Genomic DNA, 69,038 nt, shown 5'->3' with positions numbered 1-69,038 from the left:
AGAATGAAAAGTTTTCTATTAAGGCATTCGACTTTTTCCTAACTCCAAGGGGTGGAGAGGCTTTTCAAGTTATAGAGGTTTGGAACTCGTGGGCATCGACGAGATTTGGCTTTTTCACATGGGAAGGATCACGAGGAAGAGTCCTAACTTTAGACTAATTGAAAAGAAGGGGGGTTTCTCTAGTAAATAGGTTGTTTTTTATGTAAAAGGGAGGAAGAGTCCATCAACTATTTGCTTCTTCATTGTGTCATAACTAATTATCTATGGCAACTAACTTTCTCATTATTTGGCTTGCAATGGGTGATACATTCAGATTGACATTGCTAAGTTGGAGTGGAGCACAAGTAGGAAAAAACAGAAGAAAGCTTGGTTAATTGCCCCTTTGTGCCTTCTTTGAGTCATTTAGCGTGAAAGAGATAGGAGGGCTTTTGAAAAGATATAAACTTCATATCAAAAGCTTAAGTCTACTTTTTTGTTTTCCTTATTGGACCTTGTTAGGACTCTTGTAGAAGTTTTTGATCGATTTTGTAGATTGGTTAGGAGCCAAGTAGTGGTAGGCAAGTGGTTTTGTTCTTTCCCTTTTTTTTTTTTTTCCTTTCTTTTTATGCTTGGCTCCCTTTGTATACTCCTAGTGTACTTTGGCGTGTTTCAACCTTTCTTCTATCTATAATTTTATCTGCATACTTTTCAAAGAAAAAAAAGATATGCAAAAAATGAAGATTGTAACTTAGAATTGATATCCTCATAGGAAATGTTAGTCACATTTCATAATCCCAAAGGAAACCAAGTGGCATTCTACAAAATCTTATATGAGGCTTTCGATATTGTTAAAAAGTGTCTCAAATTCCTATATTGTATTTAGTTAAAGAATATTGTATAAAATATTTCCTTATAAAAATAAGCATCCTTTATAGGTATATCTTTATAAATATTCTAAATTATGAGGAAAAAAAATCATAAAATTGTGATAGATATAGAAGGCCCATATGAGGTAGATGGAGATGTGAGAAAAATGAGGAGAAATTGGATGAAACAAATCTCACATTTAGGGTGTAGATACTACTTGCAAGAAAACTTTGGATTGTTTCGAAGGGGATAGTGAAATAATTTTCTCTTATCTGCAAATGTAAGCATGATTAGTTGAAGTGAACAAATTTCTTTTCTTTTAACACTCATAACACAACCCATGGTATCAAAGTCTACTGTTTTTTTTTTTTTTTTTGATAGGTATCAAAGTCTCTATTGTTACAAGAAATTGATATTAGAGCCTATGTTAAGATTTCCATAAAAGCTAAAGGGAATATCTAAGGTTCAAGATTCCAAAACTGCAACATGAATATAAAAATGGTACAAAAGATTTTTTTTAATAACCGGAAAACCATGGCACAGCCCCTCTAACCCACCCATGGCTTTAAAACCCTGAGGACCCTAACCGCACCCACCACAACTAGCTCTAGGTAATCCAAGAATTGCTAATGGTAGGAATCAAGACCATGCACCTCTACCACACATCCTAAGACTCACCCTTACCATTGGGTCACACCCTAATGGACAAAAATGGTAAATCAAAATTCCTTTGTAGTTTTCTTGTGTGATCCAAAAATGATACAATCATATGTTGGATCACACAAGAAAACTACAAAAGGATTTCTGATTGAAGATAAAGTTAGTTGCTCTTTCTTCATAATGGCATACATGTAGAATGCAATTTCTTATTTGGAATAAGTGTAATCACTCCATACACTAATCGGATCTTGAAAGATGGAGAAGGAATTGCCTGAATGATTTCAATTCATAGAGATATATATTAATAGGCAAACAGTGAGTTTTCATGAAACATGAGGAAGGCATAGGGCAGAGTAATGATTCAGAAAATCAAGTACTGTGAACCTAGGGATGGAAGTAGTGCATACTAATTTGATATTCTTTCATTCAAAACTTAAATTTCTTGTAGATGTGGTTCAAATAAGTTTCTAAGTACACATAAGCGATTGCCTCGATAATAACTTATTGTAAGAGTTGAGTTCACCAGTGACATGTGTAAAAAGAGATGTGCATGGTGGAGGCCTGTATCATAGAGATGAAGGCTTAACTTGATGAAATTTAAGTTAAAGTGAAGATTGTTGGAAAGTGCCTTAATTTCTCTAATTGATACATATCCCATCCAGTAAAGAATATTTTATATTTGACATTTTATAATAGAAATATGTTTCCTTCCAGAACAAGTCAAATATTTTAAATTTATAAGAGGAAAGAGTTATGAGACTGAGATGAGCTTGTAAATATCATGGGAGATAGGTAAACATGTGGAGAAGATTAGGAAACACCTAGTGAAGCGAGCTCCCCTTCAAAGTGAAGTGCTAGGAAAAAAGAAAATATAGATTGTTCAAAGCTTGACATAGATTGTTTTGAAACTTGGGAGTTGTATTTGTTTTTTCTTTCCTATGTGAGTCTTCTACAATGTAGTGAATTGGTTTTTTCTCATCCATGGGCGTAAGCATGGTTGACTAAACCACATAAAACCTCATGCAACTTTATGTGCGTGATTTGCTTTATCTTTACTCTTATTGCACAACACGTGGCATTAAAAATTCCACAACTACAACAAATATTTGAGTCAATAAATAATTTAGACCATATATCCTTAAACTCAATCAATCATTCATGGCTCATGCAAACAGCTAGATTTATTGGACAAGTTCCCTTTAGCATTTGACGATAGTGTTCATCAACAAATCTTTTCTAACAGGAATACAAACACTCTGTATTTTAACTGGCCAAGATTCTTTATGTTTTAAAGGCAAAGGGCATATTGGACTAGGAGGTTGGCAATAATTCTAGGAAATGTTTTTTAGGGGCTAATGTGGGAGACCTACAAGGCTTTAGGAATATAGAGTCCCTGATTAGATTTCATCCACATAGAATAACTACAAAATGAAGAAAGCTAAAAAAGGAGAGTGAGGGAAAATAAAATTATCATTTTCTCTTCATGAACACATCACATGAAAAAGCTAGAGAATCTAATTTCATTATTCCCACTTCCCAATTTAAATAAAAAAAAAAATTCCCTTCTCATTTTCCCAAATAATCTCTCCAATTTAATTATAACAAAGGAACTCAAGACTTCACAATTCACAAAGCAAAAAAAGCGACGCTCTTTATTTTTAAGTACATTTATATTAGGTATAATATCAACCCCTGGAGTAATAAAACAGACAATCACCTTACAATTATACCAAGTCAACAACATCCTCAAGCCTTTGAAACAAACACGGGTATGAAATAATAGCCAGGAAAAGAGAGAGAACTCACTGCCCAGTTTGGAAGCAATGCTAGGACTGTGGGAGAAAGCCCACGATACATGCCTCGCAATCCCTCCTTCTGAAATATTTGTTCCAAACTCCCAACAATGAGACTACCTAGCGACATGGAGAAACTACCACTATTAAGGTCTTGTAAATGCCTGATCACATTCATTACAAATAACATGTACTTGCACTCGTTAAATCACTATATCCTTAACCTATTGAATAAACTATAAAACCATATATCCTCATGATTCCAAGTGTGTTAGGGTTTTTCATCCTTATAAACTAGAAACTAGTATATCCTTGTGCATGTATCCAAAGGTTTTCCCCCTTAACCATGAGCATATTTGAACGCATATAAAATACTCCTGCCTTCAATGAAGTTGGAAATATACCTGAATTTTGTTATGACTTGAGGTAATCCACACAGATTAAGTACATAAACTGCCATCAAATGATTCCTTTCAAGTCAAAAGACTTACCTTTAATGTTTCCATTACCCAGCTGAGGCAGCCCATGAACCTGAAACCTCGTCTTAATAACATCTAAAGGGCACACAAACGTAGCCGCAATGACTCCTGTATAAGAATTCCCAAATTCAAAGCGTCAAACCGACTATATCGAAGCTTCACTCACAAAATTGAAAAAGATATTCCAAGAAAATGGATATTTAAAAGAAAATTCCAGGATGAATGTTCAAATCGGCTGTTTGGCAACCATCTAAAAGTTTAACACAATGAACCGATTGATTAAAAGTACTCCCATAAGAACCAAACAAACATCCATGTTCTGTTTGATTGTAAAGAAAAGCAGAAAAAAATAAAATAAATAAATAAATAAAGCCTTCTATTTCTCTCTTTCCCTCCCTTTTTCTCTCAACCAAACAGATAGAATTCAACACGTACCGGCCGCAGCGCCTGCGCCAGCATTACAGAGGAGGCCCCTGGGGCTAGGAGCATGAGATTCTGCAGGCATAGCTGAAATTCTCGCGAGAAAAGAGAGAAACCTGAGCGATATTCAAAGATTCCTCTCTCGAGAGGGAGATCGCAGAGAACCAAAGTCGCATGGCCAGAGCCGAAGCTTCTGAGTCGAATCGGACGAGTTAGGGCTTGTAGGGAAAGATTCAGCAGCTAGACAGTCTCTCGATAAGACCGAGAGCCATATAACTGGAATCGCGTGGGATATTCATTAGAGGGGAAAGCAAAAATGAGAATTGTGCGTGGGATTCTCCATCCCGGATTCGTGGCGCTTTCATCTGCACCGCACGATTCGCCACGTATGGGTCCCACTGAGTTTTAAATTATTGCTTAATCGCGAACCAGATGCGGGTTTTTGCGGAGAACCGTTCTTGGCAATTCGAAGTGGCGTGCCTTGACCGTGCGGATGCGGTCCCTTTCTGGCTAGCGGTGAGTCAAAGCGGCTGAGCCAGCACCACGATGGGTTCAATTAGGTCGAGCCGCGGCTTACGGTTTAGGGGGTGTAGGTACAATTTTAACTTTGCCTTGATGACAGATAAAAAAAACGCAATATAAAATCTATTATTTCATTAATAGGATTTTTCAATCATTTAATCTTAATAAGAGACAACAATACGTTTTCAAATCAACTTAAGGATATTTTCTTAAAACTTAATGAGTATTTAATAAATCAATTTAATAACTTAAAATAATTTAATAATTTAATTTAAATCATTAAATATGTTTAATAGAATAATTTAATGATATAATTTAAAGTAAAAATCAATTTTAATAATTTATTTTACCCTTTTATTTTTATTTGTCCTAATCAATTATTCTACTATTTTCATTATCACTCAATTTAATTTATCCTAATTATAATTTATGAATAAATTTTAAATTAATTTTATTAAATAATCTTAATACTTAAAATCAAATTTAAAGTAATAAATTTTGTTTCAATAATTTAATTTTAAATCAATTTAAATTATTAAGTTTTATTAAATATTTCAAATTTAAATTTTTTGTTGTTTAAATTTTTATTTTTATTTTTAACTTAACCCTTTCACCTTTTAAATTCAAATTAAAGTTGAAAATTTTTAAATTTAGGGGGAAAAAAAGGAAGTATATCATTATTATTTAAACATATGCTCCACCAAAAAAAAAAAAAAAAAAAAATTATGGTGGAAAGTTATTTGATTGCGATAAAAAAAATGAAAATTGTGATTTTTATATATCACATTAAAAATGGAGTTTCGTAAAAGATGGAACGCACGTGACAGCTGATAGGAAGGTTGTCAATAAACAAAGTAAAAAATGCGTACATAATGATTTTGTCTCTATAGCCCACATATTGCCAATTTTTCAAACACATGACGTGTCTGCTTACGACCTCATTACAAAATAATAATTGAACATAATGTCAATTTTAGCATATTTCGTATGCATTTCAACCTAAAAAGTATTATAAAAATGAAAATAAATAAATATTTGACAAATTATTGAGAAATTTGTTTGATTAGCCAATTTTCTATTTATTTAGTGCATGTTTGATAAATTAAATTAATAATTTAAAGTGTTTTAATAACTTAATTTAAGTCATTAAGTGAATTAAGTTTATTGATAAAATAATTTAATAATATGACTTAAAATAAAATCAACTATAAGTAATAAGTAAAAATAATCAACTTATTTTTAATTTCATATCTTTAATTTATTTGTACAATCTCTTTTACAACTCCATAATTTTTATTGTTACCCGATCTTTTTTACCTTAATTATAATTTATGAAAACGAATATATCAAATTAATTATTTAAAATAAATTTTAAGCTAATTTTATCAAATAACCTTAATATTTAAAGCAAAAATTAAGAAATAAGTTTTAAGTCAACAACTTAAATATAATTTAAATCTCAAATGAATCACATTCAAAATGGAATTTGAAACTTTTTCATATTATAAAGAAAATGGAATCCGCGTTAATCTTCTCTTAGAAAATTCAAAATTAAGAAGAAATGATTTTAGAGTATAGTTCCTTTACTCATTTGTAAAGTATTTTCCCTCATATAACTCGTAGGGGGTGAGAAGGGTCCTTACTCTGTCTTGCACAATGTACTACCATGAATCCTACCAAACAACGTCAACCCACACAAACTCAATTAAAAGATAAGAAGGATTCGATAAAAATGTGAAAGTCCAATTATTTAGATAATCAAATTAGTTCTATTAAGGGTGGTAGTGTTTTTTAAAAAACATTTTTAATGTTAAAAGAAAATAAAAAATAAATTTAAAAAACACTTTTAAAATTTTTAAAAATATTTATAAAAATTATTTATAGTGTTTTTAAAGTAATATTTGATAGATAATTCTCTTAAAAATAATTATAAAAAAAATAATGTACACTAAAAACTCCTGTAGTAAAAAATATTTATAGTGAAAACACTTTGAAATCGACTTTCATTGAATATTGGTACTAGACTTTTAAGAAATATTTTAAAATAAAAAATAATTAATATAAAATTTTAAAAGATAGGATTGTGTCGGCTTGGAATACCAGATCCGTCGACACACTTCTGTAGTCCGATTGAGACCATCAACCTCTGTATTGATTTGAGATGGACCCGGCTCAAAGATATGTGCTAGGGTTCCCATGTATGGTGGGACCATTGGACCAACACTTCTATTTTGTAATGAATTGATTCTTGTATTTATTTATTTATTTTATTATATTTGCTTTAAATAATATGTTGGCTGACTAAGCTCCAACACTCGAGGCTGAAAGTAGGCTCGAGGACGAGGCCTTGACACTCGCTTTGGTTGTTGGAAGGTGTGGACGAAAAGCTGGGGAAAAGGATAAAAGAAAAATAAAATATTGGTTCAAAATTAATGCATTTTTCCACGTGATTCTTTAAATTTATTATTCATATTTAAGTTTGTCAATCATTTTAATTATATTTAATTCTTCTCTTATCTTGAGAGAGAGAGAGAGAGAATTTTTTAATCTGAGGGTGGCGGCTGGGGAGCGGGTCTTGGGCTTGCATTAAGGAAAATGAAAAGTTGGACTATTTTGACTTGAATTTCTGGCATGATGTATGTATTTTTGACAAAGATAGTTGAGAACTAGTTATGTCCTAATAAATGTAAAGAAGACTAGTGAAGTACAAGCATTGTATTCTAAATATCTTAAGACCAAAGCAACTCTTAATTGGGATTGGAGTAGCTAAAATGGCTTTTTGGACTTTATACTAAAATCATATTATTGTTTTCAACAATCATCTTAATTCATCAAATTATTGAATGTTGACAAAAACAACTTAGAGATAATTATGTCATTAAAGGTAAATTAGACTATGGAAGTACAAGCATTGTATTCAAAATATGTTAGGTAACATGACTCTTAATTGGGATTGAAGGTGATGTTTTCTATGATGATGTTTTATGAATTGTCATTTTAATCTTTCCATTTGGAGGAGAAAAGTTGATTATAGAAAAACAGTGGAAATTGCTTAGTGCATAAACTTTTTCTTATTTTGATAATTATACAGATTAATGTGAACTAAAAGTTTAAAACATCATTTACTTGCAAAGTATTGCAAATCAATTAATAGATGCAGTAGTTGATACAAATAAAATGATAAAATCATATATTTCGATTACAATTATTCCAACACGAATTAATGTTTCTATAGGACAGTTAATAAATAAATCTAAGACACTTCTAAATGACTAATTAGTCTTAATTTGAGATGATTGCTCTTAAAAAGGCGAGAATAGAGAGATTTATCCTTAAATAGATATTGATATATGAAAATAAAAAGATTTCAATAAACTATGTATATATAAAGAAAAATGAGATCATAATAATAATAGTATTAATAATGTTTTCTTTTTCAAAGTGACCTTTGACATTATTAGTAATGATGAAAATTCAAAACCAATAAATATGAAAGAATGCAGACATAAAAATGACTAGCTAGCTGAAATAGAAAGGTGTTATCTAGACATATATAAGCTTATAGCATAATAAAAAGTATTTGGATATGTAATTTAAATGCCTATAAACATAAATCATATTTAATATAAATGGATTATGCGAGAGTGAAATAAGATGTAAAACATGACTTTTCATATAAGGTTTTTCATAGAGATCTAATATTGATGCAACATAGTCTCCCATAATGGATACAATAATATTTTAGTATATAACAAGTTTAATAGTCTTAGAAGGACCAATGCTTCATGAATATAGTCACAATTTTTCTATATGGATCCATAAATAGTGCCATGTATATAAAAATTCTTAAAGGATTTTAAAAACCTAAAACATTTATCTCAGAACCTCATAGCTTGTACTCGATTAAAGTGCAATAATCTTTATATGAATTGAAACACTCCAAATGAGTATAGTATAATCACCTTAACGGCTACCTAATAAAAGAAAGATTTGCAAATTGTTTGATTGGTCCATGCATATTCATTAAGAAGTCAAAAGTCGAATCAACAATTATTACAATAATATTGATAACTTAAGTCTTGATTTACAATAGCTTATTTTAAAAAAATGAATTTGAAATATCTTAAAAGGATAAAATTTTGTCTTAGACCGCAGTCTATGTTTTTTTAAAGTTGAATATTTGTTCATCAATGAACATATACAAATAAAGTTTTACAACACTTTCACATAGACAAAGCATATCCACGAAACTCATCAATTGGTTGCCTATTTACTTAAGGTGAATGAAGATTCATTTTGTGTTAATGAAAATGATGAAGATTTACTTGGTTCTGAAATGTCACATGTTAGTGCAATTGATATATTTACATATCTTGTAAATTATACGTGACCATATATTGCATTTCATGTCACTTTACTAGCAAAGTATACTTCCACTTTAATTATAAGAAATTATAATACTATTAAGCATGTATTGCATTTTCTTAGTGGAACAATTAAATTAAGGATGATAATAAGATGAGTTTTTCTATAAATTTATTTCGCCAGAAATGTGATAAGTTTGAAATTATGATAAATGGGCTTGGGTAGGTTTGAGAATTTTTGTTTTTTAAATCTACGATGGCTTTAATGTGGGTTTGAGTATGACTTTGTCTCACCTAGCCATGCTCCCGATTGTATATAATGTTAAATAAAATATTTTAGTTGATTTTTTTTTTTCATTTTCAACTTTTTTTAACTTGTATAAAATATTAATTTTCATAAATATAAGTTATAAATATTTATAATATTTATTTATAATAAAATTTTATATTTTAAAAAATTATAAAAATTGAAAAAAAAAATTAAAATTTAAACGAGATGAGGTGAGGCAACTATAAGAATTTTCTATACCTGCCTTACCCCATTTAGTTTTTCTTTTTGGGTAGGGATGAGAATAGACATAAATAAATGAGACGAGGGTGATCGGTCCCAAACTGCTTCATTGTCATTCCTAATTGATATGAGTCTATTTTATTCAAAAATTTCGAAATCATAATTAATTTGATATGCACGTGTAAGTCATCTTTTGAACTATCATAAAAATTTGATGTCAAACAAGATATGCATTTACTTGTAACAATACTATCATATCACAGATATTTGTAAAACAAATAGTGATTACTACTTCTTTAAATCACTTAAAAGTACTTACAATGCACAAAGTAAGCTGTGAAAGCATATGACTAAGATGTATGATCCAACACAATTGAGAGTCATGTAGATTATCCTTGATTGAGAATAATATAATAATATTATATGAAGATAATGTTATATTATATTGCATAGATTAAAAGACGTTACATTAAAGTTGGTGGAATTAAACACATCTTGTCTTAGTTATTTAATACACAAGAACTACAAATGAGTAATGAAATCGATATTTAATAAGTATGGTCGAGTAATAATCTAAATCTATTTAGAAAAACTTTGCTAACTACAACATTTTTAAAATTAGTACATAAGTTTTGAATGTGCTAACTCAAAGATCTTTCATGATAAATTAGTAGAAAAAATTATACTTATATCAACCGAGGAAAAACATATTTATAAGAGGATGTTAATGTAATGTTTCGTTTTGTATTTTTTTTTTCTGTGTACAGGTTTTATGCCATTGTGTTTTATTAGTAAATATTTAAATGAGATGATCTTAAAAGATCAAAGTATGGTGGACATGCGAAAGGAAGTACTGCAAATACTATGTTAACGGTAAATGGCCATCATGTGTTATTTGACTCCTTTTACATTTACTATGCAATTGGTTAATTTAATTTTGTTAATTTCATCATAAATTATAGTATAAATTATCATTTTTTAAGCATATAAAAGGCATTGTCCACATAGAACATCTTCGAGAATACCCTCTCTACTTCTCTCCAATTATTTTTCCTCTTTCCTCTTAATTCCATCTCCTTCATTGCATCTAATCTTAATAGGCTTTCAAAAATTAATATTGGATGAATATGATAATATACATGTTAAGTGACTTATGTAAATATAAGTTACATATAATTAAGAAAAAAAATATTTTATCTTAATAGACCCTTTCAAAATTATTTAGGAATTCCTTTTTCGTTGTAATGATATACACCTAGAAAGATTAATCAGATATTCGAATAGATGGTCGTGGATTTATTTGCAAATAATTACAATTTATTTTTCAATTTATACTTATTTTGATATATGACTATTTAACCAATATGATGTAAGCCAAAATCATATGAAATCACGAGCAATAATAGGTCTACATGGAAAATCTTTATAATGTAATAAATTGTGAGTTTTGATAACTGCTCGACAATCTAATAGGTAAGATTTAATACCCACTTATGAATGTACATATTATGTGTTATCCAATCTTGAACTTTCTGACCAATTAATGATTGTCTAAGAGATCTTATTTGAAAGCATCTTAAAATCTTAAATTCACTTAAATATGTTGAATAAACATTGATTTAATTTGATTAAGAGATTATGGGTGTAAAGTTGGAAAAACCCTATATATATATATATGATCTTCTAAAAAACTCTATTGATTCTCATCTTCTTCAACATGTTAATTACAAATATATATCAGTGAATCTTTTTCCTACAATTATAACTAATTGAGATTAGAATGACATCATATACAAACTATAATTAAAAATATCACAAATTCTAACTTTGCCTGAATGATCAATTGATTTGGACATTTTTACGATGTGTAGACTCTACATTGCATTACAAATAATTCATTCACAAGTTGAATTGATCGAGCCATTCAAGCAAAGTTGATTGATTATTTGATATAATAATTGCTCTTACTTTTCTTTCATGGTCGATATGATATAAGGTTGATTAGTCCATTAATCTTCTCAAAAAACCTAAAAGCAATTCTATAATTATATTTAGTGCACATCCAACGCATAATGTGAAACTGTATCTGAATGACATAATTTTTCTCAACTAACACCTTTCAAGATGTTGCAATGGGGCAACGTGAATTTTGATACTTGGTCATAGAGTAGGTCAAATGACAAGATTATGGTTATACATTAAACCAATTTATTACAAATGACATGGAATCTACTAACAAAACGTAAATTACAAAATTAACCCAAATTTAATAACTTTCAAAAATAGTTTATTATTATTATTATCGTATGAAATTAATTACATTTTTCAGTCTAGAGGCTTAAAACATTGCAAAAATCTACCATTACTTACAAATACGAAATTAGAGAATTCATGGGACGATGGTATTTAAAAGAAAAAAAAATCTACTCCACAAACTTTAGAAGAGAAAGCAACACAAGCACCTTTTGGCATATTCGATGGGATCAAAGCTAGACACCCACCCCCACCCCCACCACGCGTGGCGTGCATGCACTCTTATAGCACAACAAAATCTCAATATTATCAAGAGATGTTTTGATAGAATTCAGAAATAAAAGAGGAGAAAATGTTGAATAGAAACAAATAGGGGCACATGCGTCAATTCAAGTCACAAGGGGCCGGGGGCCGTGGCGTCATGATCACACACCTCCAATTGGTCGAAGCCTCAGCAAAATTGTGCGAAATATAAAACATCTTCTCTGTGTCTGCAGTCGAGTCTTTGCTTTCTCTCTTCGCAATCCAATCCAAATGGACAAACTCACACTTGGCTGCCCTAACTCTCTACTCTCGTAACCCTAATTTTCGAAGATTTTGACATTAATTGAAGTTTTTGCGTGATCTGTAGTGGTTAAGTGTAGTTTGGATTGGTGAATTGGGAGTAATGTCAGGCTCGGGAGGCTTCGCGGTGTCGCGGACGCCCAGTGGCGACAGGTTATACAACTCGCCGGCGATGAGGCGGCATCAGCAGCTGTTATTGCAGCAGCAGCAGGAGGTGGAGCAGAGGCGGCACCAGCAGCAGAAGCAGTTGAGGTCGGAGCCGGCGGCGGAGGCCGAGGCGCGGACGGACTCGGACGATTCGACATTGTCGAAACCCTCAGTGTGTTCGGCATCGCCGCCGAGGCCGGTGGCGAATATGACAAACATTGATCGGCTTGTGGAATCGGTGACGCCCGTCGTTCCGGCTCAGTACACATCGGAGGTAGAAAATTGGGGGTTTTGATTTTGGAATTTGTTTGCTTGCTTGCCTCTTATTCGTATTAGTATCTGTTTGGTTGCTAGCTGAGAAAATTGCGAGAAAGAAAAGGAAGAAAATTTTTTTATGTTACGTTTTGTGCTGCTTGTGTTGCTTGTAAAAGAGAGGAATTTTCGGCGAAAGTAAGCTAATTGATCGTGTTAGGCCAGTTGAGTGGTAATTCTTAATTTTCTTAGGTTTCGACTAGAGAAAAGTCTTAACTTTTTCTCCGCAACCAAATGGAGCATTAGGATCATGTTTTCTGCGTTTCCAAAAAGCTAAAATTTCAACTCCTAATTGTAGTTGGCTCGGTTAAATTGATTTTGTTTTCGTTTTGTTCCTTTAAGGTTCAATATCATGATTCCTTTTATTTTCTTAGGATTTCTCAGCAACTAGAAGAAGCATTGGGGATTATGGTTTCTGTTGTCTGTGTTTTTTAAAGAATATGCATTTAAACTCGACAAAGTAAAATGCTTGTGTTAGGCTTACTCAGTGGAGGTTCTAGTTTTCTCAGACTTGAATGATGAGAAATTTAGGATTCCAAATTTTATTCTCTTGTCCCTTTTCCTACATTTCTGTTCAATGGCCAAATGTTGATAGGTTATTGTTTGTTTTGTTAATTGGTAGTATTTTGATTTTGTAGGCAAGCATAAGGGGATGGAGAACTCGAGAAATCGATCACAATCCATTCTTCTTCCTTGGGGATTTGTGGGAATCTTTCAAAGAGTGGAGTGTATATGGGGTGGGAGTGCCTCTATTGTTGAATGGAAGTGATTCTGTTAAACAGTATTATGTTCCGTTCTTGTCAGGCATACAATTGTACATAGACCCACGGAAGCCCTTGTCATGGCTGAGGTGAGATTATTACATTCACTTTTTGTATGTTCATTGACATCTGGTTGGAGTTTTATGCATTTAAGGCTTGCTAATTTTCCGTTATCTTTACATGCCCCTTGCTAATAACTGTAAGCAATGATTAATTTGAATTGGTGTTAAATTACGAGGCAGCATGTCAGCTGATCAGTGTTAATTGTTCTCTCTCTCTCTTCTTTACTCATTGTATTTTAGCTACGGAAAAAGAAAGTCTGTCATTGTTAGCTGTAGTTTTATGTCTTCTCAATTTGAAGGGCAGGAATCTATCTCAAAATGATACAAGTTTACTTAATTCTATGGCCAAAGTGAAATTTATACTGAACTATCCTTAAAATAACCATCTTGTAGTTTTTATTGACACCTAATTCTATCACAAAAGTGAAACTTAAACAGTCGGTGATTGTGCTATCGTTGTAGTTTCGGTTGACATGTGTAACTACCTGTCCTTAGTGGCAATATTTGTCACAACTGCATCCCCCTGCTCTCTTGTTTTCTAATTTATTTATTATTGGATTTTTGCATACAAGCTTTTGATGTCCTCCAATTTCCAACAGTCATAGTTTAATCCTTCCTTCCTTGGGCAGTTGGACATGACTGGAAATATTCCTATACACTTGGTGTATGATAAGTATCCAAATTCTTAACATTTGTGTTTCAGTCATGGAAATTGGTGGAGGAAACCATTTTCATCAGTCAATCATTTTCCTCGGCCTGTAATGACTGTTACAATTTCTTAGACCCTATCAAAATTTGAGGGACAGTTACTTTTGTTTCAAGCATTGAATATTTTGCAATCCCTGACTAAACTATAATTCTGTTTGGCCAATATAGCAAGGAACTTAATTGGTTTGTTGATCAGATGGTTGAATTCTAAAATTATAAAGTAAAATAGATGTGGCTTGCTTTTTGTATTTTGTTCCCCCACACCCCCCACCCCCCTGTTTTCCCCCCTATTGTTAATCTCTTTTTGGAATAGTGGGAAGATATCTATGTGCATGCGGTCCCTCACAATCATGTGAAGCAAATGTTGTTGAAATATTTCTTTTCTATTTTGTTTGTCTCAGTCTATTTTTAATATTAGATATTTCATTTGTATATCTATATCTATATACATATGTATGTATGTATGTATGTTTATGTTACCTCTTTAAATGATGGTGATGTATTTTTATTAAAATAATTTTTTTTTATAAAAAAAATAGTATAATCTTTTCCCACTGGCACCCTATGCTTTTCTTCTACCTGGCTGTGTTGTTCACTGGATAGATTTAGGTCCTTGTTTGGGAGATTGTTATGGTTTACCACATTTGTCATAGTGGTTTCAAGTTGTTACCTCCATTTTTTATTACCTTTTTGTGACATCTTTTCTTTTTTCTGGTTTATACCATTTCATGTGATTTAACCCTATTGTTGTTTTTATTTCTTTTCCTTTTTCTTTTGTTTTTTGTAGATGGTTAATTAAATTAAAAATTGCAGGCCCTTATGTACCCAATAATGTCTCACTAATATCTGCATTGTCTCAGGCCATGGCAATAAGTTTGTCTGAAAAGACCAATTTGGTAGATAGAATGCTTTTACATTTGAAATTGGCTGCAAGCATTTTTAGAACTCCTCAATCTAAATGATGTTGCATTCTTATAGTTACTTTGAATCGATATTTTATCTAAAATTTTCTCAATTCCGTATCCAAATCTTTCAGTTGCCTTTTTTCTGTGGCATCTTTCAGTCTAGTAATGTTTTTCCTTATGTTGTCCATATGAGGAATATGTTTGGGTGGAGGCACATTGTCATGCTTTTAAGTTTGACTCCCACAGTCCCATTATTTATTTTTAATTATGCTCATATATTATGAATGTTTGGGACATTTTGTGAATGACTATCAAAATTTAAACAGGGTTTCTTAATTATACATGGCTAAGTGAGTTATATAAAGTTTGGTGTTAAGAAAGCGTATAGCTTGCTGATCAGCCTAGTGTCTCCATGTTTCCTAAAAATGGCATTTGGGTGGAGAATGTTCCAACTAAATTAGCGTTTTTTGCGTGGAAGCTGCTTGGGGGAATGATGTAGGACAACCCTAGGATGGTTGCCTACACTCAAGGGTAGGTGGGATAGGGTTTTATTTTTAGGGTGTAAGGAGAGGAACAAGGAATAAACTTTATGGTAGAGAAAATTATAAGATAAGAAATAGAGAGAAAGAAGAAACAATGAAGAAAAGATGGAAAACCTTAGAGTCTCACTAAGGCCTTCTAGGAGTCTCACTAAGGCCTTCTAGGAGTCTCACCTAGAAGAAAATCAATGGAGTCTCACCATTGAGGGTTGCAACCTTACAATGAAAGAAAGTATAATATTATTCATCAAAATTCATTCTTTTGATTTACATTGATTAGTCTATTTATAGGCTTCTCTAAGAAATTCAAAGTCTACTAGGACTCTAATAACCTATTCTACTAGGACTCTAATAACCTATCATGACTCAAATTCTAATTATATTATAACTCAACTAGCTAATCATAATTAGACTCCAACAAATACCAATCCTAATTTAATTCCAAGTAATAATAATCCTACTTTAATTACAATTAATACTAATTCCCTTTCTTGATATATATCTTGAATATTCATCCTCATCAATTCCCCCTGACTAGAAAAAAACTCGACCTCGAGTTTTAGTGATTTTCCACGATCAATTGAAATTCCGAGCAATGCCTTCCACCCTTTCTTTCCTCGTCGTCTCTTTCCCATGGTAAGACAAGATCTCAAGATCTCTTGAACTTTTTCAATTTCATGCAAGACAAATACTGGACTTCGAAAAACTTTTTGATGTTGTGCAACAAGTTGATAATTCTTGAAATAATTATGTGTCTTCAACAAACTTGTGGGAAGTTGTTTCCCACACTCTTCTTATAAATTGTTTTGTGGAAGAATAAGATTCTTGAATTCCCTATATTCAAAAGAAATTTCAGCAGATTCTTCATGTTTGCCACCACTCACGATAATGTTTGGCCTTGGGAAGTCAAACATCGATTCTTCTAAAACTTCTTCAACTTCTTTGAGCTCTTCTATTGGTTGATCTAAGATTAGTTTCATCACCTCTTGCTTTCTAGATTCATCATTGATGATTTCTTCGTCCTTTCTAGTAACTTCGACTTGCTTTTTAATAAGAATATTTGATGGCTCTTCTAGTTTCAAGGGTGCTACTTTTTCCTCTGGTTGCTTAGGTGGTGGAATTTCCTTCATTGGACGAAGGATCTTCTTTCGCCCATTGCGTACAAGTGTGTAAGTGTTCTCATAGCCATCATGTTGGACCCTTTCATCAAAAAGCCATGGTCTTCCAAGCATAATATGGGCAACTTTCATCGGCAAAACATCACACCATGCTGATAACTCAAAATTATTACTGAAATTAAACGTCACTAGACAACGAGAACTCACCAAAATAGATGCGTCATTTACCCATGCTATTTGATAGGGATTTGGATGATCTTCTGTCTTTAGATTAAGCTTCTCAACAAGCTCCTCTGAAGCTAGATTGGAACAACTACCTCCATCAATAATCAAAGTACATAGTCTCCCTTGACAAGCAACACGAGTTTGGAAGATGCTAGTACGTCGCCAATCCTCCTCTTCATTTAGCCTTGGTGTGTTCACCAATGGCTGCATAAAAAAGTTGTAGCCTTCAACCATGTTTGCATACGTTGCTCCACTCCTCAATTACATATGCCTTCATGCCAAGAATTTTCGCTCTGATACCAAAATTGATGTAGGACAACCCTAGGATGGTTGCCTACACTCAAGGGTAGGTGGGATAGGGTTTTATTTTTAGGGTGTAAGGAGAGGAACAAGGAATAAACTTTATGGTAGAGAAAATTATAAGATAAGAAATAGAGAGAAAGAAGAAACAATGAAGAAAAGATGGAAAACCTTAGAGTCTCACTAAGGCCTTTTAGGAGTCTCACCTAGAAGAAAATCAATGGAGTCTCACCATTGAGGGTTGCAACCTTGCAATGAAAGAAAGTATAATATTATTCATCAAAATTCATTCTTTTGATTTACATTGATTAGCCTATTTATAGGCTTCTCTAAGAAATTCAAAGTCTACTAGGACTCTAATAACCTATTCTACTAGGACTCTAATAACCTATCATGACTCAAATTCTAATTATATTATAACTCAACTAGCTAATCATAATTAGACTCCAACAAATACCAATCCTAATTTAATTCCAAGTAATAATAATCCTACTTTAATTACAATTAATACTAATTCCCTTTCTTGATATATATCTTGAATATTCATCCTCATCAGGGAAGGTTCTTACCCTTGATAGGCTTCAAAAGAGAGGGTGACAGTTTCCTAATTGTTGTTATTTATGTGGTTGCGAAGAGGAAAATGTAAATCATTTGCTCATTCATTGTACAGTAGCCAGAGTGCTGTGGGAGATTGTCCTTGGTTTGTTTGGTGCCCAGTAGGTCTTTCCAGAAACTGTAAAGGAGGTGGTTCTTAGCTGGAAGGGCTCTTTTGTGGGTAAAAAGAGGAAAAAAAATTTGGAGATCCATTCTGTTATTTATTTTTTGGATGGTTTGAAAGGAGAGGAATAGATTAGCATTTAAAGGGGGGGGGAGTTAGCTATTTAGAAAATTAAGAATTCTTTTGTTTGTAATGTGTGGGGTTGGACAAAATTGTATAGTGGAGCGGAGCCACGTTCCCTTATAGGATTCTTGGAGTGGTTAGCCTCCATTTAAGGGCTGGTGTGTTTACTTATAAAAAAAAAAAAAAAAAAAGTGAGTTATATAATCCTTTACTGTCATGTAAATATGGGGTGCTTGTAGAGGCTTTTTCCCTTTGATATGAAGATGATATTTGACATCACTTTTGTTAGTAAAATCAAATGTCTAAACCACCTATATATATATATATATATATCAACATATGCCCCTTAGATGTGCAATTTTGGGTCACAAGGATTCACATGCTAGTTGTTCTTACCTAATATCCGGTGCTTGTGGAGGTTTTATGTTCTGAAACTTGTGATTTTTTCTATTTCTAATAATGATCATACTATCATAGGTGATTGAAAAAGTTCTGATCTTTTCCTTTGCTCTTTCTCTCTCTCTCTCTCTTTTTTTTTTTTCCAAAACAGTTAGGAGAATTGTTTGGATGGGATGCTTCTTTTGTCTTCTTTCTTTAGCAGTATTTCTAAGACTAGTAGAGTGCATATATGTGTAGTGAACAGGATTAGATTATTTGATAGTTCTTGATGTGATCTTTCCAACATCTACTGCGATACTTGCTTAGGGGAACATTCAGTCTCTACTAGGGCTGGCAACAGGTTGAATTCCATGAAGATCTTATGGAGATTTGGGTTCCAATCTAAATCTGATATCTGAAATTAAAAAATGAGAAAAAAAAAAGTTGAAAAATGAATCTGAACTGAAGCTGTTTATGAATTTAGATTTTTTTTTTTTTTGCTATTTTTCATTTTAGGTTATTTATTAGTTAATGATATACTTTATTAAAATTACTAAGTTATTCTGATAAAAATATTTTTGAATGCATGGACCTCTATGTATTATTCTAATATGATGGGATCAGCCTGGATGTAAGGTAGATCAAATCATTATAAATCTCTTCAATCGGATTTCAATTCTGAGCAAGGATCTAAACTGGCCTATAAAGCTTAAAGGCTTTGTTGAAATCAATGGGGACGCCAATTATTTAAGGTTTCAATGGAACTTTACCCAATTAAAAGGTGCAGTTTTGTTCTAGAACACTTGTAAAGCACTCAAAGCCTATTTGTGTGTCCACACTTCCATCAAGCAATGTAGAGAAGATAGGTGATAGTTTTTGTGCTGTTTTGTTTAATAACTTGATCTATTTAGGTTTTCAGATTACTATGATGTTGTTAATTTGTCCTTGAGAAAAAAGCTAGCTTTCTGTTGAAGCTACTGTGTTTGTGGTTTGAATGGTTGGAAGTAACTAGGCATTCAGAAACATGCTTGAATACTAATTAAAACACTTCTTAATAGTCTCCTATCATTGTACTGAAATTGTCTTCCATTACAGATATAATATCAGCCTATCTTTGATGTTGTTGGTGGAAAAACTTGCTTTGCACAGACTGATGTGGATGGAAGTAAACTGTTGAAGAGCTTGCTGCAAATTGTTTTCTTTGTTGACCCGTTTAAGGCATTCTGACTATAGCATATAAGTCAGATGAGTCCTGTGTCGTAAGTGAACACAGACTAAATCCTGATTATACTCTCTTTTTCCCTCCATTTGGAGTTACTTAAGCATAATGTTTATTTGAGCACTGTTAGTTAAGCATATTCATTCAGTAATTAGAGAATTATTCCTAGTGGCTCAGCTCAAATTGCTATTTGTTTTTGTTCCTTGTTCTTGGGTGATATATTAAATGTTAGTCTGCTAGGTTTACAACTACTGATCAAATTAATGTTTTCAATCTGATGCACTGTTTCTAGTACTATTCTCTGAATGCAGCTTTAGATTTATGCATGATTAGACTAAAGCAGAGAAATGCTGAAGTATATCATTGCTTCTTGTGAACATTTGCTTCTATATGCTATCAGGAGGCCTGGTGAGGAGAGTGATGCTGAATCTTCAAGAGAGACAAGTAGTGCTGGAAGCAGTGACTGTGAAGCAGAAAGGCGAGCCAAAGGTGTTGCAGATGGTGCATGGAGTCAGCACAATCCTATGAATTTAAACTCACAAAGAATGAGCAGACTCTCTTTGAGAGAGAAGTCTCATATGAGTTCATCCAGTGAAGAAGCTGAGGTTTGCAACTCACCAGGTCTACTTGTATTTGAGTATTTGGAACAGGAACAACCACATATTCGCAAACCTTTGGCTGATAAGGCAAGTCCAATTTCTTGGAGATTATTCTATTTAACTTGAGCATCATTCATTTCTTTGTCCTAACATGTGGCCATCCCCACAGATTTCAGTTCTTGCAGCTCAATTTCCAGAGATTGGGATGTACAGAAGCTGTGATCTATTGCCTGCAAGTTGGATGTCTGTAGCTTGGTATGTCTTTGTCATTTGCACTGATTAGATGTTAGAATGTTAGTTGCCTTCATTGTCATTCTTATTTCTTGCTTTGATTTTCAATTTTTATGACTTGGAGTTTGGGTGTAGGTATCCAATATATAGAATACCTATGGGCCAAACGCTACGAGATCTGGATGCATCTTTTTTGACCTTCCATTCATTATCAACGCATTCTAGAAGTATCTCTCTCTCTCTCTCTCTCTGTTGCTCTCCCTTTCTTTCTCTGAGGCACAAACACATAATCCACTCAACACTGTGTGCTGCCTTTGTGGTTCATAATTTTGTTGTAATTTCTTCTGCCATTGGTGCAGGCAAAGGTCAGACACAGCTTCATGGTTCGAGTGGTAGGAAGGTTTATGGTGTTGACTCATTGCCAAAGATTTCATTACCTGTCTTTGGCCTTGCCTCCTATAAGTTGAAAGGTTCTATTCTGACTCCTAGTGGAAACGATGAATTCCTGCAAGCAAGCTCTCTATTACAAGATGCTGGCAATTGGCTCAAGCGCTTGCAGGTTGATCTTCCTGACTATCAGTTCTTTCTTTCCCATAACTCACAATGGAGGTGATGATGGGGCAGGAATATCCTTACAGTGCCTAATTCTCTTCCAAGTAGGCAGAAAAGCTCTAGGTGTCAGTTTTGGAATGAAAGTGTCGATAAACCCAAAGTGCCTCTGGTTACAAACCATCCTCTCCTCTCCTACCAAACAGCGTGGTTTGATCTTGTGCGTCGTTGTTCAGCCTTCTGATCTGTCTATTTTTGTAAGTTCCTCTGTAAAAACAGTGCCCACAAAGGGAAGGAAGAAAAATGCCTGTGGATTTAGTCTGGCTCAGTAAGCAAAAAGGATGCTGGCGGGTGCCCCAGTTGGACTCATCACTGCCATGCAGTAGTTCTCTTGTTGTCAGGCAGGCCCCCCCAGCAGCCATTATCAACAGACTAGAGTCTCTACATGGCCTTGCTTGTTTTGTTGTGTGTAGGGTGGATGAAGCTGTTTTTTATCTGGGTGGTAAACCACTGCCTTGTAACCAGTGTTCAGTGATTTTTGATGCGATGCTCGTGAAAATTTGGAAAAAGGAAATCCTGTACCCTTATCTGCACATATACACCCATACCAATAGTTTTCAGATCAAGTTCTTTTACCTTTTAAAGGTTAATACTTATTATTTATTAATTTATCATGGTTATCTTTTTGTTTCATTGATGGGTAGCTTCCAAATCCACTTCTCTAATGGCTATTGACATTGTATTAGTTGTGTAGATCTGTATTCAGGTTTTGTTACGCCAGAGGACGCTACCAACTGGTAACCTCAATTCTCGTTTTAAAGGCATTTGGGGCTTGACAGTATTGATTAGGCTGCTGGTAATCCCTTATTTAATTCATAAACATGCTTTAAATTTCTTTGCCTCGATCCAATAATCTACAGCTGTGCCGCTTCAAATTGATTTAACTGAAACTCAGCTGAGCTTTGATGTCCTATGTCTCAGGTCTAGCCTCTGTTTGGTTGCCTGGACATTCAAGCCCCACCTATGGGCTACGATTTCCCTGCACTAAAAGAGGATACCAGTACCTCTTCGAGGTTTATTTTTAAAATACATATGATTTTGGTTTACAGGTGTCTGTCTGGTTATACATAGAAGGTAATAATAACTTTTATATAAGGTATAAGAATTTTTAGAATTTTACTAGGAAAAATTAATGGTTTAAAATTTTGTTTAAAAAAATTTAGGGCAAGTCGTGCTTTTTGAAATTTGTTTTTAAAAACTGTTTTTTATTCTTTTAGCTTAAAAATAATTTTTAAAAACAAATTTAAAAATAATGGTTAACCGGTTTCATGTTTTTAAGAACTAAGGAAATAATTTCTAATGTGTTTTTAAAAAATTGCTTTCTATTTTGTTTTATTTTTAAAAATTATTTGCAAAGAATGATGGTCAAGCAGTGTTAAAAAATTTTAAAAATAATTTTTTATTTTTAAAAATAAAAAGTTAAATCATAGGGCGAAACAGGTTCTTTAAGTATCAAATGTTTTGATTTTATTACATATCTGATTCATTGTCCTAAATGAGAATGGTGATATGGTGAAATAAGGAGAGAAATCCATTCATCTATATGCGAAAATTGTTGCAGATTTTAAAAAATCATTAAATTATTTTTATTTTTTATTTTTTAATTTTTTTTACTAATTTATCATTTTCTAGAATCCAGAGAAATTCGTAGAATCATGTACTGTATCTTCATCAGACTCTCCAAATACTTTGTTTTCCATCTATTTACATATATATTCCATTCGTGTTGCCCTACCATTTTAAGAGATTGTGGTTGAGCACTGACGTGAGAGATAAGACCCAATCGATGGTGGCGGCTCAACCAACTTGGAAACTTTGAAGCTTGATGTATTATGCGAAAAATAATAATATCAATCACAGGAAGGAAATAGGGTCTAAAATAATCCTTCGAATTTTGGAATTATTTTTGTTTTCTAGAACTAGATAATTGTTTATAAAATAATATAAATTATGCCATAATTTGATATTTACTCGGCATCTAAATAATTTTTATATAGACTCAGGGCAGAGATTTAATTGGCCGTGTTATTGTTTTACGAATAACAGGACAACTTCATTCCTATTAATCCCCTAACCCTTATACGGTTAGCTTCTTGTTACGGTCAGGGTTAGCGTTGTATTCCAGCAGCGGGCCTGTTTCAACCTTATCCTGGAAAACCTTATCCTCCAAATTGCAGAAACCGCTATTCCGCCTTTTCCAGGATCCACAACAGGTTCGTTTCCATTCACCCTCAATTCTTTTTCTGCTTATTTTCTTTCTCTGTGATGCCTCTTTAATTTTTTATCTGTTTCTCTCTAGTCTCTTGTTTTTGGGTTTGAATAATTCTTGTATTTGAATTTTCTTTTATTTATTCATAGCGTAGAAGATGGTAATGCGAAACCCCCTTGAATTTTAAACTCAGTTTGATCTTTCTTTTAATTTTGGGGATGAAAGATTAAGGGTTGGGTTTTGTAGGAGTGAAATCACTCTGAGCAAGCTTATACGGGTAAGAATTTGGAATTTGATAAAAACTGATTGAATTGTGCGTTGTCGAATGAATTCCTTTTTGTTTTCTCTTGGGTTGTTTTTGAAATTTAGTGAAGCCGAGTGGGAGGCCCGTTTGGGTTCAATACTGAGGCGTTATAAATCTTTGTGGGTGTTTGGGACATGGGTTTTCTTCTTTTTCTGTTTGGATTGAGGGCCGCCTATTAGTTTCTCTTTGTTTTGTTCTAAGTGGATTTGGAATCGTAGGCTTGGTTGTCGTCCTTTGGAAAAAGGTGGGCTTGCGGTGCAAGTACTACTAACGCCTGTGTTTGGCATAAGTTTGTGCTGCAAATTAGCCTTTGTCTTGGATAAAGATATTCCTATTACAACTTGTTCTGAAGTTTTCTGTTGGAAACCTCATACTTTGAAGTCCACCTCTTTGTTTGGGGATCAATTGAACTTTAAATTCGGAACCCATTCTATGGTGTGAGCTTTGTTGATGAGGAAACCATTTTCAGAAATGCGAAAAAGAAAAAAATTTGGTGAAATTAAGCTGCTACTCTACTGAACTTGAATTAGGATGTGCTGAACTTTGTGTGATGTTGTCTTAGTCATTGAACTTTATGCCATTCCAGTGTTGTTCAAATCCCGAAAAAGATAAAAGAAAAGAAAACATGTTGTGAGGAGACACATCCAGTCTTCTTGAAGCCTGACAAAGAGATTAAACTTTGGAGTCATAATCCAAAAGAAAAGGGAAACAAATTTGGAATTTGGAAGCTGAGGGAGAAACTAAGATGAAGAGTTGCAGGAAATATGAATTAGTATGTTGACCGAAAGGATGTGAACTTCTGATAGAATAGGTCTTAATATGAATGTAGATGCAAAGACATTGATAAAAACATGGCAAATTATAACTTGGAGTCTCTTTTATTCTAGTAAAGGTTTAGTGACACTATAATATGAAGACCATTTTTTAGCAGGTGTGTGGAATTTCAGGGTCTTACTCCTTGTCATTCTTTCAATCAACAAAACTGAAAACACGTTCAGAAGTGATTTCTTTTGCTTTTGATGCTAGATTGAAACAATTATGCCTGTTTTCATACCAAAAATTTTTGGTAACTCCATACATCTTCTATAGAGTTCCATGGCTAAGTGGATTCTTTATTAGAGATGGTTTAGAGCCTCATACTTCTAAAAGGAAGTGCAACAAAGTGATGGAATAACTCAATAAAACCTCTTGTACTTTAAATAGGACAAATCTGGATTACAATTTTGTTGTGCAGTTTGCTGTTGTCTTACAGCCAGAAGAGTAGTGGACTGTAATAGGTAATAGAGAAATTTGATTAATGCATGTCTTTTAATCCATGATTCTTTTTTGGAAGTTTACCTCTTCTACTTATACCTTTCCTCAAATTGTAGACAGATGGGTGTCCGAGCCCGAAACGGTAATGATCGCTTCAGGACAATTTGGACACCAGAAATGGATCGGTATTTTATTGACCTCATGTTAGAGCAAGTCAACAAGGGGAATAGGATAGATGATCATTTATTCAGCAAACGAGCATGGAAGCAAATGACAGCATTGTTCAATGCAAAATTCAATTTTCAATATGAGAAAGATGTCCTGAAAAATCGTCACAAAACACTGAGGAACCTTTACAAGGCTATAAAGAATCTCCTTTGTCAGAGGGGGTTTAGCTGGGATGAACAGCGACAAATGGTGACTGCTGATAATAATGTCTGGGATGAATATATCAAGGTACAATGCTTGCTTTATTATTCAAAATTATTTCATGTTTGTTCCTGGAGTCTTACAGATTGTACTTGCAGGGACACCCAGATGCAAGGTCATATAGAATAAAAACTATCCCATATTACAATGACTTGTGTTTTATATATAGAAATGCAACCCCTGAGCAAAAGGGTAATCATTTTGGCCATGATGGCAACCTTGACAATAGCATATCAGGATCAAAGACGAGTGGGATATCCCCTGTTACGTCTGTTGATGATGGGGAACCAACTGACATTATTCACGAGTCATCACATTCAGGTGGGAACAAGATAGTAACCGCCACTCAGCCAATGAGCCTGGGTGAGGTGGCTGTGGAGGCTCTCCATGACATCATGATCAATGAAGAGTATGACATCTCTTTGTCAAAAGAAACTGTGGATGAAAAACCTCAAGCTCCACCAGGTGAAACAGGCCCCAGCATGAGTCATCGTACAAGGACTTATTGGCAACCACCCATGGACCGTTATTTCATTGACCTCATGCTAGATCAAGTGCAGAAAGGGAACCAGGTTGATGGTGTATTCCGAAAACAAGCATGGATGGAGATGATTGCGTCGTTTAATGCTAAATTTGGCTTTAAGTATGATATGGATGTTTTGAAAAACCGATTCAAAACTCTGAGAAGGCAATATAATGTCATTCGGAGCCTCCTTGACTTGAATGGGTTTGTCTGGGATGACACAAGACAAATGGTGACTGCTGATGATTGCGTCTGGCAGGATTATATCAAGGTGTGTCTTTCATTTTGTTCAATTTGGCTGTGTTTGGAGTCCACCTGGAATGGAAATCACTCTATTTTGTTTTCATAGAATTTAAAAGAATTATTATTGTTGATGCTTATTGAGATTGCAAGAAAGGATATTGTTTCTTATCAGCTTCAGTTGATAACTTAAATTCTCTCTTTTACAATGATTCAATTCATCCATTCTGAGTATGAGCTTTTTAGTCTTTGGATGCAACTGGAAATGAATTGGAATGATTCAAGGCCCAACTGCTAAATGACTCTATCTCTGTTTTTCAATATTTGTGGATGATTCCTCTTTGTCTTCATTTTTTAAAACACGGTTTCAGAGCTTAGATTTGATGAAATGCAGACACATACTAACGCACGCCAGTACATGACCCGGCCTGTGCCATACTACCAAGATTTGTGCGTGATATGCAGAGAACTTAGCGTTGATGGAAGAGACACCGATTTGGGTTACGACGAACCAGATGACACTCCAGAAGTCAAGTTTCAAGGAGTTTTGAAGATTTCAGAGTCTCCAGCTGCATCATTTTCCAGTGAAGAGCAGCTGGGTGAGTTGAAGGAGTCATCACATTCTGGGTTAAGAAGGAACAAGCGACAATTAGTAAATCCATCGAATTCTGCAACCCCAAAAAGAATTCGAAAAAAAGATGGGAACATGGCTAGCGCTCTTAGGGAGATGGTGACTGCAGTTTCTTCTATATCAGAAAAGAACAAGGATGACGAGACCTCGGGTTCCATCTCAATAGAGAGTGTGATTGAAGCAGTCCAAGCCTTACCAGACATGGATGAGGAACTTGTTTTGGATGCCTGTGATTTCTTGGAAGATGAAAAGAAGGCAAAAACATTTCTGGCTTTGGACGTGAAACTGAGAAAGAAGTGGTTGATAAGGAAGCTCCGTCCACAGCAGTTATAGGGTGACATTACATTCTTTCATGTACATTGGGCATTCTGCATTCGAATAGGCTTTCTACCGCTTTTCTTATTAACCACACTCTGTATGGACTTAAAACTGATTTAATAATCAGGTTAACTCCATACCACCTGTCCATTATCCTCTGTTTATTGAACATTTATTTTGAAAAGCATGGTTAGAACTCATAAATGCGATGTACAATTCATCAGCTTGGCTTTTATAGTGGAAATGTTTCTATTTGAAGTGCTTTGAGTTGAAGATTGAAGAGCCCGACACTGATTTTAGGAAGTGTTTTTTAATTTTTTATCATTCAAGTATTAGAAAGGTTAAAAACGTTTTCTATAATCACTACAAAACGCACTTGAAGTGTTTTCTCTCTCGAAACGTTTTTGGAAATTCACTTGAGCATTGTACGTAATTTTTCAACTTTTTGAAGATGTTTTCTAGATCTTGTGAAATGCCTATTTTTTTTCAAAACCACTTTTTATAGTAGAATTATTTTTAAAAGCATTTTCATACAAATTTATATGCTCTGGTTGGGAAATGTCTACGAGAGAAGGATTGTGATAAAAATGATGCAAATTTTGAATCATAAACAAATGAAGGAAAATAACAGTGTGGTCGTTTGTATCATATGGTGTGTTCTAATTGAACATGGTTTTCTGACATTTTTTTTCCTGGCCTATGCGCATAATGCATTATAGCTTAATTTTTAACTTTATTCATCCATTTTCAATTTACCCAAAATTTCTACTCGTAATTTTTTTTTTGACCGAATTTTATTTCCTGATCATGTCAAGTAAAGTGAGTTCTTCCACCCGAAATTTTTTAGTACAGAGGATATTGTCGTTGCTGAAGTTACCTCTGATTGGAAACTGGGTAAATGTGGCATATCCCTTTACCTAAACAGAGGTTTGGTCAAGCAAGGATAACTTTGTCCTTGCCAAGGATAACCTTATCCTTATACCAACATAACACAGAAGCTGAGGAATAACACCATCCTTCAGCCAAACATACCATGCTGAACTGTACAAGAAAGGATCCTATAGACTTTCTGACTTTCTGCTGATTTTGACAACCAGTGGGCTTTATTTTATTTTATTTTATTTTTATTGATTTTTTACTTCTTCCTGTGGGTATCATGAAATTGAAAACCTTTCAGTTATCATCCACTGAATTTAGAATAGAGAATCCTGAAGAAGAAAATAAAGCACATACTAAACAGTTTTGAAATCTGTTACTCAAAAAAGTAAAAGAATTTTCCACCATGCCCTTTCTTTCTAATAATGCTAAAAACAAAATTAAGAATTAGAATTTTTTTCTGGGGATTTGAGAATAATGCCCATGGCCAACTTCCTCCAACTATCAGAAACAAATGAAATCATTTCCATGCTAATGTTAAAAGGGTTATGATTATTAGCAGGAAGCCTCAGAAACCTGTGAGAAGGAGAAGAAAAAGGAAATCACCTAGCATTTTTGAGACACAATGATCATATACTATAATTAAAGTGAGATCATATCAAAACAGAAGCTCAGTACTCATCTACCAGTCTGAAATGTAAGAGGAGCCACAAGGAAAACACAACATTAGATTTACAGAAAAGAGAGGATACAGGAGTTTGACTCTGTTTTTGCCTAACTGATGGGAACACTTCATGAATTGCATTCAATTCCTACATCTAATCTAACTCTGTCAAGGAATCAGCATATTCAACACTTGCAACATGATGTGCTTGTTAAAATTTAACATCAGAAGCCTCATTCATAAATTGTCATTGAGGAAGGTGGATAACAATAGTCCCTGCACAAACTCACATTGTTTTGCCTTCTCCCTTTGGTCCTTGTCTGATAGGGGAGGCAGTTGCATGTTTCTGCCACAAAAAAATACTGTCAGATCGAGTGTGGCAAAAGGGTGAAATTCATTAGTAATTCCAGAATACAACGTCTCAGTACATCTATGATCATCTAATTTTGTAAATGCAGAGATGTTAAGTATTAAACTATTTGCACATACTGGGTTACAATGCCAATCTGAAGTTAATTTCACAAAGAGGGATTATAAGGTTGACCAAATTTCCAATTCATTCAGAACCATGTTTCTCAACAGAATGCTTTCCTGCCTCTGGTTTCTACTTAAATGGTGTTCCAAAGCCATTAGAAATCACATCCAGATAATGGAAGTAACAAAATGCTAAGATTCAAAATCAATATAAGGAAAGAACTTGGTCATTATTGCTGCGTTATAGAATAAATTTAGCATCCAACTTTGGTTGGACGAGCCTCACATGGTTTGACTGGGTTTTGGTCTTCAAAGGTTCAACTAAAAGATCTGAACTGGTCAGGTCTTTGGGGTAATCCATTTTAAAAAACCAATTCTTGACATCCTGTCTCACTCAGACTATTAACAAACTAAAGTAAGGTACCTAAATGCACCCTAAATACTCAATATACAGCCAAGCAGAACTTGTACTACCAGCATTTAAAAACCAATGCCATGTAAAAATTGAACCTATAATCGTGGAAGACCAATACTAAAAAGCATAATCAAACAGTTTACATAGTAAACATGATTAAGTTGTCAGTAGTACCGTACAAGGGAACATGAATGATACAAGTTGGTGGACAGTGAGATTTGGTCATACCTTTCTAACATATTCTCATCTAAGCTTTTCTTTTCGAAGTTTACTTCAGTTGAAGAACTAGGCTGCATGCTTTCAGTGACATCAACCATGGGCATGTTGTAAATAAAAGATGACAGCAATGGATCAGGTTCCGTATTGGAGGAAGAAAACAGAGAGGAACCCCTAAGAAGAGATTGCAGTTGTCCATCCTGCAACTCCTTCTTCAGCCAAGAACGGAGTGAATGGGATTCGCCCTTATGGAGTTTCAATTTTTGCTGAAGGTAACCTCTAGTCAAGGAAATTCAGAGCAAACCTATAGCTTTTATCACCATATAAAAGTATGAAATAAAAGCATTATTTTAACATGTCATAAAAGGACATGAACAAATAAAGAAACATGGAAATGTAATGCACTTGAACAAGAAATAGAGGCTAACGGAATGTTTATGTGAATCAAACTTTAGAAAAAGAAAAAAATGTAAACATGATGGACCAGTCGTACTGATAAATTAACTGATGTTGCAGGGGTCTCCAGAAACTAAGGTCGAACGATTTAAAGAAAAAAAAAGGTATACAAACCCAATCTCTTATTGTTTACCTTTCTAAATGGTTTACATACATAGAAGTTTCCTACAAGCTTTTGTCAATGGATTTTCAAAGAAAACAAGGCAAAAAACTGACAGTCAGATTGAGATTTAAAAAGGAGGGAAGGGGAGGGGGAGGGGGAGGAGAGGGGAAGGAAAACAAACAGATTACAATGAACCATAATTCTAATTTGTTGTTGGTATTCACAAAAACATGAGAAATATAAATCACTTTTCACTAATGTGATGTTGATTTAGTTAATTGCACAGACAACTGCATAACCCCATCCACGATTCAGTTCTTTGAGCAGAATTAATTTGTGGGCAAACAATTTGCAGGAGCGAATTTCATGTCAATGCTTATGACATAAATTTCAAATAAGAACCAAAAAGCAAATATAAGCAAAAAGGGGGAAAAAGACTAACTCAATTGAGTAAAAAAGGATATCTTGAAAATATTTCCATGCTGTGTAGTTAAATGTTCAATCATATCAATCCCAACCCTTGTACCACAAACAGTACATATCTGCAATAAAAAAGAAGGCAGATTGTGAGCAACATCTATTCAATGAAGGCACAATTAGAGTCCAAAAATCCATGTAAAACTTACTAAACAAGTATGCTCCTGTTACAGCATAACAGCACAAATTTGGCAATAATCTCATATCCAAATGTTTCTCGTCTTCACTCCCTTGCCCCCACAAGGACAGGCAGACCAAAATCCCCAACCCCCACCCTTCAATAAGTTACGAGTTTGCATAATGGTAAAGTAGGACAAAGTATGGAATATAACTTCGGTAAATCTATGAGTACAAGTGGGGGAACAAAAAACCCGATGATTATGAGCTTTATGATATCTTCAATTAATCATCCATAAGGTGAAAGAGATTAATTTAAAGATGACATGACCCATAAAATAAGAGATGAAGTGGAGAGGCAATTTCCAAAGTGATGTAATTATTGACTGCCTATCAAGTCCAGTGCGAAAAAGTATTCAGGTAACCTATCCAACATAGTTGTGCTTTAAGGCTTTTCTGGATTGAGTTACTCAAGATGATCAACTTTTCTATTTTCCTTTCTCATTATCAAAAGCATACCCCATAAAGAAGCAAAGAAGCCTATCCAATAATTCTTACCAGATTAATTCCAAAAACTACTTAGTGACCTGGATAAAGCAAATTGAAAGGTTTTATATCATTTATGAACTTTTTGACCCAAGTCATAAAAACAAAAAATAGAGACAAAATCATTATCATCCAAAAGTATCCTCATTCCACCAATCAACATAGGCTAATTAGTAATTACAACTACAACAACAAAAAAAAAAAAAAAACAAGTAATACCCCATAATTTGACTCGGTTGGATGCTCTTCATCAATATGGCAGCACAATCCAACAATATCGAAATCCTCCGAACAAAATGGGCATGGGAACTCCACCTTTGAATCATCATCTCCTTCTAAGTCATCAAAATCAATGCAGAGATCTGTTCCAAGAATAATCATCATAGATTCACCACTTATTAGCATTAAAAAAGGTAGAATCAAGTCCCACTCCCTTTTAGCTCCACTTTGGTTTCATAGAAAGAGGCGAGAAAAAGTAATAAATGAAAACTTTAAATCCCATTTTTTTTCCTTCCATTCTCTCTCTTTTTCCTTTTTTAATTATTTGAAGTAACAAGAAAACAGGTTTTCTCAGCTGACGCAGCCTTTCTATTTTGTCTGAAACCACAACAACACAAATACAACAATAAAGAAAATTTCGTTCTGTTTCCTTCTCTTTCCCTTTCCTCTCCCTTTTTTTTTTCTCATTAACCAAACAGCATACAAAAAACCAATACGAAGCTCACCTGGCCGCGACAGAAGGGCCGATCGATAGCTCTTGGAAGAAGTAGAGAAACCAAAGCTCCATGAATCATCGTCCATTAAGTTCCACCACAAAATTTGCCGAGAAATTCTTCACCTAACAACACTTCTCTTCCCCAAACCAGTAGAAAATTCTGCAAAATTTTCTCAGCTACCAAATACACATTTCTCTCTCAGAAAATCTCTGTACAACTTACATAAATATTTATACATCTGTATGGACTCCAGGGAGACTTAAGGAAGAAGTAGCTTTGAACCGGGTCGGGTCATGTTACTGCATTTCGGTAAATGACCATAGACTCGCGCGAATTTTCGGAAACTGCCATCAACAACCGCTATTGAGACGCGTAATTCCCAAAAAGTTCTTAAAATATTCGGTATATTACATTCTTACCAAGGTTGCGGTACGCGCAAAGAGGAGTGGACCCGGCACCGATTGCAGGGCACTTTGGGTATTTTGGGTTCTCCAAGCGCGTGAAGGGACATGACATCTAGAAAATGATCATCTGGGTCTTCGGAGTCTCTATTCTTTATTAGGAAAAAGCGTCGAAGCTATTAAGTTTAAATGGCTCAAAATTAAAAGTATATTTAATTATATTTTTTTTAAAATAAATTTATTACATATTAACTTTTTTTTTTTTTTCTCTCCATTATATCTACCTCAAATTTGTACGGACAGACCAGCGAGTTGACTGAAGGCCCAATGGGAGTCGAATTCCGACAAATCTTACGGGAATTTGGGACTGGTTTTCCGTGACAAATACGTTGGGCCTGAACTTGGGCTTGGGCGTGGGCTTGAACTCAGTTGTGTGGATGAAGGTTGGTTTTCGAATTGCGTCTTCATTCGTGAAAGTCGTCGTCCCTCGGACATTTCCAAACACCTCGAATTCCAATTTCCCTCGTAAGTATTTTTCTCATAAATTCCTCAGCAACTCTGCCAATTATGAGAAAACCATTTCCTCGTTCTCAAATTTCGAATTCTCACTTGTAGTTGCAGGTCCTGTTTTCCATGGCCACGATGAATCGAACCGTAGTGTTCAGAAAGCACAGAGATGCTGTGAACAGCGTTCGAGCTCCGGCGGGGGCCAGCTCCGGCGGTGCCGTGATCGAAATGGCGAGTACTTCGCTTTTTCACTCGAATCGGTCTTCGTATACTCCTCTTAGCACTGAGGATCCAGGTCCTTCTAGGTAACGCTTCTTTTTCTTTCTCTTTCTCTCTCCGTTTGGTAGACGAGAAAAGAAAAGGAATCCACTCCTATTATGGAAATTCCAAGATTTGATTAATTTTCTTAGGCATCCTAAGCCAAAAAAAGGAGAACTACACATGAAATTTATAAGATTTGACTGTATATAATATCAATCCGTTCTAGCATTTTTCTAGCTTCTGTGGAAAATGGAATTAGGAAATTTGTGTCTCTGTAGAGAGAATGAGAACTGTGCTGAAATAAATTTATGCAGTTGCAGGGTGTTAGTGTGATTCACTGGTATGTTTCAACTTGTTATTGATTAACTCATTAGGTCATCAATCAACGGACGTGTCTAGGAGTTGAATCTAGAACGTTTGGAGTTGAATAGATGGTGAGTCGGTGACATAATAAAGTGGATTCAAGCTGGTAAATGGGTTTTTAATTTGATATTTGACAAGGGGACTTATACTTGAACTTTTGAATCTCTTGTCCAGTTTTTGGTGAAAGAAGTATGGCGCCCTGCCTAAAATGGAATAGGGATTAGAAAATGGAAATCTGGACTTTGGTTGTGTTTTACATTTTCAAGAAATTGAATGTATTAATGTGCAACACAACATGGAATATATGTTCAGTGAAAAAAGTATGTGCTCCTCCTACAGTTAGAATAGGAAGTGAAAAATGGATATTGGGGCTTTTTCTTGTGTTTGTACTTTCGGGGAATTGGATATGCTAATGCAATACGCAACATGGAATATATGTTTCTTTAATTTGATTATTTGGATTCTGATTGTAGGAAATGTTTGGATTCAACTAAATATGTTTGGTCAGAATTCAAAGATAATGGATACTGAATGGGAAATGTAGGGGTTTTAGGTGGAAATAGTTGGTTGCTACAGGTGAAAAATTGCGGGATGCTAAAGAGTCTGAAAATGCAATTCTCAAGAGGATGAAGGAGGGACAGATTCTTAAGAACATTTCATTTAATGCTGAACAAATGAGTTGGATACTGATATCAGCCATGCCCACCAATTAAATGCTTACAAATGGTTCAAGTGTCAAGTACCCAAGTTATGCTTTACTAATGAAAATATTCTTTGAATGCTGAATATATTTTCCTTGCTGCAGTAAGGATGCATTTACAGTGGGTCTACCTCCAGCTTGGGTAGATGTTTCTGAAGAAGTAGCTGCAAATATACAACGTTCTAGGGTAAAAATGGCTGAGTTAGTCAAGGCTCAGGCCAAAGCTTTAATGCCCTCCTTTGAAGATGGCAAAGAAGATCAACGTAAGATTGAGTCTCTCACCCAAGAAATTACAGATCTACTGAAGAGGTCAGAAAAGAGATTACAAAAACTTTCTGCAAGGGGGCCTTCTGAGGATTCTAATGTTAGGAAAAATGTACAGGTTGGTCTCGATAGTCATTGCACTTTCTATTATAAAAAATTATATGGTTTGCATGTAATTTTGATGTATGCCCATGATTTACTCTAGTCTTGCCTTATCTTTATTCTTATCACACACAGCCTCAGCTTTTGGCTGCCTGTCTGGATATTGTGCATCTTTCATTAGTCTAACATTTTAGTACTACTGAGTTGATATCTTTCAACAGGAATAGGATATAAAAGAAATCTATACATCTTATGGTGATGGGTGCTCCTGAATTCACTGCTATAGTGCAGTTCCATTTGTTTCACAGTTTCACTTTTGTACTTTTGTAGAAAAAGATCTCAAACATTTTTTACTTCTTTTAATTCATTGACAAGAAATAGTTCATCAGTGTTTTATGTTCTCTTTAGAGGTCTTTTAATGTGGATTGTATTTTCTTTTCTTAAATTTCCCCTTTTCCAACAGCGTTCTCTTGCTACAGACCTTCAGAACCTCTCATTGGAGCTCAGAAAGAGACAGTCAACATATTTGAAGCGTTTGAGGCAGCAAAAAGAGGTTTGCATTTTTTCTAAATATATCCTTGTTTCTTATATAATAAATAAATATGAATTGTAAGTTCCAAGGAAAGTACGATGTCAATAGATATTGATAGCTAATCTTGCATGCTTAAGATGACTTTCCACTCCAAAGTTGTGCACATTCTTCTCTTATTGACTGGTTTTACATTGTTGATTTTCATTATAGTCCACGGCCTGTTTCTTGTTGAGATTTCATTTTTTATTTATTTTGGTTACTGCAGGGACATGACGGGGTTGACTTGGAGATGAACTTGAATGAAAATAAATTCAGATTGGATGATGATGAATTTGGTGACATGGTATGCTGTTCTTTTTCTCTTTTATCCTTTTAACTTCTGGGATTGTTGGCCTAACATTAAGCCAGAAAAGAAAAAGAATTAGGTTCTCCTGAGGAAATGAAAGCTCAGAAAATTGCTTGTCTTGTTTTAGAACTTATGTTTTTGTTTAAACAGATACTTAATGCTCTAATAAATCAGGTGTTAAATATAAATATTTTTGGGCAATTATAGTTTATTATTTAACATACTTTGGTGCTGGTTGGAAACCCTTTTATTCTGCTAAGTTTGGACCTATTTACCACCTTGTTATTTTGTTTTTCTTGACCCTCCTTCCAGTATTATTACTTGCTTATTATATGCTTAAATCAATCCAGGGTTTTAATGAGCATCAAATGGCCAAGCTAAAGAAGAGTGAGAAATTCACAGCTGAAAGGGAGAAAGAGATCAGACAGGTAATTGGAGGCACTCCACTTAGTACAATCAATTCCAAATTCTGTTCTTCTTGTTTTCCTTTTTAAATAAAACCTGTTTACAGGTGGTGGAATCTGTGAATGAGCTTGCTCAAATCATGAAAGATCTCTCAGTCCTTGTGATAGACCAGGTCAACGCGGCATCCTTAATCCTTATACGTTGTCCATAAATTTCATCCAGAATCCTGGTGACCAAATTGATATCTCTATCAGGGAACAATTGTTGATCGGATAGACTACAACATTCAGAGTGTGTCTGCATCAGTTGAGGAGGGCTTTAAACAGCTTGAAAAGGTCCTTTGTCCCCTCTCTTCCTTTAGCACCTGGTTTCTGCTAAACTTAATTGATTTACACTAACTGCTAACATTGTTCATCTATCATTTTACACAAGGCTTCTGCTAAACCCAAATGTGTAATTCTAGCTGCTAATTAAGCACTGTTCTGGTGCATTATTTGGAATTGCAGGCAGAAAGAACACAGAGGAAAGGTGGAATGGTAACATGTGCAACGATTCTCGTTATCATGTGTTTCATCATGCTAGTCCTCCTAATCTTGAAGGAGATTTTCTTGTGATCATATTACCAGTCTTTGCTGAGAGCTCAACCTGTTAGTTTCCATGATAGCATGGGAGGAGTTCTATAGACAAACCCCAGTTAAGATACCACCACTGCAACCACTTAAGTCTTTAGAAATTCATAAACAGGAGCATTGTATTGTAATTCTATCAGCAGTAGAATGTTCTGACAGGGCTGAATTATATTTCTGTAAAGGTCCGAAAGTAATTTTGTGATGATACCCTTGTAACAATTCTTTTATCCAAAATTCTCAAATGAATAGAAAGTGAAAAAATGAATACTATAATTTGTAACTGAGTTTGGAATTTTATCAAATGATGGAAAAGAAAGAACCAAGGACTAATCATTGCATATTGGGGACTGCACTTGTGACAAAATGGTCTAGGAGTTTATCACTTGTGACATGTTCAGAACCTTAAAAGCTTCTATTTATGAAGTCGTGTCATCCTTTTATGTCTAATCTTTTTATTTCGGTCTTAATTACAATTCACATTCTTTATATTAATAAATCAACAAAAAAAAACTAATTACATCTTATTAATTTCATTACTTAGCCATGAAATTCAAATTGTTTGCTATAATATAAATATAAAGACATTCACCTCTATAAAAAAAAAATTTCTTTCTTAAAATTTCTTGAAGTCTTATTTTCTCAAGAAATCACTTAACTTCATTTATTTATTTTTAATCAAGAAGAAGTTTGAATGACTTATTTTTTAATTTTGGATTCAAGTTTGAAAATTTTATGAAACGTGTTCAAATTTCAAAATATTTTTGTATGTATTTGACATTGTGATTCCAATAAAATGTTTATTCTAATTAACTTTATTAAATAAAAATAACCCTATTTTGAGGGAGTATTTGGTAAAATATAATTCTTATTATTTAATGACTTAAGTTAATTTTAAGTTAAATTATAATTAAGTTATTAATTTAAAATTTATTTTAAATCATTAAATTAACATATTTATCATCATATATTATAACTATAATAAAGAGGTCGAGTAATAATAAAAGTCATAGAGTACCAATACCGTAGAGATAATTAGAATGAATAAGAGTAAAAAAATAAAATGAATATATTAACTTAATAATAAATTAATTATTTTAATTTATTAGTTTAAATTGTTTTTTATTTTAAGTCATATCATTATTAAGGTATTTTACTAAATATATTTAATTTATTTAATGACTTAAATTAAATTATTGATTTATCAAACACCCATTAAATAATACCTTAATGGGATTCAACCCCAAGACTTTTAATCCAATATCTAATGTATTAAAGGTGAAATCTGTAAACAACTTTTTGCTCATAAGATTTATATTCAGTAAGAATAAAAAAAAAAAAAAAAAAAGATTTCCATGGCAATTACTATAATCTCGATGGTGATGGATACAACTCATATTAGATCCTGTAAATATAATAAGTAAAATTATGACTTTCTAAATAAATCCACCATTACCAAAGTGGTGCAGTAGTAGGGTTTTCTGAAGAGCTGTTAGTCTGTTTCCTTTTCATATGCAGTTCAAAATACGGAGCCGTACGTCAACAGAAATAGAAAAAAAAAAAGTTCATATAAATTATTAAATATACAGAGTGTCAAACACAGTCAATAATAAATATCTTTCAAAAAAGTTAAAACGCTGCTGCTTCTCACCCTCTCTTTCTCTTCTCTTCCACTCTGATTCCTCTTCACTGGTATTTTCTATGAATGTCGAAACTGGAGAAGGTTCCATGTCTGTAACTGCTGGAGTTCCTCTCCAGTTCCCAGAAGGTATCAGAGTTCTTGCAGTTGATGATGATCAGACTTGTCTTCAAATAATGGGAAGAATGCTTGAGCGTTGCATGTATAAAGGTATGTTATTTATAGTTCTTTTCTTTATGGGTTTCTTAATTTTTGCTTTTCCTTCATGGGGTTTTGAGTAGGGATAACTGGATTGAGTTTGGTTTCGAGATCTTCAGTTACCAAATGTAGGAATGCGAAGGAGGCACTGTCCCTGCTAAGGGAAGATAGCAGTAGGTTTGATATTGTTCTAAGTGATTTGCATATGCCTGATATTAGTGGACTTAAGCTTCTTGAGATCATTGGATTGGAGATGGACATGCCTGTTGTTAGTAAGTAGTCTTTTTTCCAAAACCCTGAGAAGAAATTAACATATCTTGATGACACAGCATCTTACTAATTCTATTATACACATGTTTGTTCAGTGATGTCTTCGGATGAGAAAAGGGAAACTATCATGAAGGGTATCATTCATGGTGCCTGTGACTATTGGGTTAAACCGGTAAGGATGGATGCAATTCAGCTGGTATGGCAGCATGTGATTCGGAAAAGAAGGAATGAATTGAAGGAAATGGAGCATGCAATGGAGGATGATGTAGAGGGTGGGAATGAAGAGGGCAGTAGAAGCATGAAGAGGAAAAAAGATAGGGAGGATGAAGGAGAATCCAGGAATGCTATGCCAACAACGGTAAAGAAGCCTAGGATGGTTTGGACACCAGCCCTCCATCAACAGTTTGTGGCAGCTGTGAATCAACTGGGCTATTCTAGTATGAATCTTTCACCTTCCTTGATGATAGGCACTTTGCTTTCCTATACAATTTATCATGCCCTTCAAAAATTTGATTACTGGATTTTTGTTGGGATGGAATGATTTCAATTGTTTATAGTTTGAAGATTTTTTTCCCCTTACCAATTGGGAATCCTAAATTACTTTATTCCTTGATCTTGAATCTTATAGGGTGTATGCATATCTGATCCCAAACTCTCTAAACTTAACATAGGAAAAAATATGACAATAAAAAAACCATAATATGACATAGATCTAGAGATAGAAACTCATACATGTGATCTAAATGTTTTCAAATCAAATCCAATCTAATGAAGGTAATTTTGTAGGCGTCATAGATCCATAGATTGAACAATCTTTCATATGATCTCTCCTTTCATGGATTTTGTCATAAGAGATAGTGGTCTTCTCTCTTTAAAGGGGTAGCTAGGATTTGCTCTTTGGAGTCTCGAAGACAATGACAAAAGTTGTTGGGATGGTATCGTAGTAGATTTTGCATGTTTGATAGTTTGAAGAATTTTTTATTTTTATGTTTTTACTTACTAGCTGAACCGATGTTACTTTCTTCTTTGGTTTTGGATCTTATAGGGTGCATGCATATCTAATCCTAGGCTCTCTAAATTTAACATAAGGGAAACATATAATAATAAAAAAACAATAATATGTCATAACTCTAGAGACATAAACCAATACTTGCAATTTGGATGTTTCCAAATCAAATCCAATCCTAAGAAGATAGTTTGTAGGCATTATAGATCTCATGGACTTAACGATTTTTTGTCCGCTCTCTTCTTTCACCAATTTTGGTACAAAAGAGGATGGTCTTCTCTCTCTAAAGGAGATACCTAGGGTTTGCTCTTTGGAGTCCGGAAGACAATGACAAAAGATGAAGCCCTAAACTGGGTTTATATAGGCTTTCTTATAGGCTTAAGTTTCTGCTCTCCCTTGATAGATTTTATTTTGTGCTAGTTTCCATCTACCTTAAGATTGCAAATGTCATGTTATTGCAGAGGCAGTTCCAAAGAAAATCCTAGAGCAAATGAATCTTCCTGGTCTTACTAGAGAAAATGTTGCCAGCCACCTTCAGGTAATGGAAAAAATTTTCTCCAGAAAGATTTATTGTTATTGTTTGGTAAAAGACACTGATAATTACAGCTATATGGTGCAGAAATTTCGCCTTTATCTCAGCAGGGTAAGTGAGATTTCACAGGGTCCCGAAAAGACATATATGAATCCAGCTTCTTTAAATGGCTGCAACCCCCAACTTAATGTGGTTGGTGAAGTCCCACTGCAAGGTCTCACCAGGGAAGGAAACTCTAGGACTCCCATGGCTTTTGTAGATCAAAGGAACCTTTTCCACTATGGAGTGGGGCAACAAGCTTGCAATAGCAGTAAACGAGCGAAGTTGCTTCATGAAGTTCCAGCCAATATGCTGCAGCAACCTGCTCAAATGTATAGGAGCCTGGATTTTCAAGTTAGTGAAGGAGCTCCAAGATCTCTAAACTTACCAGCTGCTAATGATGATAGTGTTTATGGAAGCCAGAGTAGCTTTTCTATGATGCAGATGGCTCAAACCCCATATGGCATGCCAATGCTGAATGAAATTTCAGGTCATCAGCATTTTGGGCATCACCCTTTGTCCAATCAAATTCTTTCTAATGATATTGAAGCCCAGGCTCTGAGGGCAGTTGGGAATCCCATAGAAAGTAATGCTGCAGCATGCTATCCTCTAGCTTCTCCAATGGTTGATTTTTCAAAAGACCATAGCCATGGCTTCCATCTTGAGATGAATGCTATCTATGGAAATGCTTCTTCTGTTGGCCAGGGAATGGTCTCCCTTGGTGAAGAATATGGATATAGGAACCCGGAAAATATTGCTCAACCTGGAAACAACCTCTTGGTTGATGATTCTTTTAGGATGAAGCCTGAAAGTATGCCTAGGCCGGGCTGTAAGTCTTTATCTTTTGGCCAACGCTTTGACCACGGATTCATGTCCTGACAATTCAAAAAGGTTAATATTCTGTGACTTCATCACTCTTCCCAGTTTCTTTGTATATGTCATGATATTGTATACGTGTTTGACAAATAAATTGCCTTCTCTTTTTGTTGTCTTGCAGCAGAATGTTGGGCTGGCTGAAAACTGATACATATTTTGATGGCTATCCCTTGGATAATAACCATCTTCTTAGAAGACATACACTCTCAAGGAATTATACATATGTAACCTTTAGTTCCATGTTTTTTTTTTTTTTTGGTTTCATACCTAGTTCAAAGACTTAGATTTCACGTGAGTGAATGGTCTTAGAAAAGTTTAAAGTAGTTAACCATCAATGAAGCTTTGTAGAATTCAGAAACTGACATTGTTAGCTGTGCCTGATAGAGGCAATGTGCCAAATATTTGATCCCTTTCTGTAACTCTGGTTAACAAAGCATTTCTTTTTATTACGCTTGTGATGGTGACTCTAGTTTGGCATCACTGATTCATAATCTCCATTTGGCTGCTTTGCTATGATTTCAGTTATGTATGTCCATGTGTTTGATAGATATCAACTCATAGAGCTCATGAAATGCTTGTGACTTAGGGAGCTTCAGTTATTCAATGATTCATGTGCAACATCGAATTGGCTTCTCGTATATTTTAACAATGAACCAGATGACTGTTTACATATTATAAAGCATCGATAAAGTTAAAGAATTGAGAGAAGGTATAGAAACCATAGTTACTGCTGCAGAAACAACAGAGTTACAGCAGCTAGAAGAAAACCAAAAAATCTAGTTGCTACACTCATCCTATAAGCATTGCTTGGAAGTATTGAGGGAAGCGAGCATTCTTCACCATTGAAGAACACTTTAGTAGGAAACCCATCCCCACGAGCCACCTTTATTCCAGGTGTTGTTTTCTTTGTAAATGAGAGTACAGACTGTTGTGCACCAGGAACCCGAGGATCTTTCTTCGGTTTTTTCCCATCTTTTTCCGCCAGAATATAGTTCAATCCCGGTTTCCCCTGCATGAATATGGTATTGTTAGCCGGGACCCCAGGAAGAGCACTTCCATTGAAAGAGTACATGGTTTGGAATCCAGGCACTGCTTTGTCAAACTGCAATGCAGCAAACCAATCCACAAAGTCAGTTTCACCCCAGTTGAAGAGTGTGATCCTAGCAGTCCAGCCATTGTCGTAGTCTGTAAACAAGTGCCAGTTGATGCTGACTCCACAGTTATCCCCACAGGGTAATGGATTAGGCATTGCTCGGCGTTGTAACTTAGCAAATTCAGTAGCTTTGCGGGTTCTGTTCTCGAATGGAACGAGAAGAGCCTCTGATGGTAGAAGAAGAGCCTGTGCAGAAGCGCTACAAGTGTTGCTTGGGCTGCTTTTGCAGCCACAAGCACAAGTGTTGCAAGGCACAACAGAATCATTGAAAAATGCTGAAAAAGATACACAACATCTTGGGATTGCCCCCTTGGACTCTGTTTTGTTGCAAGCCACTTGCCAAGTAGCGATTGCTGTTGATTCTGAGGGCAACCCACTTGGGTTCGGGAACTGGCTCTGGCTCACCCTCACAGGAGGAGCACACTGATAATCTTGATTCACCTCTCCCCTGATTTTCCAGTTCTGAGGTGGAATGAGCTGAGTTCTATTAAACTCTGTTGGCATTTTGAAAACCTGCATTTGGAAAACTGACACAGACTTGCTTTGATCCATCGTAGGAGGCAAAATAGTACCATTCCGACAACAGAAGGGAATCATCCCAAGGTCCGAATTATTCACCATTGTTGGAGGAAGGTCAATGATGGTTGGCCTTCTCTCACAATTCAAGGCATTGGAAAAGTCCATGTCCTTATAGCTCTCACCTGGCTTGCCAAAAATGCAGTCTGTGCTATCAACAACAGATGGATAAGCTCCTTTCATGGCATAGATGAATTCTTCCCTCTTCCACTCCCAACTTAATTTCCAATTATCAAGTCGATCTAGAGGATTGTGGTTTGAGATAGTAACCTGAGCCCGGTAATTAGTCTCATATGACCTGATCACATCATACATTATGGTAACATCCCCATTTTGGAGTGGCTGCAAATCTTCTCCCGTGGTGAAGTTAGACCTTGAATCTTCGGTGCAGCACACATGCATCCAAAAGTTCACTGAAGAAATCACAAAGAATGGCTCCTCAATCATAGGAGAAGAGGTGAAGATACTTTACATTTTTCTATAAAGTACAAATAAATTAAAACATTAACTGCTCAAACACCCATAAAAACAGAGGTCATTTCTACTCTATACACTCTTATACTAATGTACCGAAAAATCCAATTCTTCAATCTTTTCATTACAAATAAACCTTTAGACAATTCAATTGAAAAACGACCCCTGTGATTCATGAATTAACAGAGAAAAAACCACTTACACTTTGTGGGGTTAGGACATGAGAATCCATCGTTGGCAAGAGTGATGGTAGAGGGCAAGGGAACATCCGGATCAGCCACACCGAACTGGGTACCCACCAATTGGACCTGAGCACGCATCTGGGGCAAATAGCCCGCAGTCTCAACCGCAGTCTTGAGGTCCCTCTCCGGAAACCCTGAGAACACCGTGCCATTCCCAACGTTTGCCGGCAGCAAACTCCCATCATCCAGCACAGCATGAGAGGCAGAGACCAAGACCTCGCCGTGCTCAAACCCGACATAGACCCTCCATGACTTGAGCTCGCGGAGGCCATTGTTGAGGATGGCGAGATTGGACTCGAACCTGTAAGGCTGTTGGGATGGGTCTGAGGGGATGAGTGTGGGCGGGAGGCGATGGCCTGAGGTGTAGTTGTAGGACAAGAAGATACCGTTGCATGATTCTTCGGCTGTTGATTGTGAGAGTGAAAGTGGAAGAGAGATGAAGAAGAAGATGATGATGACAATGAAGAAGAACAGTAGTTTAGCCATGGATTTGGGCTGAAAGGATGAAGATTGGAGAAGGAAAATGTGATATATGTTGGAGAAAGAACGAAAGAGACAGAGAGACGAGTACAAAATTGAAAGTTTCGAGTGTAGTGTAAAGCCGGCCTTTCCCTTTGAGCTGTTATTACAAGTTAAAAGCATGGAGACTTGGTCGTTGCTGTCCGTCAATGGAACTAAGAAATTTAAAAGTTAGTTAAAAATCTGAATGGGTAGTTAGGGTCCTGGCCCATGGGACCTGGTCTGGGCTTGTTAGGTGGTGGATGGATGGGCCCTGTCAAGGCCTGATGGAAATTGGGATTTAGATTTGGGCCTACCATCTTCTTTCCTTTTGGAATGTTCCTTCTTGGATTGCAAGACAAGACCCCTAATTTAAAAAGGGCTCCCTCCTCTAGTTATAATTTGAAGTCAATTTTTTTTGTGATTTTTTTAATTAGTTTATTGAAAAGGAAAATGTAAAGGAAGGAATATGCGGTGCCTGCAGCACATGCTATGTGTTTAACAATTAATGGATAGTGTTTGCCTGAAAAGAGTACAGAATTAATTTCCTTGGCTCAAACTCATAAATAACAAAAAAAAAAAAGATTATTCACGTCAAAAGGGCAAAACATTCCCTATGATTTAAAAATAGTTTTCTATTTTAAAAATAGAAAATTATTATTAAAATTTTTTAACATTATTTGATCGTTATTATCTTAAAACAATTTTTAAAAACAAAGTGAAATATATGACAATTTTTAGAGAATACTGATTTCTAAAATATAAAAGGAAAACATGTGTTGATTTAGCTATGTTTTTTGAAACTTATTTTTAAAAATTGTTTTTAAGTTAAAAAAAAAAAAAGTTTAAAAAACATGACCAAATGGACCCTGAACATCCTCTTATTTTTATTTTTAAAAAAAATCGTTCTTCTTGTTATAAAAAATATGAGTCACTCTCGTAAAATAAGGTTGTATTTTAACTATTTTAATCAAATATTCCAAAAATAAAATCACATATCAATAAAAATAAGAACCTTTACCTAACATATCATATAAATAACAAATTATAATTTTTAATAACATAAGAATGAAATAACCAATACAATTATAACATATTAGTAAATTATTTTTGTATTTCTTTTTATCATATATAGATTTAGAAAAAGATAATAAAAAAATATTTAGAGGGTGTTTGTTTTTTAAATTTTTTGTTGAAAAAAATTTGTTTTCAAAATTTAAGTTGGTTGTTTTTTTATTTTCTTTTATAACTTATTATAAATTTTTTATTAATCAAAGAAATCAAATATTTGATTTTTTTTAAATGAAAAAAAAAACAATGTCTTGGTTTTTTTTTTTTAAATATTTAATTATAAATAAAATATTATAAAAACAAACCACTTAATACTTAAAACTATTAAGCACGTTTAATTTTAAATTTAATTTAGAATTTAAAAAAAAAAAACAATATCTAATCTTTTTCTTATTTCAAAATGGAAGGAAAAAATGAAAATAAAGTTGTCTTTTTTCTTTTAGTAAAAATGTGTTGCTGAGAAGGGAATGTCCAACAAGGCAGGGACATTAAAATCTGTAAGAACTTAAAATCAGTATCAACGGTCCATTGCGTTTGGATTATTCGACCGTTGAATCCCAACCTTTTTTCATTTGACTTTTCTACTCAATCTGGGACCACGTCCAATTAAATCTCTCTGTCCCAAAGCGACCGTTCAGGTAGATATCTAACCGTCCGATCTATTCTTGTCTACGGCCAAGATTAGTCGACCGTTAAAAATTTCCCAACCCTTTTCACTCAAATTTCAAATTTCCGAACGTTGTCCAGAAAGAGGCTTATTCATCTACTTCTCTCTCACTTTGATCTGCTTATTCCATTTCCATTTCATTCATAAACCCTCTCAGGTTTCTTTTGTTTTCTGAAAATTTCCTCCTTCTGGGTTCTCTCTTGCTGGGTTCGACTCAGTTTCTTGAGAAAAATCTGTCATTTTCTCTTCCTTTCTCGGGAAATTTGAGAAGAAATGGTTAAAAAGGCTTCTTCACCGTCCTCCTCTCCGGTGACCATCACGGTCTCTTCAGGAGGCAAAGGAGGAGCGATCAGAAGTATGGGATTGACGAGTCCGGTACCGCGCTCTTCGGTGTCGAACAACCCAAATTCTCCTCTCAGTGGCAGAGGGAATCGGGGTTCGAGTGGTGGAAGGCGGACATCGACCGGTGGGAGATATGATGAAGAGGTGGTGAATTCGGAGTATGTCACTTACACTGTTCATATGCCTCCAACTCCTGATCACAATCCCATATCCGCCTCACAGACAAGTCTCAATGAAGATGACAAAAATTTGGGGAAACCAGAGAGGAGTTTCATTTCTGGGACTATTTTCACAGGAGGATTCAATTCGGTGACTCGTGGGCATGTGTTGGAGTGCTCGATGGAACGAAAAGAGACGATGAAATCGGGAATTTTGTGTGGGATGAAGGGTTGTGATGAGAAGCCGATGCAAGGCAAGGTGTTGAGGGGGGGTCCATGTGAGTGTGGATTCAAGATTTGCAGAGAGTGTTACTTGGATTGTGTTGGAAGTGGAGGTGGTCATTGTCCTGGTTGCAAGGAACCGTACAAGGATGTGAATGATGATGATGGGAGTTCTTATGATGATGATGAACCCAGGTCTGAAGCAGAGGATCAGGCACTTCCATTGCCTTCTATGGCAGATTTCAAGCCAGACAAGAGGCTTTCTCTTGTGAAATCTTTCAAAGCTCCGAACCATGATTTTGATCACACGCGTTGGCTCTATGAAACGAAGGGAACGTATGGGTATGGAAATGCAGTGTGGCCCAAAGATGGCTATGGCTTTGGGTCTGGAGTAAACGGTTTTGAGCACCCTCCTGACTTTGGGGAGAAAACCAGGAGGCCTTTAACCAGGAAGGTTAATGTTTCTGCTGCAATAATTAGTCCATACAGGTAAACTCAAAAGGCCCTCTCTATTGCAATTCAATTATTATCAGTGGAAGAACAATTTTGTTTGAATGACCATAAATTTTGAGGTATAGGAGATGAATGAGCACTTGCTTCTGGGTAGCTTTTTGAAATTGGTACTTGTTGCTATGCAGATTGCTTGTACTACTTCGTCTTGTTGCTCTTGGATTCTTCCTTACATGGAGGATAAGGCATCCTAATCGTGATGCAATGTGGCTATGGGGAATGTCCATAACTTGTGAACTTTGGTTCGCTCTCTCATGGATACTAGACCAGCTCCCAAAGCTCTGTCCTATTAACAGAGTTACTGACCTCTCTGTTCTGAAAGACCGATTTGAATCCCCCAACCTTAGGAATCCGAAAGGAAGATCAGATCTTCCCGGGATTGATGTGTTTGTTTCCACAGCAGACCCCGAAAAAGAACCCCCTCTTGTCACAGCAAATACCATACTATCAATCCTCGCTGTTGATTATCCAGTGGAAAAGCTGGCGTGTTATCTTTCTGATGACGGTGGATCTCTTCTCACGTTTGAAGCTCTTGCCGAGACTGCAAGCTTCGCGAGAACTTGGGTTCCTTTCTGCAGGAAACATGGGATAGAGCCGAGAAATCCTGAGGCATATTTTGGGCAGAAACGCGACTTTCTTAAAAACAAAGTACGGCTTGATTTTGTGAGGGAGAGGAGGAGAGTAAAGAGGGAATATGATGAATTCAAGGTGAGAATCAACTCCTTACCAGAATCTATAAGGCGACGATCAGATGCATATAATGCCCATGAAGAGCTTCGGGCAAAGAAGAAACAAATGGAGATGGGGGGCAATCTTTCGGAACCCATTAAAGTTCCGAAGGCTACTTGGATGGCTGATGGTTCGCATTGGCCTGGAACATGGTCATCAGCAGAGACAGACCACTCAAGAGGAGATCATGCTGGTATAATTCAGGTAATTTTCATCTCATTTAATTTTGAATTGACAAAAAAAATACATATTCTGAATTGGGTGGGAATTTGAAAACTGAAATTCCTACTTTGATTTGCAGGCAATGCTAGCACCCCCAAATGCGGAACCAGTCTTTGGCGCAGAAGCAGATGGGGAGAACTTGATTGATACAACAGAAGTTGATATAAGATTGCCAATGTTGGTATACGTTTCTCGTGAGAAGAGGCCAGGTTATGATCACAACAAGAAAGCTGGAGCCATGAATGCTCTGGTCCGAACCAGCGCAATTATGTCGAATGGCCCATTTATTCTTAATCTTGACTGTGATCACTACATCTACAATTCACTGGCTCTAAGGGAAGGAATGTGCTTTATGCTGGACAGAGGTGGTGACAGGATCTGTTACGTTCAATTCCCCCAGAGGTTCGAGGGGATTGATCCAAATGATAGGTATGCAAACCACAACACAGTGTTTTTTGATGTGAGCATGAGGGCTCTTGATGGCTTGCAGGGCCCAATGTATGTAGGGACAGGCTGCGTTTTCCGGAGAATTGCTCTTTATGGGTTCAGTCCTCCAAGAGCCACAGAACACCATGGGTGGTTTGGTAGAAGGAAAATCAAGTTATTCCTGAGAAAACCCAAGGTGACTAAGAAGGAAGAGGAGGAAATGGTTTTGCCAATTATTGGGGATCACAATGATGACGATGCAGACATTGAGTCCTTGCTTCTTCCCAAAAGGTTTGGGAACTCTAATTCTCTAGCTGCATCCATCCCAGTTGCGGAATTCCAAGGAAGGCCGCTTCAAGACTTGCAGGGAAAGGGTAGCCATGGCAGGCCAGCTGGTTCTCTGGCTGTGCCTCGTGAGCCTTTAGACGCTGCAACAGTTGCAGAGGCAATTAGTGTTATCTCTTGCTTCTATGAGGATAAAACTGAGTGGGGAAAAAGAGTGGGTTGGATATATGGGTCTGTAACAGAAGATGTTGTGACTGGTTATCGTATGCACAATAGGGGTTGGAGATCAATCTACTGTGTCACCAAGCGAGATGCCTTCCGAGGAACAGCTCCAATCAATCTGACTGATAGGCTTCACCAAGTCCTCCGATGGGCAACTGGGTCTGTGGAGATCTTCTTCTCTCGGAACAACGCTCTCTTTGCAAGCCGAAGGATGAAATTCTTGCAGAGAGTGGCATATTTCAATGTGGGAATGTACCCGTTCACCTCCTTGTTTCTCATAGTCTATTGCTTTCTGCCTGCAGTTTCTCTGTTCACAGGGCAGTTCATAGTCCAGACCCTGAGCGTGACCTTTTTAGTGTTCTTGCTGATGATCACGCTCACTCTCTGCTTTCTGGCAATCCTGGAGATCAAATGGTCAGGAATCACTCTCCATGACTGGTGGAGGAACGAGCAATTCTGGTTGATAGGTGGAACAAGCGCCCACCCTGCTGCTGTGATGCAGGGGCTATTGAAGGTGATTGCAGGGGTAGACATCTCATTCACATTGACATCCAAATCAGCTACACCTGAGGATGGGGATGATGAGTTTGCAGAGCTATACGTGGTGAAATGGAGCTTTCTAATGGTTCCCCCCATAACCATCATGATGATAAACATGATCGCAATTGCAGTGGGAGTAGCGAGGACATTGTACAGCACATTCCCGCAGTGGAGCAAGCTGGTTGGAGGAGTGTTCTTCAGCTTCTGGGTGTTGTGCCACCTCTATCCATTTGCAAAGGGGTTGATGGGAAGGAGAGGGAGAGTTCCAACCATCGTCTTTGTATGGTCTGGATTGCTCTCCATCATTATTTCTCTGCTTTGGGTGTACATCAGCCCCCCTTCTGGGAGGCAGGATTACATGAAGTTCCAGTTCCCTTGAGAGAGGAGGAGGGGGGTGGAGCCACGACAAACTTGAAGTTTCTCAACTTCACTTTCTAGTTTGTAGTTTATATTTTCCATTAATTTGCTCCATTTCATTTTCAATGTAATCGGCTTGGTTTGTTTTGAACTCTTTGTTGGTTTGGAGAATGTAATATTCTACAGTCTACTACTTAAAATTCAACCAGTGCCACTTTCTGCTATGTTTAAAATATAGTAATTAAATCTACTAGATAGATGGCCAGCCGCTGTTCTTTTCGGATCCATGTTTGCAGGAAATATGAAGCAGTTTTCTAAAACAGATGGAAAAAAAACAAGTGTTACTTGCTGCTGTATCTGTCGGCTACCGTTTGATTGATTAGAAGGTGGAATTACTGTATCACACTGCCCAATATTGCCAATCATACTAGCCTTCCATATTTTCAATAAAAATAGGGTTAAGTTGATCAATCATGGTTGCATCAATGGAGGTGTAACCCAATATTAGGCAGGAAGTAGAACCCAAAGCTTGAGCCTATATTAGGCAAAGGGATCTAATCAATATCTTCTCCACTATCAATTTAGCATCATTGCTCAAGGAATTGCGCAAGGAGAGTTCCTCCTCTAGTATATGTCATGCCACATTATTTCAATAAACCATAACTATTACATCAATGAAGAGTAACCATTGAACCAGCCTCACACGTTAAATACTCTTTAGCCATCAGGTATGGACTAATCAATGCTAAGAAGATTGACTATAAAGATTGCTGCAAAGTTGTATAGTTTGGAGACTACAATCAAAATTGTCAATGGGGGAGTGTCCTTCTTGGTAAGTTGTCGATCAATACAATATAGTCTGATCAAAATATTATTTCTAACATATACTACTTTTCAAAATAAATAGGGTCTAAAAATTTTGTCCACATTGGACACTTACATGGACAAAAATCTATCTCCAACTCCAAACACCCCATAACACAACATCATCTAACTATCTCCTGGTATGATGGCCACAGCGATATCATCCTCTACTTCTTTATATTTTATATACTTCCCTCCATAAAACTTATTCGAGTTTTGCCACAATTCTCCAGAATTTTGCCTATAATACTGATTAAAATTTCCACTTTATCTAACTATGTTGTGTTGATATTCATTTACAATGTTTTCCTTGTATAACTCATTCTGATTTTGCTACAAGTCTTTGTGACCTGCCCTATAACACCTACTTAAATTTTCATTCTGGCTAATTGGTTCTGCATAAACTAGTTTCTAGCATATTTCTTGCATCATTATGAATTCATATTTTCAAAACTCGGGTTTTTGAAGTCTTCAAGAAAACATGATTTAGTATATCATTTTGAAGTTGTCTTAAAACACGATTTTAATGTATTATCATGAAATTGTGGGTTCAAGACACAACTTTTTTTTATTGATTTTTTCATATTTTTCTATTTTTATTGTTTTTTCTATCTTTTATTGATCTTATCTATTATTATTATTATTATGATTAGTATTTTCAATTTTAATAAATCCTTCATCATTTTATATTAAATTTGTGTCTTGAGAACATAATTTTAGCAAAATACACTAAAACCATGCCTTCACGTCACTACTTCAATTTCAATAAAATGCATTAATATTATGTCTTCATGTCATGACTTTAATAAAATGCAGTAAAAATCTATATAACGTCTTCCCGACACAAAGTGTCGTAGGTCTGGAAATATTTTTGAAGATGTCTTATTTTGAAAATATTTTTAAAAATTATGTTTTAAAATATAAACAAAAAAAAAACCCCTCTATTTCTAGTGTAATTCCCCTCAATTAATTCAATGAAGACCTTTTTGTCCACTCATTTATCTTTGAAATTCCAATATTGAAGTACACCAGACCTCGGAGAAATCCACAAGAAACTGATCTACTCTCGTAGGCAGTCATGTTTCTTCCTAATAACAATCTTTGTGTTGTTATTTTTTTAGGACAGAACTAGAGATCGATCTCAATGGCAAATGTGTCTAGGCTGAGGCAAAGGTAAGGAGAGGAGTTGGCTAGACAGTTTATAACCCGGTTCAAGAAAATGAGGCAAAGATGCTGGGTGAATTTTCTAGACGGAGAATTTGTGAAGTTAGCCCAGAATGGGCTAGATATTAAACTAGAGAAAAAATTCAAAGAGATGGAGTTCTATGACTTATTTGAGCTTGATGCAAGGGTAGCCCAGTATGAGGCTATATACTCCAGGAAGAAATCTAAAAGAAAAGTTCATGTACAGATATACTGATCTCGAGATTCATGTAGTAGAGGAAGATTAAGGGGAAAGAAACTAAGCTGAAGGCACATGCACAATAACCCCAAGAGGTGAGATATGGGAGCATTCTCTTAAGCACATCTCTTCTATGGTGACTAGTACCTCTAATAGATTTAAGAGTTTATTGTATGGGTGATCAGAAAATGAATCCGCTTTATTTGTTTAACACACAGCTACATATTGAGATTTGGGTGACCAGAAAGCAGTAAATACCTCCCATTTGATTTCATATTAGACAGTCAAGCTTGAATTATAGCATTCCAGGCATATACAGCACATTACGGTGGTGGGTCATAGAGAGGGAATATGTAACCGGTTGGGTGGAGCTTTTCAGTGGTCCAGCTTGCAGTGATTATGACTGTGATTGTGGTGTATGTGGTGAAGTATCCCTGTGGGGGTGTTATTGGCTTCTAGTGGTTCTGCAAAGGGGCTGGTGAAACCAGTCTAGATATATGTTCATGACTGCTTTCTCCTTTCCCCCCTATGAGCACGAACTCTGTCAGAACTCATTACTTTTGACTGATGTCGGCATATGAGCCTTGGCCTGGACTCGGAGACCATCTTGGATCATCTGGTTCAGATCTCTTGCTGGGACCCTGCAAAGATTTATTCATGTCCAGCCCTTGCCTGCAAATCTCCAGTGAAATGCGCGCACCAACCAGAAGAGGTTAAAAAGTTTTCAGGCTCTAACGTGATGAGTCTGGTTGGGAAATGATCAGAGATATTCAAAGACCAACCCCAAGCTCCAAACCTTCAGAATTGCTACTCATAGACTAATGACTCATCTCCATTGTAAATAGTCGATCCCATTGTTAAAAGTTGCATAAATCAAAGCAAGCAACATAACAATCTTCCTTTAAAAACTAGGGTTGCAGGAATTACTGGGAACATCTCCCACCCTGAAGAAAGGGCCCTGCTGGTACCAATTTTGAACCCACCACCTGTTAAATATTTTACATTGCCATGACATTTTGAGACCGCTGCATTGATTCCATCCTGCCACAAGCCATAAGTTATGAATCTGACACGTGATCGTTAGGTTCTTTCGTGTGTGTTCCACCTGAAAAGAGCAGCCAACTTCCCCATAATTCAAGGTTGGGCAAACAAGCTCTTTTTGTAGCCCTCCCAAGGATTCATACATACAAATACACATGTATTTGGGAAACAAAAGATCAATTCTGGTGGTGGGTCATGGAGAGTGAATGGTCCCTTCAACAACATACGTATATATGGTCAAGTTGAGCTATCCAATGGTCCATCTTGTCTTGATCATGATGGTGAAGCCTCACAATTTGCAGGCCTGTTTGCGACCCGAAAATATGAAAAATCCTTAAGCCAGTTTTGAATCTGCAGAACCCAACCTAAAATCAAAAGGCAACAACATAATCAGCTTCCAATCAAACAAGGAGGAAACTCCAGATTCAGGCACGTTTAAAATCACCAATTATTCAATTCCCATAAAGGTCAATTCTGAGCTTCAAATAAGTTCATTGAAAAGTTTGGATGTTTCATCACATTCTTTATCTTGCAGCCGCAAAAGTGACAATGGTCATCACATTTTTCTTTTGGGTTCTCCCAGATTGCAGCAGAAAGATCCACAATGAGCATGATTGATAACTGCTACTATTATTTAGATTAGGGCTAATGCCTCTTAGAGTTTAGCCTTTATACATTGGCTGTGGGGAGGAGAGGGAGTTTATGGCCAAAGTAGTTTATTTGTAAAAAAAAATGATAAGAATAGTATCCATTTGAAAATATTTGTCAAAGTAGTCTTCTTTGTCCACGTAAGCATCCACATGGATTTTAAGTGTATAAAACCACCGTTGGTGACTGTGGTTTTAAAACTTATAGAAATTTCCTTAAAACCACAGTTTGTAACTGTGGTTTTACAATTTCTCTTAGAACCACAGTTACTAACTGTGGTTTTAAAAGAACTATCCTTAAAACCACAGTTACAAACTGTGGTTTTACAATTATTTTTAATCTTTCCCCGTTTTAATAGTGTTATAATTTTAATATTATTTTTAAAATATTTTTTATCAAAACAACCATAAAACCACAGTTAGTAACTGTGGTTTTACAATTTCTCTTAGAACCACAGTTAGTAACTGTGGTTTTACAATTTCCCTTAAAACCACAGTTACTAAATGTGGTTTTACAATTATTTTTAGTCTTACAATTTTAATATTATTTTTAAAATATTTTTTTATCACAACAACCATAAAACCACAGTTACTAATTGTGGTTTTACTAATGGTGTTGTAATTTTAATATTATTTTTAAAATATTTTTTTATCAAAATTACAATTATGTTGTAATTTTCACAAATATTTTTAAGGGGAACTCATGTGTAAAAAAGTATGGGATTTTAGAACTTTGCTTTTCACAATTTTTTTTGTTACGACTGTTTTAAAAATATATATATTTTATCTTTATTTTTTTCATATTTTCCTTGAAAATTTGAGAAAATAATTTGGTCTACATGCATTCTCATAAAAATTTAAATTTCCTTATATATTTATGGTAAATAAAATATTTATTTTTTTTACAAATATTTTCACATATGAACTAAAGAAAATTATTTATTCATATTATTTTTAAATTTTAAAATAACTAAAGAAATTGTTTATATTATTTTAAAATTTTATATTTTCATATGAAAATTAATGCCAATGATTATGATTTTAGGTTATTTAACACTGAAGGAATTTCCGACATTGGCCAAAGTTCTAAAATCCCATACTTTTTTACACATGAGTTCCCCTTAAAAATATTTGTGAAAATTACAACATAATTGTAATTTTGATAAAAAAATATTTTAAAAATAATATTAAAATTACAACACCATTAGTAAAACCACAGTTAGTAACTGTGGTTTTATGGTTGTTGTGATAAAAAAATATTTTAAAAATAATATTAAAATTGCAAGACTAAAAATAATTGTAAAACCACAGTTAGTAACTGTGGTTTTAAGGGAAATTGTAAAACCACAGTTACTAACTGTGGTTTATGGTTGTTTTGATAAAAAATATTTTAAAAATAATATTAAAATTATAACACTATTAAAACGGGGAAGGATTAAAAATAATTGTAAAACCACAGTTACTAACTGTGGTTTTAAGGGAAATTGCAAAACCACAGTTTGTAACTGTGGTTTTAAGGATAGTTCTTTTAAAACCACATTTAGTAACTGTGGTTCTAAGAGAAATTGTAAAACCACAGTTACAAACTGTGGTTTTAAGGAAATTTCTATAAGTTTTAAAACCACAGTCACCAACGGTGGTTTTATACACTTAAAATCCACGTGGATGCTTACGTGGACAAAGAAGACTACTTTGACAAATATTTTCAAATGGATACTATTCTTATCATTTTTTTTAACAAATAAACTACTTTGGCCATAAACTCGAGGAGAGGCCCCTCTTTGTATTTATTGACCTACTACTGCCACTAGCCCACCTTCATTGCTGACCATAGTCCTTATCATAAACTATCCCACCAAGAAATAGACCTTTAAATTCGGAATATTCTAGTATCAAGGCACACCATAGTAAGTTTTAATTAGGTCCTTCAAATGAGTACAAGCCATAATTCTCTCTTAAGCATTCAAAAAATTCACACCCCATGTGACATTATACAAATTATATTCATGAACATTTCTTGCTGCCTCATTTACACAATTTCCGATGCATTTCAGTAGGATTCAAAGGTTTGCTTTAGAGACAAGTCCGTGGTTCACCCTTCTCATTCACTAAAAAAATTCCACCATCCTCTCTATGACTTCAAGCCTCATTAATGAGGTAGTGCCCTACATGCCTCTTGGATATCCGTGTATTTTTAAGATACCTGTCCCACTAAATAGAGGCAATTAGGTGCCCTGTGTGATTCGAGGTTAGGGAACCAAGTTTGTGAATGTAATACGTATCATGGTATGTACGATACATATTACGGTTCATGTGCCAAGACTTAAGAGGCAAGAACAAAGTGTTTTGTGGGCCATAAGCAAAATAATGTAATGGTCCCTTTGGATCTACACCATGGTTGTTTCTAGCTGTAAAGGTTCCGTAGGTCTGAGCCTCTTTTTTGAGGTCATTGTGGAAGTGAACCTTTTCTCTGTGAGATAATCAGAGACGACTTTATTTTGGAAGCACTGCAAATAACTAAAAATAAAATACTCTAATTGAAGCAAGCTCATGTCTCTAAGCCATTAATGAAAACAGGGTTTGCCAAAACCTAGAACACAGAAGAGGAAACTACTGGCCTGGCCTCTGCTAAAGGATGGGTTTGTCCATGAGTCTTGATAAGGCAACCAAGAGAGTGGCATCCTAGAAAGATGAAAGGCCACTTGACTGTGATGGGTTATGGGGTTGCCGCTTGTGGGTTATCATTGTCTCCCTTGTTCCTTTCCTTTTTAATTATAGGCCTTCAGAGAGATAGTTTATCCAATCCAATTGTTAAATATGATTCATATACATTTTATAACGTGTAGAAACCAAATTGGGTGACATGGCTCGTTAAACAATTACATGATAGAATGATTGTGACAGCTTTGCTGTCGAAGTCAAATTGATCTTTTTTGTGTTCTGGGTAGGGCTTCAATTATATGTTACAAAGTCTTAATCATTTATGAATAAACAAAGCAGCTAGCAATGTCTTCCAACCACTTAAATGATAAATCCCACATTTCAGTTAAAACATATTAATCTCTTAATTTCATATAATTAATAATAAATAAATAAATCCAATGATAATTTTTGAGTGTTGAGTCAGCAGAGGCTAACTGGCCACGTGTGCTGCTAGGGTGGGAGGAATCGGTCCCCATTGTCAGCTTTGGACACTTCCTACGCAACAATGACAACTGGGTCCCTACCCTTGATGCCACCATTTAATTTTCATTTAGATTTTTATAACATTCAATGAATTAAAAAACAAAAAACTGGAAAAAGAAAAGCGGGTATTTGCCACCTAAGGGCCGCAAAAAAACACAAAGGTGAGGTAGTTCACAAGTCCCCCGCCGCTGACACCAACGCAAATACCCACTTAGCTAGCCCACCTGCACAAGCCATACACATCCTTCCAGATTCTTCCCCACCTCCCACCTCAACTCCTCTGAGCCGGCACCGCTTTGCTTCTTTGTAGATAAATCCCTTCCACTTCCTTTTTTTTTTTTTTTTAATTCTAATACAAACAAAACATAAATAAGCAGTTACGCACGGGCAAAACTATGTGCTCTCTGATTCCTACCCGTAAAGAGTGCCACATAACACATTCCCAATTAGACATACAATTTTATTATTTAAAAAAATCACCGACCATGCCCTTTTCCACTATCTGAGTAAAGGGCTATAAAGGAAAATTGAGTCAGTACAGTTGGACCGACACCCAGCAGAGAGCCATAATAGGCTATGTTGCCCAGTAATTAATAGAATAAATAAATTATACAATATGTGCAGTAATAAATTGAATTTATTTTTTCAGATTTTTTATTTTTGAATGGTGGAATAATAGGGTAGAATAAAATACAATCGTTCTGAGTTAAAAGTGAAAAGAGTTAAAAAAATATTAAAATAAAATAAAATGGAGAAAAATGAGTAGGTACCAAAACTAAAATACAGGTGCAAAATGAGGAGAAATGGAACAAGAGAAGGGACAAAAGAGTCATCATGTACGAATTTACCGGCGGCGGGTATCCTCCGATTACCGTAAGGGTCGGTACAAGTCGTACGGCGACCATACGGCGTCGATCGGACAGGGGGCCTTCATGTCAAGCCTCGCCCAGGGCTTGCCACTGCCGCTCCAATGCAAGAGACTGACGGGACCTGGATGGAGCTCGCGACAGCTGCCTTTGACATTATCTCCGCCTAAGCCGTGCTGGTTCCATCGGTGCTCGATGGGCGCCACGTGCCCCGCAAAAACCAATAGGTACGGCGGCAGTGAGCCCAACTCGTAGATCCGGTTGTTCTTCTGGACCTCCATCCACCGTTCGATCCGCTTTGTGAACCCGAAGCGCCTCCATTTGGCCAGATCTATCACAATAACGCCGGTGTTGAAGTAGCACGGTTTCCGGCCGTCAAAGGTGCCGTAGTAGCGCTTTTCCGACCAGAATTTGTCGGTGAAGTACCTAGTGAAGTTTGCGTGACAGTACTCCGGAGCTCCGATCGTTCTAGTCCCCAAACTTGTGCTCCACAGCTTATATATGTCGTCGACGACGATTAGATCGGAATCGAGGTATATTACCCTGCGGACACACGGCTCTAGAAGATCAGCCAAGTAATTTCTAGCGTAATTTAGCGGATGCTCGAGCGCTTCTCTCACAGAGGTCGAAATTAGGTTCCGCACAATCTCTGGATTGAAGTAATAGACCTTAAACTTCAACTGAGGGAAAGTCGATCGAACTAGAATTTCAAGATGCGTTTCGGAGACGAGAAAATGGAAGAAAATGTCCTCCGGACACTGAGAATGCTGCAGAATGGAATGAACAGCAGCCATTGAGCCTCGAAGGTAGTGAACATCGAGAGTAATCGCAACGTGAACAAGAAATGGATCGCAGACACTCGATTTCCCCGAAAAATTTCGGTCTCTGAAACCGCATTCTTCAGCATTGTTAAATGCCGAAGCTTTCCTAAATGAAAACAACCTGGAAGAATCACCCGCCGGAATCAAAATCGGGACACGGAGATTACCGTCATGGTGCGATGATCGAATAGCTTCGGCTGGAGGAAAAGATTGAAAATGCGGCGAGAAGAGGATCATCACCATTATCGCGAACAACAACCCGGAGAATCTCATGAACCACATCATCTTCAAAGGGTAAACCTCCGCCCTGAGCACCTTCTTCTCCGATTTAAACTCAAACAATGGGTTCGTAACCAAAGAAGCCAAAGAAGAGAAAAGAAATCCTAGGGTGCCTCTGCGGTCGACTAGGGTCTTTAGGGAAAGAAAATGAAAAATCGATCGAATCAAGCGTCCCTTTTCTCTGTATCTAAGGCCAGATGCCGTGGGAACGAAGCTACCTTTGAGGAAAGAGGAAGCAGAGAGAGAAGAATCCATGTAAGGAAAACCCTCCAAAACGACGCCGCGGCCGTCGTGGGGGGTCGACGAGCGCTAATCTGCACCGACGGTGCAGTATAGTCCTCTCTCTTTCCCCTGTCTTTCTATTTCTATCACTTTCTAGGGGAAGGTGAAGCAGCAGAGAGGCACAAGTAGAGAGAGGGGCTTTCCTTTCCAGCTTTGCATTTTCCACCATAGAAATCCACGGCCAAACATCATCATCATAATAATAAAAATAAATAAATAAATAAATGATGATGAGTAATAATAGAAATAATAGTAATTTCCATTTAAGAATATGGATATTTTTGGGAATACGAATTTTTTATATGGCCAGAGCATTGTAGAGGGAAACCACCAGCTGTGATTGTCCTGTATCGAAATGACCTTTCCGCCCCTGCCCCACCCCCTCCCACAGTCCATCGTCCATACTCCCGGGTACATCTTTCTCTCGACACTTGTACTCTTTCGCACGTCACCTCCTTCCTTCATTTTTGGGATATTGTATATTATTATCTAGCTATTTAATCACTAATGCCACATTTGATTTCTTCAGTAACCGATCATAGCGGAGAGAATTGTGTTTAATTTTTACTAGTCGTCATGATATTTTATTTTCCTTTCTCAAATAATCTTGTTTACATTCTTAAACAATTGAAACTTGTCGTACGAGCTTATGATTTATGGCATTTGACAGCGATTTTAGTAATTTTGTTGATATCTTTGATTTGAATAAAAAGTGTTTTTTTAACCCCATATGGTTCAAAAATTCAAAAATTAATTCAATTGATCCTTTGAATTAAAATTTTTAATTATTTTTTTAACTTTCCCCGATTTGTCATAAAGCATTAAATTTTTTTTATTATAATAATAATAATGATGATAAATTTAGAGAGATAGCTTTGAATTCTGTAAATGAGGACGAGATTATTTGATTGCCATTTTTATACCGCGGAGTTGAGAAATATATTATTTTAGTGGACAAATTTTTTGTTACATTTATGGAATCTAATGTTAAAATGGAATTAAAAACTCAAAAATCTATTTTCTTTTGTTGTTAAGTTAGATAAATATTATTTAACTCAAACTATTTAAATATATATATATTTATATTTTCTGCACATGTTTCATTGCTTTGTTCATGGTCTCTCCGAGATGCAACCAAACCTAATCAAACTGACCAATCAATAATAAGTGTATGTATAATTAAGTCCTTAACCCTTACCCACGACTTTTCCACCCTAGAAAGGAAATACCATCAAATCAGGAAGGGGAGTTTGGCCTCTAAAAAGGAGCCATCCTTACACAAACTTTGTGTGATTTGTTCCTACTTTTTCAAAAGTAGACTCAATGTTATTAATGATCGTTCCTTCTCTTAAACAATTTGTTTTTATTTTGACTTATCTTTTAACATTGACATTATGTTTCCCAATCTTAGCTACTAAGAAATCTAAACTTTAGAAATTGTAAAATAAATGTATGATATGTTTGCTCTAACTCGACTTTACGTGACACAAATTTGATATTAATTTCATCTCAAATTTAATTTGTTGGACCATGATGGATTAGCAATATATGTCAAATCGAGATATAAATCCATAAAATAATTTTTACGATATCCTGATTTTAAAAACTTTTATTAATAATTTTTTATGATTTGGAATGGGATCAAAAACACATCTCGGTGAAAGTGTTGTGTCGGCTCCTTCGCAAATTGATATCAACTGCGACTAATTAATTAAAAATTTAAAAGATAAGACGTGAGTCCCAATTATTTGATGCAGAAGGAACAGTGAATGTGGGCCGGGCCCGCAGAATCAATGGGTCCGGTGATGTCCTGGTTTTTTGTCACTTTGCACTAGGCTTCGAATGGAAGGCGTCGGCCCAGAGGGAGAGAGTGCCGCAGGGAATCCCAGCGACGTGGTCTACCACAGGCGGTGGAGGTGAGCAATATCTAGGGGACACGTAGGGAAGTGTGTGGGGCGTGGTGTCAAGTCTATTCAGAAAGTGTGCAGATGTACGGTGCTCTTGCGCAGTTACCTGTGCATCTGCATGATTATACTTTGTGATGCGTGTTCCTCGGTATGCACGATCACCAGTATCCGTACACCCTACTCTTCCCCAACCAGCCTGGCTTCCACTACCAATATCTCGGTCGGATCTACCCAACTCCCCCAAACGGGTCGGGTCGGATCTACCCACCATACTCTTCAAGAATTGCTTTGTTGGTCGAATTTTTGACATAAAATAATTGTTTTCCAAAATTAATTTTAGGTTTTTTTTATTTATTTATATATATAAACGGTACTAGATTTTTTAGGGACTTCGTCGGTGATTTACCGTGAGATTTATTATTTTGATTTCTCCATATGCATATGTGCCTATCATGACATCACATGGCATATGCTATTGAATTTTTGAAAGGAAGATTTTGGTACGTAACTTGACATAAAGAATGCTTCTATTCAATTCGAAGAGAAGTAAGGAACCAAAAAACCATAAAAAAATGAACAAGTTGCCATGTGGAAACTATTAGTAATTATTAATCTTAGGATTTATATTTATTTAATATTTTAATGCCTAAGTTAGTACTATTTATATAAATAACGACTTTACCCAAAAAAAAAAAAAACCCACGGACAGATATATATTTGTATTTTAGTATCATTTCAAAATCCAAAATCCTTTATGTATCATCAAATGTTAAAGTTTTGTTGATATTCATGACATGCATATGGGCTTTTCATTATCCGAAATATTATATTTGAATCATCATGGAAAATATTATTTAAAAATATTGGTTTAAGACGTCTATAAAAATAAATTAAATAAATTTGGCCCCGTGAATATGACAAAATACTGTTGTTAAAAACTTAAAATAGATTTGGTCCCCTCAAAGATGAACGTAAGTAACGTCGCTTTAGGTATAGTACAGTTGAGGTTTATGAGATATTTCCCCTTTCTTGGGAGGATGTATTGCATGGTTGTAGACTACGTGAAGTGAATGGGTGGAAGATGCAGCGGTAGCAAGGATAAAAGGACGAGTGATTTGTGAAAAGGGAATATTGTGTTTTGGATCAATTCTAACATAAAATTAAGATTTGATTCATAAAAATGGTATAATTAATATAAGAATGATATAAAATATGAAGATATCAATATACCATTCAAATTATTTTGAGTATTTTCTACCATAATATTTGACATACTTTTTTATTTTAATTTTTTTAAATAATTATTCTGAAAGTTTATTGTTTTTTTAAAAAATAATTTCTTAAAAAAAATATTTTAAAAATATATCATTTAAAAAAATAATTTTGACAATTTTTAGTTACTTTTTATATACAATTTAAAAAATATATATTTTTTAATATGTTTGATTTTTAAGTAATAATAATAATAATAATAATTTATTTTTAATTTTTTGGAAAATGGTGTATTTTTTTTCAAATTACTAAATTAAATTAAATTTTATTGAAGTTTACAAAAGGAATAAAATTTAAATTAATGTTTTTTTACTTTTTTTTTTATAGTCAATAAAAATCATTTTTGAAAAGATAAAAAATTTATATCATTCTTTTTAATTTTCACACTTTTTCTATGTTTTTAGCTTGAATAATGAATTTATATGGATCAAAGGTTAATTTTTTGGTCCAATTAGATCCAAAACACAATTATCCTTTAGATTCACATGTAAATAAGGTTGTCAGGTCACTAAAGCGGACTTGAACCCTTGAGTTTTCGAGGCTCCCATTCAATAAAGGCACATGTTGATCGATTTTTCGAAAATTTTGGATTTAGAAAATGAGTGAACAGTATATGTTAAGAACTAATTATTATTAAATAAATTTATATATTTTGGAATAAAATTCTAAATTTATTATAAAGCTAGAATCGAAGTAGAGTAAAATGAAATGAACCTGTGACGTGAATCAACGTCTTCAAGTAATAATAATAATAATATATATTTAAAAAAAAAAAGGGGAATAATTGGCACTCAAATAACATCACTGCATGAACGTGCGGCACGTGTCTTGTGGTGTGGGGGTTAAGCCACTTATAACTTTCACTACCATCATATTTTGTCGACGCTACGATACAATTTTCCCCTTTTCTACTCTCTCTCTCTCTCTCTAATGATTTGGTTTAAGAAATTGAAAAAAACAAAGAAAAAAAGTTTTGTTTGGAAAGCAAAAATTAAAGAATTAAAATTTCAAACCAAACATCAAATCAATGCTTGGCCTTCAGATCAATCTTGGCGCTTTTTTTTTCTATAATTTAATTTTAATTTTAAAGGAAAATCATAATTCATTTCGTATTAAACCCAATTAAGATTTGACATTAATAATAATAATAATAATAATAATGGTTATTCGATTAAAAGGACTTTTTTTATAATTTAATTTTAATTTTAAAAGAAAATCATAATTCATTTCGTATTAAACCAAACATTTTTTTATTGCAAATATTTTAAAACAAGTTTAACATAATGTACTACTCTTTTAAAATTTTAAATTTTGGGTAAAAGCAAAAAATTAAAAGTTATGGTTACATTTAGTTTTTTGAAGAATTTGAAGAAAAATATAAAAAAAATATGGTAAAGAAAAAGTAAAATAATATATATATATATATATATATAATCAATAAATTATTTTTATGCATTATTTCAAATTCATTTTATTTATTTTAATTTTTTTAATGTAAAAATTAAATAATTTATAAATTTATAATTTTATTTATTTATTTTATATTTTTTGTGATATAATTAAATACAAGAAAATTATTTTTTATATTTTTTTTATTATATTTAGGTTAAAACGAAGCGAATAATTTGCAAAATTCATAGAAATAGGATGAATATTTATTATTTAATTGGGGTAAAAATGACCAACAAAAAAAAAGTCATAATCAAAATGGGAAGAGTGTCATTTTACATGGAAGGGTTTTGTTGACTTATTCACAATGCCAAGAAGGAATCTCAAGACTTACCCAGATTTTATAACGTCAGCAATGATTGCAATTAAGACACCCTAATCTTAACCGTTGAAATATAATACAAATCGAACCAATTTGATTATACGTTTGAATTTTTTAAAAAGATTATATTCCAGGATCGTACAAGTTGCGCAAGCCCATGATTATGAAAGAGTCGTATAATAATGGAGTGGTGGACGTAGACTAAACAGCTCTTTTTCTCAGTATGTGGCAATGTCACATTATTTAAACGTTAAATATTTTCTTAGCCGTTGGCAATCTTTGATTTACATTGACCGATTGACCATCCAGGCTATTCAAAAAGGCAAAATTTTTTGGATGAAACTGAGCTTTCAGGAGCTCTAGCCGTTTGGCTGACATGACGGTTCGAGTTCGAGTTCAAGTTCTCCGTTCAACTGCAACGTTACTGCTGTCGTTGCGCCCTACTTCTTTTACATTGACTTTGTGTTTCACGGGAGGAGACGTCATTTTGTTAATCTTTTTTTTTTTTTTTTTTTCCTTCCACAATTAGTCCATTCACCCAGCTTATTTTCTCAATTCACTGCTTAGAAGTTCAAAACCCTTTTTTTTTTTTTTTTTTTTTTTTAATTCTATACAAAATTTTGTACACATTTTATTAATTTTGTTTTAAAAAATTAGGGGTTCAAATTGGGTGAATTGACTTAACTTAACTTGTACTCAACTTAACGTTTGAGCCAATTTGGATAATCGTTTTCAATATTTAAGTTGAACTTGAATTTGATTTTCTTAACGAATTTGGTTTGGACTTAATGAATGAGTCTTACAATCAAACTCCCTTATGTCTTTGCATTCGATGGTCAATTTTCGTCTTATTCGAGGAAACCTTTGCATGTCTTCGTTACCTTTTTGGGAGGTCTACACTCCATAAAAACTAATAGTGTTCATTACCTCGAAGTTACAAGTTAAGTTTTGAACAACCTGAGTTAAATTCGAATCTGATTCCAATTTAATGTTTTACAATATTTATAAGATATATTATTCTATGTAATAAAATTTATTTTTCTTTTAATTTTTTTAAATAAAAATACATATTATACCATGTTTTCTTTTTCATTTTTTAGAAAGATATATAATTTTTTTTGTTCTTATGTTACCCTCTTAAAATTTTAATGTGATTTCTTATTTAAATTTTCATATAAATATATATAAAAAAAGGTTTTTGTATAAACATTGTAAATGAATTTTGAATTGTGTAGCATCATCAACTCAACCAACACGAGTCTAACATGATTAACTCAAATTTAATTTGAGTTTAAAAAAATGAAATTGTATTGAGATTAGTTTAATTACCTTAGGTTGGGTTTGACTTGGAATGATTGTATCTTAATTTAAGTTAACCATCAATTCAACTGATCCACCCAAGTTCCATCACTAAAAAAGTTTATAACTTAAAAAAAAATATATAAAAGTTAGAAAATTATATATATATATATATATAGAAGGTTTATTTTGACTTATGTAAAAATTTTATAATATTAACATGTTACTTTAAATTTACCTTTAACTTTAAGCTAAAACAAAAAATAAGGAATATATTCCAAACAAGGTCTTAGTGTTTTTAAGCATTGATGTTAATAGCATTGTTCCAATAGAAATAAGAACCTCATGCGGCACATATATCCGACGACAGGCCCGGGTGACCGAAGTTAGCCGAAAGAGCCCAAATCGAAACACAATATGAAAAGTTTGGGCTTAGATGTGGGCCTATTGTAACAAAGCCCAATATAGGTTTGCGTAATCAACCCATTTAAGAATCATTATTTAGGCCAATCCAAACTCCACACAAGCTAACACAACCTCACATAGAAGGCCACACCACACAGTTATTGGAAGCCCATACGAAAATTTAAGATCAAAGGTCACAGTCTATTTTATTTTATTTTATTTTATTTTTTAAAATATTTAGTGACAATTTTTGGGTTACCAAAGAATTTTATTTAGAATTATTATGCTGAGTTCTACTTGTTAGGTATGAGGGACGAAATTTAAGTTATACATGGCTCTCTAGACGTTTATCCACCTTAATTAAAAATAATCTACTGCAAATGGAGCATTTATTTTCAGAGCTTTGGCTCCTTGTCTTATGTGACAACCTATTAATGGATAGCATCATGAATATTACATTGGTTGACTAGCTTATTGTCACGCCCCAAAACCCACTCTAAGGGCATGACAGTCATTTCATACCTCAAACCTAAATGCTCAAAATGGAAACAACACAATATTCATCTTGTAACTGAATTACCAAATTCCTATTCAAAGTAGTATGATAAAATTCTAAAATCTCTAAGTATCAACTTTAAAAAAAAAAACTAATACATCAACCAAGTATTATTATATAAATAACTCTAAACTCAAAATAATTCAAACGAGAATTAAGTTTTAAAATCTAAACAATGTCCAAAATAAAGAGAGTTTAAACAAATGTCATAATAAAACCAAATTTCCTTATAACAGTCACTCCTCACCCCGAACTGAGGTTACTTGAAAGATTATTAACAAAGGAGAATGAACTCAAAGCCCAATAAGGAACATTAATATAGTTTCATGGGTCAAATATTTTCAATCATGCTTACAAATAGGAGATATAACATATACTTATTTTCATAAAAAATTTTAAGTTCAAAATACTAATACATTCAAACTTTTCAACAAAACTTTTTCATATCCATTTCAAAACAATTTCTTATCAAAACCAAATCAAATGCATTCAAAATATCTTTATTCTGATTATCAAATAACAAATGATGCTCAATTAGGTGGAACTTCACAAATTAGTGGCTAGTTTCAAATTTGTTCTAGTTAAGGTGAATAAAACCAAATGTCAACAATTATAATCTGTTGATTAGGGCCATAAGGTCAACTATTATAACCCGTCGACTAGGGTCATATAATATCAACTATTATAACTCATTGACTAGGACCATATAATCCAAAGTCAAACACTTTATTTCATTAATTCAAACTTACAAAACAAAATATCATATCTCTTCAATTTTCCATTTTTTATAAACAAAGAAAATGCTCAAATATATTTTCCATACAAAACACATTTTTGATCCATGCATAACGATAAAAATAATATTTTTACACATTTCAAAATATAATAAAAAAAGAAAATTATTTTCTTTTATAAAAATCTGCATTAATTTCTCTTACCTTCAATAAACACTAAAAAACTTGAAGTATTTAGCTTGACGAATTTACTCTTCACCTAACATAATATCATACACAATTATCTAAAGGTAAAAATTTAACAATCTTAAAAATATTCTATTTAGTATTAGAGATCCTAATTAATTTCTCATGCTAATATTATTACTACCCAATATTATTTTCAACTTATTAAACAATAGTAAATTAATTTATTGAGTTTCCAAATTATTGTAAAATTCGTTTTCTTTCCTAATCTTACCCTCCCTATTTATTTCTTTATATACTTAAATTAAATTAAAACATATACAAGAAACTATTATTATTATTATTATTATTATTATTATTATTATTATTATTATTGTTCCCATAATCCAACTGTCACTTAACCACAATTCCACCTCTACACCCCATTATATATATATTATTACTTTAAAAAACATGAGAACACCGTTACTCCAAACCACCAACTACACCTATTATTATAATAATAACATTTTTTTTATCTTTTTTTGTTTCTTCTTTCTTGGACGTCCACATGCATTTTTGTTTTTGTTTTTTTTTTTTCTCTTTTAAACCCTCTGTTACACGACACACATCTACATTATTATTATTTTCTCTTCACCATTCCAGAAAATCACGCTAATCTTATTTTATTTATTTATTTATTATTATTTTTTCTAAATCTATTCATTTGAGTAATCAAAATCTATTGATCTCCATGAATAAATCAAACTATGTTCACAAATTTTTAATCTTTTTGACCTATAAATTAATTAAACGAACTCTAATCAAAATTGAGATATTTCAAAGAATATCTAAAGTGTTCAAAACTAATTAATGAATATAAAATATTAATTTAAGGATTAAGTTTTTACCTGAAAAATTGATCTTCAAACCCCAAACCTCTAAATCTTCAGCCCTATGCTCTTTGATATTTCTGATTTCTATGTAAAAAGGTTTTCTGAATAGAAAATATATAAAAAAATCTAATTTATATATAAGGGTTTTAAATACGAAAAAGACTTTTTTACTCCTATTAAATTATTTTAATTAATTAATAATTTCTAAATTATGATTTTACCCCTAAATTGGGTTTGGGGTGTTACACTTATCATTGCAACATTATATAGGGAAATATCTTCTTAGTCCAATTACTTTTTAATATCATTATCCATACCATATTTTGGGCTCTCTTTGTTATGAAAACATGACAGATGCATTCATGGTATCAGATTCTTTTATTGCAACATTATATGGGGAATGATCTTTTCGGTCCGATTATTTTCTAATATTATTCTCCATGTGATATTTTGAGTTCTTCTTGTTATGAAAACATGAAAGACACCTTGATAGTATGGGATTCTTTCATTGCAACATAATATAGGGAAGGATCTTCTCGATCCAATTATT

The 69,038-nt window shown here is 34.5% G+C and overlaps 10 protein-coding genes across 16 annotated transcripts in view; 6 read left to right on the top strand and 4 right to left on the bottom strand.

Moving 5' to 3' along the window:
* The window catches only part of LOC117918828 (nicotinamide adenine dinucleotide transporter 1, chloroplastic), a 12,298-nt gene extending 7,786 nt beyond the window's left edge, over nucleotides 1–4,512 (bottom strand). The window contains exons 1-3 of one of the 2 annotated variants that reach the window (XM_034835750.1): nucleotides 4,214–4,512; nucleotides 3,791–3,886; nucleotides 3,313–3,419 (exon numbers count right to left, since the gene is read on the bottom strand). In XM_034835750.1, coding sequence (XP_034691641.1) covers nucleotides 3,313–3,419; nucleotides 3,791–3,886; nucleotides 4,214–4,283 — 273 coding nt within the window. In that variant the 5' untranslated portion in view covers nucleotides 4,284–4,512. The remainder of the gene's footprint in view (nucleotides 1–3,312; nucleotides 3,420–3,790; nucleotides 3,887–4,213) is intronic. The other variant, XM_034835748.1, reaches the window with a different exon arrangement.
* Nucleotides 4,513–12,278: 7,766 nt separating this feature from the next.
* On the top strand, nucleotides 12,279–21,999 carry LOC117918351. 2 transcript variants are annotated; one of them, XM_034834933.1, is made up of 6 exons: nucleotides 12,284–12,833; nucleotides 13,510–13,721; nucleotides 20,328–20,613; nucleotides 20,696–20,781; nucleotides 20,893–20,984; nucleotides 21,117–21,999. In XM_034834933.1, the coding sequence occupies exons 1-6, from the start codon at nucleotides 12,516–12,518 to the stop codon at nucleotides 21,368–21,370; spliced, it is 1,248 nt and encodes a 415-aa protein (XP_034690824.1). In that variant the 5' UTR covers nucleotides 12,284–12,515; the 3' UTR covers nucleotides 21,371–21,999. The 2 variants fall into 2 exon arrangements, with proteins under 2 accessions (XP_034690825.1, XP_034690824.1); XM_034834934.1 differs by lacking the exon at nucleotides 20,893–20,984 and having other exon boundaries at nucleotides 12,279–12,833; nucleotides 21,117–21,251.
* LOC117918352 lies at nucleotides 21,586–22,308 on the top strand. Its single transcript, XM_034834935.1, has 3 exons — nucleotides 21,586–21,951; nucleotides 22,061–22,162; nucleotides 22,288–22,308. The coding sequence occupies exons 1-3, from the start codon at nucleotides 21,610–21,612 to the stop codon at nucleotides 22,291–22,293; spliced, it is 450 nt and encodes a 149-aa protein (XP_034690826.1). The 5' UTR covers nucleotides 21,586–21,609; the 3' UTR covers nucleotides 22,294–22,308.
* A 1,188-nt stretch (nucleotides 22,309–23,496) lies between these two features.
* LOC117918350 (L10-interacting MYB domain-containing protein) lies at nucleotides 23,497–27,541 on the top strand. Of its 5 annotated transcripts, XM_034834932.1 has the most exons (5): nucleotides 23,504–23,579; nucleotides 23,792–23,852; nucleotides 25,254–25,589; nucleotides 25,661–26,356; nucleotides 26,720–27,541. In XM_034834932.1, the coding sequence occupies exons 3-5, from the start codon at nucleotides 25,254–25,256 to the stop codon at nucleotides 27,287–27,289; spliced, it is 1,602 nt and encodes a 533-aa protein (XP_034690823.1). In that variant the 5' UTR covers nucleotides 23,504–23,579; nucleotides 23,792–23,852; the 3' UTR covers nucleotides 27,290–27,541. The 5 variants fall into 5 exon arrangements, with proteins under 5 accessions (XP_034690818.1, XP_034690819.1, XP_034690823.1 ...); XM_034834927.1 differs by lacking the exon at nucleotides 23,792–23,852 and having other exon boundaries at nucleotides 23,497–23,579; nucleotides 25,250–25,589; XM_034834928.1 differs by lacking the exon at nucleotides 23,792–23,852 and having other exon boundaries at nucleotides 23,500–23,579.
* A 1,221-nt stretch (nucleotides 27,542–28,762) lies between these two features.
* On the bottom strand, nucleotides 28,763–32,563 carry LOC117917221 (protein DEHYDRATION-INDUCED 19 homolog 4-like). Its single transcript, XM_034833420.1, has 5 exons — nucleotides 32,344–32,563; nucleotides 31,838–31,980; nucleotides 30,943–31,020; nucleotides 29,932–30,191; nucleotides 28,763–29,160 (listed from the first exon to the last, which is right to left on the bottom strand). Exons 1-5 carry the CDS (start codon nucleotides 32,417–32,419, stop codon nucleotides 29,052–29,054), a joined length of 666 nt encoding a protein of 221 aa, XP_034689311.1. The 5' UTR covers nucleotides 32,420–32,563; the 3' UTR covers nucleotides 28,763–29,051.
* Nucleotides 32,564–33,161: 598 nt separating this feature from the next.
* On the top strand, nucleotides 33,162–37,124 carry LOC117917466 (syntaxin-41-like). Its single transcript, XM_034833754.1, has 9 exons — nucleotides 33,162–33,260; nucleotides 33,351–33,547; nucleotides 34,672–34,948; nucleotides 35,396–35,485; nucleotides 35,730–35,807; nucleotides 36,161–36,238; nucleotides 36,322–36,387; nucleotides 36,470–36,550; nucleotides 36,722–37,124. Exons 2-9 carry the CDS (start codon nucleotides 33,369–33,371, stop codon nucleotides 36,827–36,829), a joined length of 957 nt encoding a protein of 318 aa, XP_034689645.1. The 5' UTR covers nucleotides 33,162–33,260; nucleotides 33,351–33,368; the 3' UTR covers nucleotides 36,830–37,124.
* Nucleotides 37,125–38,569: 1,445 nt separating this feature from the next.
* On the top strand, nucleotides 38,570–41,838 carry LOC117918217 (two-component response regulator ARR1-like). The gene is made up of 6 exons (XM_034834725.1): nucleotides 38,570–38,690; nucleotides 38,798–38,950; nucleotides 39,044–39,385; nucleotides 40,416–40,492; nucleotides 40,574–41,416; nucleotides 41,523–41,838. The coding sequence occupies exons 1-5, from the start codon at nucleotides 38,570–38,572 to the stop codon at nucleotides 41,402–41,404; spliced, it is 1,524 nt and encodes a 507-aa protein (XP_034690616.1). The 3' UTR covers nucleotides 41,405–41,416; nucleotides 41,523–41,838.
* Nucleotides 41,839–42,118: 280 nt separating this feature from the next.
* Nucleotides 42,119–44,332, bottom strand: LOC117918216 (COBRA-like protein 7). Its single transcript, XM_034834724.1, has 2 exons — nucleotides 43,807–44,332; nucleotides 42,119–43,543 (listed from the first exon to the last, which is right to left on the bottom strand). Exons 1-2 carry the CDS (start codon nucleotides 44,330–44,332, stop codon nucleotides 42,126–42,128), a joined length of 1,944 nt encoding a protein of 647 aa, XP_034690615.1. The 3' UTR covers nucleotides 42,119–42,125.
* A 1,847-nt stretch (nucleotides 44,333–46,179) lies between these two features.
* On the top strand, nucleotides 46,180–50,348 carry LOC117918824 (cellulose synthase-like protein D5). Its single transcript, XM_034835741.1, has 3 exons — nucleotides 46,180–47,293; nucleotides 47,443–48,247; nucleotides 48,345–50,348. Exons 1-3 carry the CDS (start codon nucleotides 46,356–46,358, stop codon nucleotides 50,115–50,117), a joined length of 3,516 nt encoding a protein of 1,171 aa, XP_034691632.1. The 5' UTR covers nucleotides 46,180–46,355; the 3' UTR covers nucleotides 50,118–50,348.
* Nucleotides 50,349–57,854: 7,506 nt separating this feature from the next.
* Nucleotides 57,855–59,648, bottom strand: LOC117919309 (probable galacturonosyltransferase-like 7). Its single transcript, XM_034836462.1, has one exon. The coding sequence runs from the start codon at nucleotides 59,454–59,456 to the stop codon at nucleotides 58,104–58,106; it is 1,353 nt and encodes a 450-aa protein (XP_034692353.1). The 5' UTR covers nucleotides 59,457–59,648; the 3' UTR covers nucleotides 57,855–58,103.
* Between the last annotated feature and the right edge of the window lie 9,390 nt (nucleotides 59,649–69,038).

The sequence above is a fragment of the Vitis riparia genome, chromosome 7 (genome assembly GCF_004353265.1).
Source record: "Vitis riparia cultivar Riparia Gloire de Montpellier isolate 1030 chromosome 7, EGFV_Vit.rip_1.0, whole genome shotgun sequence".
NCBI lineage: Eukaryota > Viridiplantae > Streptophyta > Magnoliopsida > Vitales > Vitaceae > Vitis > Vitis riparia.
The sequence above is the reverse complement of the archived record's forward strand: the minus strand, read 5'-3'. Positions and strand labels throughout refer to the sequence as shown.

Bases quoted from the DNA above. Each gene is read 5' to 3' on its own strand.
- LOC117917466 (XM_034833754.1), top strand. From the start codon at position 33,369: ATGGCCACGATGAATCGAACCGTAGTGTTCAGAAAGCACAGAGATGCT. The intron at 35,808-36,160 runs GTATGCTGTTCT...AAATCAATCCAG, and splicing joins ATGATGAATTTGGTGACATG to GGTTTTAATGAGCATCAAAT. The intron at 36,388-36,469 runs GTCAACGCGGCA...TATCTCTATCAG, and splicing joins CAGTCCTTGTGATAGACCAG to GGAACAATTGTTGATCGGAT.
- LOC117918350 (XM_034834927.1), top strand. From the start codon at position 25,254: ATGGGTGTCCGAGCCCGAAACGGTAATGATCGCTTCAGGACAATTTGG. The intron at 25,590-25,660 runs GTACAATGCTTG...TTGTACTTGCAG, and splicing joins TCTGGGATGAATATATCAAG to GGACACCCAGATGCAAGGTC. The intron at 26,357-26,719 runs GTGTGTCTTTCA...GATGAAATGCAG, and splicing joins TCTGGCAGGATTATATCAAG to ACACATACTAACGCACGCCA.
- LOC117918352 (XM_034834935.1), top strand. From the start codon at position 21,610: ATGCCTGTGGATTTAGTCTGGCTCAGTAAGCAAAAAGGATGCTGGCGG. The intron at 21,952-22,060 runs GTTAATACTTAT...TTAGTTGTGTAG, and splicing joins AGTTCTTTTACCTTTTAAAG to ATCTGTATTCAGGTTTTGTT.
- LOC117918217 (XM_034834725.1), top strand. From the start codon at position 38,570: ATGTCTGTAACTGCTGGAGTTCCTCTCCAGTTCCCAGAAGGTATCAGA. The intron at 38,691-38,797 runs GTATGTTATTTA...CGAGATCTTCAG, and splicing joins TGAGCGTTGCATGTATAAAG to TTACCAAATGTAGGAATGCG. The intron at 39,386-40,415 runs GTATGAATCTTT...ATGTTATTGCAG, and splicing joins GAATCAACTGGGCTATTCTA to AGGCAGTTCCAAAGAAAATC.
- LOC117919309 (XM_034836462.1), bottom strand. From the start codon at position 59,456: ATGGATTCTTCTCTCTCTGCTTCCTCTTTCCTCAAAGGTAGCTTCGTT.
- LOC117918824 (XM_034835741.1), top strand. From the start codon at position 46,356: ATGGTTAAAAAGGCTTCTTCACCGTCCTCCTCTCCGGTGACCATCACG. The intron at 47,294-47,442 runs GTAAACTCAAAA...GTTGCTATGCAG, and splicing joins GCAATAATTAGTCCATACAG to ATTGCTTGTACTACTTCGTC. The intron at 48,248-48,344 runs GTAATTTTCATC...TTTGATTTGCAG, and splicing joins ATCATGCTGGTATAATTCAG to GCAATGCTAGCACCCCCAAA.
- LOC117917221 (XM_034833420.1), bottom strand. From the start codon at position 32,419: ATGGACGATGATTCATGGAGCTTTGGTTTCTCTACTTCTTCCAAGAGC. The intron at 30,192-30,942 runs ATATCCTTTTTT...ACTAGAGGTTAC, and splicing joins AGCATGGAAATATTTTCAAG to CTTCAGCAAAAATTGAAACT. The intron at 29,161-29,931 runs GTATGACCAAAT...TTTTTGTGGCAG, and splicing joins GATGAGAATATGTTAGAAAG to AAACATGCAACTGCCTCCCC.
- LOC117918351 (XM_034834933.1), top strand. From the start codon at position 12,516: ATGTCAGGCTCGGGAGGCTTCGCGGTGTCGCGGACGCCCAGTGGCGAC. The intron at 20,614-20,695 runs GCAAGTCCAATT...CCATCCCCACAG, and splicing joins GCAAACCTTTGGCTGATAAG to ATTTCAGTTCTTGCAGCTCA. The intron at 20,782-20,892 runs GTATGTCTTTGT...GTTTGGGTGTAG, and splicing joins AGTTGGATGTCTGTAGCTTG to GTATCCAATATATAGAATAC.
- LOC117918216 (XM_034834724.1), bottom strand. From the start codon at position 44,332: ATGGCTAAACTACTGTTCTTCTTCATTGTCATCATCATCTTCTTCTTC. The intron at 43,544-43,806 runs GTAAGTGGTTTT...TGATTTCTTCAG, and splicing joins ATGTCCTAACCCCACAAAGT to TGAACTTTTGGATGCATGTG.